The sequence below is a fragment of the Beta vulgaris genome, chromosome 9 (genome assembly GCF_026745355.1).
Source record: "Beta vulgaris subsp. vulgaris cultivar EL10 chromosome 9, EL10.2, whole genome shotgun sequence".
NCBI classification, from domain to species: domain Eukaryota; kingdom Viridiplantae; phylum Streptophyta; class Magnoliopsida; order Caryophyllales; family Amaranthaceae; genus Beta; species Beta vulgaris.
The window spans coordinates 11,168,417-11,240,505 of NC_079210.1; the positions used below are offsets into that span (position 1 = coordinate 11,168,417).

General features: G+C 32.9%; 2 protein-coding genes, 4 long non-coding RNA genes and 1 pseudogene across 7 annotated transcripts; all 7 read left to right on the forward strand.

Annotated features, from left to right (window-relative positions):
• Positions 1-11,515: 11,515 nt before the first annotated feature.
• Positions 11,516-17,104, forward strand: LOC125493422 (uncharacterized). Of its 2 annotated transcripts, XR_008967702.1 has the most exons (4): positions 11,516-12,196; positions 12,312-12,514; positions 12,958-13,048; positions 16,756-17,104. It is a non-coding gene; the product is annotated as an uncharacterized LOC125493422 (long non-coding RNA). The 2 variants fall into 2 exon arrangements; XR_008967701.1 differs by lacking the exons at positions 11,516-12,196; positions 12,312-12,514 and having other exon boundaries at positions 12,523-13,048.
• Positions 17,105-17,831: 727 nt separating this feature from the next.
• On the forward strand, positions 17,832-20,379 carry LOC130590091 (uncharacterized). Its single transcript, XR_008967704.1, has 2 exons — positions 17,832-17,987; positions 20,132-20,379. It is a non-coding gene; the product is annotated as an uncharacterized LOC130590091 (long non-coding RNA).
• Positions 20,380-22,757: 2,378 nt separating this feature from the next.
• Positions 22,758-24,497, forward strand: LOC104896469 (uncharacterized; annotated as a pseudogene).
• On the forward strand, positions 24,495-25,855 carry LOC130590152 (uncharacterized). Its single transcript, XM_057392155.1, has 2 exons — positions 24,495-25,702; positions 25,833-25,855. Exons 1-2 carry the CDS (start codon positions 24,508-24,510, stop codon positions 25,853-25,855), a joined length of 1,218 nt encoding a protein of 405 aa, XP_057248138.1. The 5' UTR covers positions 24,495-24,507.
• Positions 25,856-26,399: 544 nt separating this feature from the next.
• LOC125493084 (uncharacterized) lies at positions 26,400-27,356 on the forward strand. The gene is made up of 5 exons (XM_048635759.2): positions 26,400-26,550; positions 26,694-26,740; positions 26,820-26,912; positions 27,094-27,121; positions 27,286-27,356. Exons 1-5 carry the CDS (start codon positions 26,544-26,546, stop codon positions 27,354-27,356), a joined length of 246 nt encoding a protein of 81 aa, XP_048491716.2. The 5' UTR covers positions 26,400-26,543.
• Positions 27,357-28,099: 743 nt separating this feature from the next.
• LOC125493303 (uncharacterized) lies at positions 28,100-29,146 on the forward strand. Its single transcript, XR_007269809.2, has 2 exons — positions 28,100-28,668; positions 28,766-29,146. It is a non-coding gene; the product is annotated as an uncharacterized LOC125493303 (long non-coding RNA).
• A 1,033-nt stretch (positions 29,147-30,179) lies between these two features.
• LOC130590011 (uncharacterized) lies at positions 30,180-39,322 on the forward strand. Its single transcript, XR_008967587.1, has 3 exons — positions 30,180-30,248; positions 30,694-30,750; positions 39,264-39,322. It is a non-coding gene; the product is annotated as an uncharacterized LOC130590011 (long non-coding RNA).
• Positions 39,323-72,089: the final 32,767 nt, after the last annotated feature.

Sequence of the window (72,089 nt, forward strand, 5' to 3'; positions counted from 1 at the left end):
ATCAAAATATCAATCAAGGATGATTTATAGTTAATTGTCAATCAACCTTAATTTCGGCCTATCAACTATTGAATTTTTTTAAAAATGCCGAGATTAGTTACATTATACATAGCTCCCTTTAAGTATAAATAGGACCGAATTTTCATTCATGAATACAATAATTTGTTGTGCTTTCAACAATTAGTATCATGCCAACTTCCTCCTCTGCCTCAAAACCAATACAATGTCCTCCACAAAATATTTTAAAATCTCATATTCGAAAGGAAAAATGGCCCACTAAAATTGACTATTCTAATTTTCTTGATGTGAAATCTATGGTTTTAACACTATTTCGTGGAGGGCGTTTATATTTCCACGATGTGTCGAGTATGTTCACTTATCATATCAATAGAAGCAACGAAGTTTGGGCTTATGTTGAAGATGTCAATACAACAATAGATGGTTATCGTCCATATTTGATTTTTGGAATATGATGATTTATGATCTACAATGCCATCCTCCTAGGGCTTACAAAGTTGATGATGACTATTTTGAAGACATTGATTTAAACAGTACGGATTGTAGTCGTATCAGTAATAAAGTTTTACTCGATTATATTTGTAATGAAACGACTCATGTAGAGTTGAACAATAGTAATTTTTAGTGTTGTTTTATTTGTTTTGATTTTTATTATGTTTAATGTCTTAATGTGTCGAATTATGAAATTATAATAAAGTAATGGTGTATTATTTAATACTTTTGCACCTTTGACTATGTTATTTGTTGGTCTAAAGTCAATACCTATCAAGGTACCTATCATAGTTAATTGCATTGCCTTACTTGCAATAAATTAAACCTAGAAAACCGGTTCTACTTGGCCTATATAAAGATCTATTTGGTATTTCTATGTTCATCCCATCACCTCCCAAAAAACGATTTCTTTCATTCTTCAAAAAATCCTTATTTCATTTTACATTTCATTAGTTATAAGTATAAGATATAGAAATTATCATCTTATAATGGATCCAAAATGTCTCAAAGATGTGAAAGAAGTTACCAATGTTATGTTGGAATTCTTGGACCAGTGGTCCATGGTTGATGATAAACTAACTACATGTCTTCAAAATTTAAATAAAATTCAAGAAGAAGAAGAAGAATCAAGTGAGAATGCTATGGGTTATATTGCTATGATAATCGGATTTCGTAATGAGATTGAACTTGCTACCAAAGAAGCAAAATGCACCGTTGAGTATTTGGATTCTCTTATTAATAAGTGAAAAATTAATGAAGAAGTATTTGGTAGGTAATACTAATAAATTATCTAGCAAATAATATTAACCTATGTTTGTATTATTCGTAGTTGTTTAGAAAATTAGTTTCGTATTTTTCAATGTCTAAGTTATTAAGTGCAATTAGTTTTTATGATATATTTTATGTTCGGTTATGTTAAAATGTTTTGTATTATTCGTAGTTGTTTAGAATGTATGTTTTTTATTTTCAATGTTCTAATCTATTTAGGTGCAATGAGTATTTATGATAATATATATATTAATTTATTATATATTATTTCGTGTATAATATGCATATCATAAATTGTTATAATATAAGTAGTTACTTACTAATCACTCTTTTTCATAAAAATATATATATATATAGTTGTTTTCTTTTTGTTTTCGGATTTTGCATTGATTATTAACTTATGGTGAAAACCATGAGATTATGTATTGAATAACATAGCTACTATCCTTTCTAATCTCATATTTTTATTTGAAGTTACTAATTTATATATTGTAGCACTTATGTATTATTTGTCATTTTCAACTTTGACTCCAATTGGTCAATGATAATAAATGACATACCAACTTATATCAAACATTTATTATATGTTCCTCAATATTTCTTTTTTATAATTACAAATGAGGTTTATTTTTAAAGAAATATATATTTTTATATATATGAAGATCCGAAAATAATTGAGAGACATAACATATTTCCTTAATAAATAATTGCTTCCAACATATTCAATGCAAAAAAAAAAAAAAAGTTGTAGTCAAATCTAGCTAATGTGTACTTCATGCAACAATATCATTTTCAATTTTGACCACACTTTGTCAATCCTTATCAATTCATATCTACTTCCACCAATATGTAATAAATTGCCTTAATCATAATAATTCGGCCAACCTATTATAAATAAGGTAAATTTGCTAATTTTGTTAGCTAAACATCTCCTAAAAATTACCACTTAACCTTTTCGTTTAATATGTAAAATATCATTCTATATTATTTAAATTTTGAATTAATTAAATTATATAATCATGTTCAATTTCATAACATCTATGAAACTTATTCCTAATATGAATAAACGAATATTTTTTGGATTGACTAAATCATACTTTCGATTTCAATGGAAAAAATCAATTATTCTAATTCAAACTTTAATTAATTTAAGTATTTAATCATGTTCAATTTCATAACATATATAAAAATCATTCCTAAATAGATAACGTGATTTTGGGGATTGACTAATTTAAAATTTAATATGGAAAGTATTTTGAAGTATAATGTTTGTTTCATACGGAAAATATCAATTAATATTCTTTAAACTTTGAATTACTTAAATTATATAATCAAGTTCAATTTCATAACATATATCAAAATCATTCCTAATTAGATAACGTGATTTTGGGGATTGACTCCATTTATGTTATGAACGAAATTATTGTGTATTCTCATATACAGTTCGGTTATGTTAGAATGTTTTGTATTATTCGTAGTTATTTATAATGTTTGTTTTTATTTTTAATGTTCTAATCTATTTAGGTGCAATGAGTATTTATGATAATATATATATTATTCGATTATATATTATTTCGTGTATAATATGCATATTATAAATTGTTATAATATAAGTAGTTACTTACTAATCACGTTTTTTCATAAAAATATATATATATAGTTGCTTTCTTTTTGTTTTCGGATTTTGCATTGATTATTAACTTATGGTGAAAATCATAAAATTCGTTTAATATTAAAAATATAAATTAATGTTAATTGATATAAGATTTATTAATTAATCGAGTTCAATCTCACAACATATAACAAAAACTTTTTTAGGATATTTCTCATGGTTGGATTATATTATTAGTCCATGCAATACATTAAATTATGAATTACCAACCAATGCATGCAAAACATTAAATATGAACTACCACCTAATGCATGCAATTCATTAAATGATGTTTTCATGCCTATAAAATGCATAATACTAAACCGGTTTTTTGCACAACCACACTAAACAAAAACAACAAGTTCAAAAAATTGTCTAATATTGGTAGCCATCTACTTTCTGAAAAAACGGAATTACTCTATTAGATGGATCCTAAAATTGCTGAACATGTCAATGATATTAATGATGCTATGATGGAATTATTTGAAGCATGGTCTGCCATTGATGAGCAGATTGCAAATTCTCTAAAAGCACTAGAGAAATTAGAAGAAGATCTGGAAATCATGGGTTATGTTGGTATGATTATCTCCTTTCGTAATAAGATTGAACTTGCAACAACAGAAGCAAGGAGAACAGTTCAGTATTTGGATGATCTAATAAATCAGTAATGTAATCAAAGGTGTTGGGATAAAAAAATTAGATTATGTATTGAATAACATAGCTACTATCCTTTCTAATCTCATATTTTTATTTGAAGTTACTAATTTTATTATTCTAGCATGATGTATTAGTTGTCATTTTCAACTTTGACTCCAATTGGTCAATGATTATAAATGTCATACCAACTTATATCAAACATTCATTATATGTTCCTCAATATTTCGTTTTTTAGAATTACTAATGAGGTTTTTTTAAAGAATATATATAGTATATAATATATATGAAGATCCGAAAATTATTGAGGGACATAACATATTTCCTTAATAACTAATGTTGCTCCAACATATTCAATTCAAAAAAAAAAAAGGTTTTAGTCAAATCTAACTAATGTGTACTTCATGCAACAATGTCATTTTCAATTTTGACCACACTTTGTCAATCCTTATCAATTCATATCTACTTCCACCAATATGTAATAAATTGCCTTAATCATAATAATTCGGCCAACCTATTATAAATAAGGTAAATTTGCTAATTTTTTTACCTAAAAATTACCACTTAACCTATTCGTTTAATATGGAAAATATCATTCTATATTATTTAAATTTTGAATTACTTAAATTATATAATCATGTTCAATTTCATAACATCTATCAAAATCATTCCTAATATGAATAAACGAATATTTTTTAGATTGACTAAATCATACTTTCGTTTTCAATGGAAAAAATCAATTATTCTAATTCAAACTTTAATTAATTTAAGTATTTAATCATGTTCAATTTCATAACATATATAAAAATCATTCCTAAATAGATAGCGTGATTTTGGGGATTGACTAACTTTAAATTTAATATGGAAAGTATTTTGAAGTATAATCTTTGTTTCATACGAAAAATATCAATTAATATTATTTAAACTTTGAATTACTTAAATTATATAATCAAGTTCAATTTCATAACATATATCAAAATCATTCCTAATTAGATAACGTAATTTTGGGGATTTACTCCATTTATGTTATGAACGAAATTATTTTGTACTCTCATATACGTTTAATATGGAAAAACATTAATTAATCGTATTAATTATGTAAGGTTTTCTATAACTAAGCTTATTATTTTTATTCCACTTACACACTATAAAAATTATATTATTTAAAAACGTGTACATTCATTTTGTAATAGTATGATGAATGACTATTTTTCTTTAGACTCACCTTTTCACCAAAAGTTATAAGACTTGGCATCCAAAAGTTGAACATTCTAATTTTTTTGATCATCAAGGTATGTTACTAACAATGTTTCGTTCCGGTGATATTAAATCTTATAAAGTTGGCAAGAATGTTACGAATCCTGAAGGGTTGTATTCAGATGATTGGAATATGACGGAGTATGTGTTCTCTACAATCAGAGATTCTAGGATTTATATTGATCTAGAATATATGATACTACATTTCCTTCATTGCAATCCTCCACGAGCTCATTACGTATGTCGATATCCAATTGAAGAAATCAACATGAACGATGGTGGTGTAATACCAACTCAAGAAGCATATTGTTGGATTATTTATCAAATTAAAGTGTAGTTGAATTTTGTTTTTTACGTTGTATTATCTTTAATTACGTAATATTTCTCATCTAAATTTCAATGGAATAAGAAGTTAGTTTATGTTTCTATTTATGTTTTACTACATTATATTAGTTGTCATTATAAAATTTGACTCCAATTGGTCAATGCTTATACATGTCATACCAACTTATAACAAACATTTATTATATGTCACTCAACAAATTCGTTTTTTATGAGGCTTTTTTTTAAAAAAAATATATAATTATATATATATATATATATATATGAATATCCGAAAAAAATTATGTAATTGTTCCTTAGTAATAACTTTTCCTTCCAACTTATTCAATGCAAATATACATAATGTGTAGTTCATGCAATAATGTCATTTTCAATTTTGACCACACTTGGTCAATCCTTATCAATTCATATCTACTTCCACCAACATGTATTAAATTGCATAAGCCATGAATTTCGGCCAACCCCACTATAAATAAGGTAAGTTTGAAATTTTTGTTACTTATACATTTCCTAAAAATTACCATTTCACCTATTATTATCAAACTTTTCCAATTTAACCACATCATACTAATGGATCCTAAAATAGCTAAGCATATAGTAGAAGTTATGGAGGCTACTTTCCAATTCTTAGAGTATTGGTCGACAATTGATCAAAAACTTTCTAATGCAGTTTATAAATTACGTAAATTAGAAGAGTATGAAGGGATGGAAACAATGAGTTATATGAGGCAAATTACATATTTTCGCAACCAAATTGAACTTGCTTCTCAAGAAGCAAGGAGTATTGTTGAATATTATCGTGATGAATTGGAGAGAGGTGATGATTGAAGTTGGTGTTTTACAATCTATGATTAATTAAGAGTTTGATATCTCTAATGTAGTCATTTTCATCATTTGTATTGGTTTTTATGTTAGTTGTGTGTTATGTTTTATTTGATTAGTATTTTGTTATGAGTTAAAGGATGCACTAGATTTGTTCTTAGACTACCTTATTGTATCTTTCTTACCATCAATGTAAAATATGTTTCCAAGTTTAAATTTATTGTTCTTATACTACTTGACAATTACGAATTTTTACTATATATGATTAAATATTTATTAACAAATATTGTTATTTATTTAATGACAATTTAAGTCATTTATGATATGAAAATATAATTTTTACACATTAAACGGATTTATTTATGAAATATGTATATCACGATTTTATGAATAATTAAATAAACACTTCATATTATAAGTTTGTGTTCGTTTATTATTTGTTGTTTGTATTTATCCATGAAAAAATTGCACTATTTTGTATGACAATTTGTTATTATCAATCTAAACACTTCATATACGATTTATTGTCGTTATCCTAATATATCAATCAAATAAGATTGGTTTTAGAGATTCATTCCACGAAATACTTCATTGTTATATATATATATATATATATATATATATATATATATATATATATATATATATATATAATATATATAATATAACAACATCAATCATTAATCTTTATACTTTGTTCAACTTTAATAATACGTTTTGTTCGAACCTCATATAAACAATTATGAGTCTTTTCATTACAAGTAAGAATGATTATTCTTCAAAGATCAATATATTACGACTTGGATACAATATACGATAACACAGTAGAAAAGGTTAATCATATAGTAGGTAATATATAAACTTTTTTATTCTTTTTATAAAGTATTATAAAATTTTTGTTATTAAATTGTCTTTTCATTTCGTTTTAGATATATTTGGAATTATCGTTTCATTTCGCGTACGAGAGTTAATAGTTATGGATGAAAGGTATTGTATTTATATTTGCATTAAGTCTTATATATGTTATATATTAGTTTGAAATGTATTCTATATATAATTCCTCTTTGTACATATTGTTCAGTTATATAGCTATGAAGATCAAACTTACTACTCAATTAATTGAAGAACATGAAAGTATAGATGAACCTATTTGTATTATAGGATGTGCCTTAGCCGTACGAAATGATGGAGGTATTATATTTATATTAATTTTTTATTATTTATCATGTAGATCCTAATGTTGCTCTTCTGTTGTTAAGGTGTTTACTTGCACAGTACAGATATTTCGAATATTTATGTTCGACCCCGTACAAAAAAAGCATCTAAGTTGATAAAATGGTAACATCTTACTTATTAATTCATAATAATTGCAAAAAACTTATTTCAAATAAAGCTAATTGTGTTTCGGAAATTTGAAATTTAATTAATTCCAACGTACAGGTTTAAAAACAACCGTTATGCGCAAGAAAAATATAAGTTCATACGTCATTGCCCTTTACCTATTACACGTACTCTACTTATAGCAAATGCAACCCGTTCATCGATATTTAATTTCATAAATATTATCCATGTAAGTTTTTCCTTTAGTGCTTACTTATTTATTTCTATCATTTTATAGTTTATTATGTCTCTTAATTGTATTTTAATGTAATATGTAGGACAAACCAATTAGGGTTATTGGGAATATAGTTGATATCAATATGGGAAGTTTCAAGTTGTTGAATAAATGTAACTTATCATTTATCGTCACAATTTATGATGCAACTGGAACTATGTGCATTGAACTAACGATAATCAAATCGAGTTCGTATTTAAGACAAGTTTATCTATCATAATCCGGTATTTAATAGAGGTATGTCTACCTTTATTGTTAATTGTTCATTTTACATGTTCGTTTTATTTTAATTATGTAATTAACGTAATATTATATTATATACAGGGTTATGATATGATATTACTTCGTTCAAATTTACTATCCCGTATAACAATGAAGTACGTATTTATTATTCAATCAAATATTGCTTACATGAACATGGGGTTGAAGGTGCATGTTGTTAGAGATATTACCTACGTGCGATGGTCAGAGGAATGTGCTTATTTGTTCAAGTAAAATTTTTACTTATGTTATAATTATATATTCTTTTTAATTATTATTATTATTATTATTAAATTTATTGACTATTATTATTGACTACATTTATATTTCTTTTTTGTAGGTCTCTATACAAATATTAATTGTCAGAGCACTACTATTCAAATAGTCATAATTTATGTGGTTCGAAAAATAAAAGTCGAAATAGATGTATTATGAATATTTGAAATTTTATTATTCCAATATAAATTGTAATAATATTTTAATAAATATAGAGCATTTGGAAACGTTTCCTTCAAATTATTTGATATAGTATTGATCGAGATTCTTTAACTATATTGACATGTATATGCTTACCTTAATATATAATCCGTATCTCTTTATATATGGAAGTTTTTTTGAATTTTATTGTATTCATGACAATGGAAAGTTGTTTGAATTAAGTATTAATATATATATATATATATATATATATATATATATATATATATATATATATATATATATATATATATATATATATATATATATATATATATATATAGATAAAATCCTCTGTTAAAGGATCCAATTCGTTCAAAAGAAAAATGTCGAGTTTAAAACTTAATTTTTTCAACCGTTTGCCTAATGAAATAACAATCAACATTCTTGGAGCGTTGCTTCTCAACAGCCATTTGATTTGTTCTGTTGCAAATTAAGGTATTGTAAATTTGATTGTTTATAAACTATATTATTAATTATATATTCTAATTATATTTTTTGTTTTACCTTTTCAATAGTTGCAAGATTCTAAAGACCCTTTCAGATGATGACTCTGTCATGAAAAAGGTTGCTATTGAAACAATAATTGATCGTATTTGGATGGTTAATAGTAATGCTAAGATTTTCTTTGGAAGATGCCTAGAGTGCAAAAATCCTGATGCCCTAACTCGATATGGCTTGGTAAGTTAATTTATATTAAAGTTATGGATTATAAATAGAAAATAATATATGAAATCTAAAAATATTAATTTAATACAGATTATAAAATGTTTCAATTTGTTTTTTTTAGGCGATAAAATGTTTATATTAATTATGTTAAATGAGTGTGCACAAATTTAACACCATGTAATATTATATTAAAACCATATAATGTTTCACATGTGTTTATTGCTATTTATTAAATTAAAACGTATATATTAAATTAAAACTTAATGTTGTTTATATGTTCCTTATATTTATTTTGCAGGTACAAATTTATACCCATAATAATTACAATAATGGATTGTGTAGTTTGATTGAAGCTACAAAAGTTGGACATGCTATGTCATCATATTTGCTCGGATTAATTTGGCTATCTTCTAAATCCGGAGATGATATAGAGAATGGCCACTATATTTTGACAACACTACTTAAACAACTAACGATGGAGTCAATTATAAAGTGTAGAGAGATATTTAAGAGAATGTTAAAGACTATTTGGATAAGAAATAGATCGAATATGTCAGAGCCCACCCTTGGTTTGTAAGACCAATGAAAATCAGCATATGAAGGCAAGATGTGGGATATAGAAGATGTCTATTATGTTCCTAATGGTTATGATACATTGGACTGTTATAATTGTAAGTGTGATCGAGAAGTTCGATTTTTCTACAGTGTTATGAAATAGAATATCGTAATTTATGGATTATTCTTATGTATTATCAGTGACTACTTTTCGATGGAATAAATTATATGAATAATACTACTTTTGTAGCTATTAATTTATTGTTACATTTTCTACATTATTTCGAGTTATTTTATTAATATTAATGTTCATACGTTATTATTTAAGCAATTGGATGTTGGGTGAAAAAACAATAAACTTTTTATTTGCATTGTTATTATTATGTTCAACCACCAATACTTACATAAAATAAATGTATAAAATAAAACAATAAATTGTGTCATTTTCTCTCAACCATATACTTTATAAGCAACAATGTATTCAATGTGAACAACTAACATATTAGTGTTTGAATGAGTTGGCCGAAATTTTTGTCTAATAAATAACCCCATTAACATATTTCTTTTACTTACCTTCAATACTTTTGTTTTAATATCTCTATATAAATTCTATCTTATTGTTATTATTTTCTTCTTTTTTTATTTATTCTCTATGGATTCAAGAGTTCAAACAGAATTGAAGAATTATGTTGAAGCAACAAATTATTTTTAGAAACATTTTCAAGTTATGAAGAGAAGATTATAGATATAGCAACAAAGTTAGATGATTTACATTGCAAAGGTCATGAAACTATGGGTTATATGGCTCAAATCATGCATGCACGTAACCAATTTGTTCTTGCACGTGAAGTTTCAGATGAAGTGATTAGTGGTATAGAAGCATCTTTGAATGATTAGGAAGATTTATCTATATATTATTATATATTATTAACATTTTGTCTTTTAATATTATCCTATTTTTAGAACATGTTAAAAAAATAGGAATTATGTTCGGCTATGTATTTGTCTGTTTTTTTTTAATTAATAAAGTATATTTTATCATGTGTTGGATTTTGATGAATAAACATTAGCTATATAATTGCATTTTCGTATTTGTTCAAATTAAATTGTGAATAAATGCAAAATTAACAAAAAAGACATTAAGACCAATACTTTAGGTTTTTTGTTTTTTTTAAAAAAATAATAAAATAAAAAATTACGTAGAGATAATATATTTGAAAAAAATACAACTATTACATTTTATAGCATATATAAATAGTATGTAATTCCATATATGTATAGATTTGGTTATTAAAAAAAAGTGTTGTTACATTTTATATAAATATAAAATTATTATATTAATTGGACCATGTTTATTCACAAAATTATATTTATTGGAGCAGACGCAATTTTATATCTTCTCCATATTGTTTCTATAATTAAACATATTGTTTTCGTATTTTGATATCTTTAATTGTGTGTATACATGTATACCAATTGATAATTTCCGAAAATTGATATGAGAGTAACGTTTATTTTTATTTATATGGAAATTGTAAAATGTTGTCATTCTAAATAATGTACTCCCTTAATTAAACTCATCAACCGAAATCATGTCAATCAATAAATATGGTAATTTCAATTAGTTATTTTGTTTAATATAATAGCCCTTTATATCTATATATATCTTAACATAGATAAACAAATCATTCCTAAATAATCGTGATCATATATGTCTAATTCGATTTTGAAATCTTTGAATATATCAATACCTATTTCAATTGAACATATATTTGACAATATAATTATATTATTTTGTAATAGCCTATATTTTAAGCAGGTTTAATAACGACTTTATAAATGAGATTTGATAAGTATAATAGCTTATATTTTCAGACACGCTTTAGTCAAAATTAGCTATATTCATATTAGTGAAGAAATTACTTTGAGAATTATTATTTATCGTCTAAAGTAAGTTCCAAGCACAAATAAGTTAGTATGGATTTTATAAAATAGAGATATTGAGTTAACGATTTTAAGCTTTGAAATAAAGAGAAACCCATTTTTAATTACAATTTATTTCTCCTCACTCATGTCATCTACTCTAGATGCTAGAGCATCACTCTCTCTTTTTTTTATGACTTCTCAATCAAGTGCCAAAGTGTATTTTTTTCCTATAGATCAATTATTCTCTTCAAGATTTCAGTTTAATAACTCAAGTGGTTGAGAATTGGGAGAAACCCCAAAACCAAAATAAAACCCCAAACAATAATTTTCTCTCTCCTCTGATTTTATACCCCGTACTGTGCATGTACCATTTCTGAATTTTCGAGTCGGAATTTTCCCAAACTTATTGAATCAAAGTTGTAGATCTCGAAAAGTTATTGAACTTAGACCCAAAGATCACTTGATTTGGAGTTCGGAGCTATGAGTTATGGTCTTTGCAAATTTGGTGTTGTTACCTCCATTTCTCTCTCCTCTGTTTTATTCCGACAATCTGTTGCCCCAATTATCTACAACATGCAATCCAATTTTGCTCTTTGTTGCTGAATCAAAGTTGTAGATCACTTCGAGCTAATGAATTTGGGCACAAAAATTACTTGATTTGGAGTTCAGAGCTATGAGTTATGGTCTTTGTAAGTTTGGTGTTCCTATCTTCACTTCTCTCTCCTCTGTTTTTATTCCGACAATCTGTTTCCTCAATTATCTATAACATGCAATTCAATTTTGCTCTTTGTTTCTGAATCAAAGTTGTAGATCACTTCGAGCTAATGAATTGAGCACAAAAATCGCTCAATTTGGAGTTCGGAGCTATGAATTACGCCTTACACAAGTTCAGCACTACTGTTGTACTTTGTGTTGCGCTGCTATCGTGGTTGGCTTGTTTGCCCATGTTGTCATTGCTAACTTGTTGCCTTGTTGCTGCCATTGTTGGTATTCCTTTCCATATGAAGGTATAAGCTAATTTTTCTTAATTCCTCATCTCCTTTGATTCCAATTCAGTGTGGTGCAATTGAATTTTATAATTTGATTTTAGAAACAAACTTGGTTCTCAATTTTGTTATTGATTAGCAAATATAATTATGATAAAAGTTGTTAAACTTAAATATTGAATATTTTATTTTTCTTATTGAATTGAAGCTTCTAATATGAAGTAAGCCTCTTAAGTAAGTTTATAAAAATTGATTTTTATAAATTATGTTGTTTGATAATACTCTTTGAAATCAGAATGATGTTAATTAGAGATAGAATTGATGTTGTGAGTTGGATTAGTAGAATGGGTCGTATATAAGGTTGTAGTGGTTAGTTCATGGAAGAGCTTAGAAAGTATGAGTAATTCAATTTGTTTATGTAAATTGTTGTGAGGATGGTTAATGATTGTTGTTATTGTTTTGAGGTCGTTGTTGGAGTATGTATATGGAGATAAATTATGAAGTTCGAGCTATAGTGGTTATCCAGAATGTCGAGTTATTGGGAATTGTTTCAAGGTACACACATGTCCTTCTACTTTTCAAATATATTATTGATATTTCGATTGATCATATAAACTATATAAGTTGATCTTGATATGTTTTCATAAGTTAAACTTATGTTGTATTAAAAATGTGATTTGTGTACTATATGGTTTCTGAAATACATGTTTATGCGTTTTAAGACAAAGGTAGAACTAAATTGCATGTTAAGTTCTATTGGCTATAAGTTATGTTGTTTTGAGAATCAATAGTATAAATTTGTTTGATGAACCATGTTTTGTGATATGAATAAGGCATGTACATTTGGTTCTAAATGAGAGTTTCACTATATTTTCAATAGTTATAAGTTTGATTCTATGAGTTCAGTGAGTTATATATTAGGGGAATGGATAAGGTTATGAAACTCAATTATGATTTCAGAAAAGAGTTCGTTTATATATGGTTATAAATGTATAAACTTTATAAGAACATAATACCTGTAAGTTGTTGAGAACCTCGGTATCACATCTTGGTAACATTAATTCTTGATCAAGCTAAGTTTCGTGTATGAATTTTTAAGAAATCAATTATGATGTTTGATTACCCATTTCGAAATACATGTACTAGAGGTTGGAAGATATGGGTTTGGAGTTGTGGTTGTAATTTCAAAGTACGCTATAACATGAGTTTTGGAGGACTATTATTTGAGTACGGAAATATACATGTAGTAAACTATGAACTAGAATAGTATGAACTATTATTATAAGGAGAATAAGTTCAGATTAAAAAGGTTACATTATGTCATAGAAGGATAGCAACAAGGACTATTTGAGGAATTTGGGTTTTGTAATATTGAAAAGTTATGTCAAAGTAGTTGTGGGACAAATTAGTAGATCGAAGAATTATGTTTGAGAATGTTAGTTATTATTTGAAAAGTGGACTTGGGTGATTGTGTAAGTTTTGGAGTGCCAACGTCAATTAATGGGTCAGTTGTCGATATAAAAATTATATGGTTCTTAAAGATCAGACGACTATAAAAGTATATATTGGAAGGTATATATATAGGGAATGAGAAACACTCAAAGTTGTAACATAGAGTTAAATAAATGAGTTTTTAATAGTGATATCGATATAAAAAGGGTTGGAGTGATGGTTTTGGGAAGTATCAGACACTAAGTTGAATTATGTTGACTAAGTCGAGGGAAGGTGATAACTGAGTTTGGAAAACTTCTATTATGGGTATCAATGAGGAGTGCAAAAGAGCTTAGGAGTCTTATTTTCTAATTGGAGAAGTAAAAATAGGAAATGGGAAGGTGGGAAGAGTATAAAATTTTATGTATAAAAGTCAAGTTAGATATCTAATTATTTGAAAGTGAATTTTGGAAGTTCAACATTAATCTAAGGGTTAATAGAGTGGTTACAATAGCTTTTTGAGTCCAAGATATGTTATAACCAAAATAAGTATTTGAGACGAAATATTAAATATTGAGGAGTAAGATCTGAAATGTGAAGGTCATATTAGAGAAATAAAGGATCAAGATATGGGTGGTGGTTTAAAAGAATATGAAATAGAGAAGTGTAACTTACAGTATTTAAGTATGAAAGGTCAATCTGGAATTGGATTAAGTAAGAAATTTAAAGGTATAATTTTTGTAAGATAAATCAGATTATGTAAATGGATATTGGGAAAGAAAAATATAAATCTAGATGATAGAGAGCATGGTATTTAAAGTTATATAATGACAATACTAAGCGTATGGTGTTAAGGCTAATATGAGCTTTCAGTACAAATACATGGGGACGTATGGTTGTGAATTATAAATTTAAGAAGGATGAGGACAACGAGTTGAGTATTGGATGGAGTGACATATTTTGACTTGCCATAGTAATTGTGGGTGATTTATGATAATGTAATAAGGTTATATTCTGGCAATGAAAGTTCATGTATTGGGAATAAGAAAACCTTTAAGGGAAAATTCATATCATGAGAATTTTGAAATGATATAGTTTAGATGCTATAAGTTAAAGACGGAAGTCTAGGTACAAAGAAAAACTATTATGATGAAGGGAATTGCCACCTTATAGTCTACAAGTAAACATTACAGGTTAATCGCACGCACGAGCTTAGAATTGGGTCTCCATAATAGTTATCTTATAAGTCTTTTAGAAACATGTTTTACACTTTGATTATGTTATGGGTTCGACTGCGGAGAGACATTTGATTTCGAATACGTTTTATGTATATTACTTCCTTTAAAAGAATATTTGAGGTAAGTGAGGTTATTTGAGATTCGAGTTGTGTTATAATAAGATTATTGAGGTTCAGGTATTTTGGATATGTTAGTTACATTTCAACTTTGTTTTGTTTTATATTAATTTACGGACGAAAGTTTAAGTCGTTGATACACTTTGGAATTGATTATGCGATACGAATTAAGAACAAAAGTATAAGTTTTGAAAGATATAAGTTTGTGTTATTGAGAAAATAAGCATTATGATTTACGATTGTTTTATGGGGAAAGTAAACAACATTTATGGAGCGAGATGCTCAATATGTGTTATGGAGCGGGTATTGTTCCTTTGAGTAGTCATGATCCAAAAGTTATTGAGGTTAAGTTTTGGAAATTCCTAATTCGAAGTACCGAGCAGGAAGTTATGTTCATTTTAAGTTCAGTATTTTTGCTGTGATTATTTTGACAAAAGTTCCAAATGTTCTTGTTAACTCAACCCTTTTGGTAAAGTTTAAATGAGCACACTAAGTGCCTATACGACTTTTACAAGCAGTAAAAAATTGATTATTTCCTTATATCTTTACACGTAACTAAAATGTGAAATTGTTGACGTAAAACAAAGATTTCAAAAGAAGATCCAAGTCTTGCAATGATTAGCAACACCATAGTAGTGGTGATTATTTTTCCTCTTCATGGATAAATATGTGTTCTTTGAAACACGTGTGGTATTGATAAATTGTGCATTTAAACTATTTACGTAAATAAACTATGGATACAAGTGGGTAAAGGCCGATACCAAATAAGGTACGGTATGAACAACAACCCTTGGAGGATGGGTGATCTCCTTTCGAACCCTCGCTGGGTGGGTGAAGTCCAGCAGATTATAAAAATGGGACATGTCCTGGTTAAGGCTTGCAAGCATAAATATTTAAACGGTGGGGTGACGACCTCCATTAGCTTAGAGACAGTCGGCTCCTTGTGTAAGGAGCCCCTCTCTATTCGTGTTCGCTTTACCCAATGAAATTAAATGCTATCGACCCAAAGTGTTTTTGAATGATCTAAGTGGTGATCTTCATGATAAAAATTCTTACTTTAATACGATTGTGCAAGGATAGTAATCCTGAAATTTTTAAACAAGTAACTTACTTGTGAAGCATACTGAATTCTAGCAGGAATTGTATACGAATGGTCTTAAGCCACCAAAATGAGGTTTTGGGATGAGCTTATGTATTTTAACTGTTGTTGAACATTGTCCTTATGGCAAGGAACTTATTATCTGTAGTATATGTATGAGTACTCTTTATTGAACTTTCTATTTAAGGGTTGCTGGAGTCGTGATAGAAACATTTCTAACTATTTGATTTTAAGTATTTTTGAAGTCTGGGATTGTTCCACTTGATGAGTAATAAACCGCACAACTATATTTTAAGCCACTAAAATGAATTTCTGGTTGGACAGTGTGTGTACTCAGTTTTTTGATTTTGTTCTTCGAACCTGTCCTGGTGGGGGCAGGGTTCATTGTTAGTGATTTTGCAGGGTTGATGTCGAGGTCGTGGAATATGATTATTGATCAAGAAGAAGAGTTTTATGTTATGAAATGGTGGGCTGAGGTTAAAGTTGGATGTTTTGTTTCAAAGTATTCGTAATCTGTTATTTGATTTTCAAGTTGTTATATTGTGGGCCCCTGACCCACAGATCCAGGATCGTTTTTATAGGTTTAGTTTCCGCTGTAAATAAATGCAAATTCGAGGTTTGTTAAGTGTTGATTTTGTTTTGTGTATCTTAATTGTGATTAGTTAGCAGCTCGGAAGTGCGGGCTGTTACATATTTAATAACGAATATAATTTTATTTTTTATTCCATATATATGTTATATCTCAATGTGATAGCTTGCTTATAAAAACACATCCTACACACCTATTAACGTGTACAATTAATACACGTTCAATATATTTGAGTGTTTTATCCCCCCTTAGAACTAACTTATAATGGCTTCTGGAATACAAAATGAAAAGAAAATTGTGGCTATTAGTGAAATAGGGAAGGGGATGAAATTATGTACTATTGAGGTTCGAATTATTAGGGTTTGGGAGAGGCCTAATTTCAAAAATCAACTTGAAATGTATATGTATTTTATTCTATGGCAATATGTTCCTTTATTAATTATACAAGTATTGCTTCTACTAAATTCTATTTTTGATTAGCAGACTTACTCGAAATCCAATCCCATACTTTGTCGCCAAGAGTAACAGAGGATTTTACAAGTCAACGCTCTCATTTAAGCGATATTTCAAATAGTAAGATATTTATCATTATTTATAACTTAAATTTCATCATTTTTCTAATGTTTATAGTTGTGACATATTTGATAATTTTAAAATACATAGTTGTGACAAGTTTTGAAACACAAGTGCAATCAAATGACAATCCATATTCACCAATTATATATGGAATTGGCAATACGCAAAGGGAGAAGTACAAATTAGCAAGGGAAACAGGAAATCTATATTACATAAAAAGCGTAACAAGAATCATAACATGTTACATGGTATGTATTGTTCATCGTATTTGTCTATACATATTTCCTTATAATATATGATTTAATATTTTTGGTTATGTGAAATATAACATTTTTTTGATGTTTTGCAGATAATGTTAGTCAAGAACAACAAGTAGATTTGCATTCTCAAAGAAGTCACATAAGTTGTATTACTCAAAGAACTCCTTTATGCGACATATCTAATGGTATTTCTATTCCATAATATTCCCATTATAATGTTAAAATAGTTAAAAGCTCATGAATGTAGTTATTTTTTTGTACTACTCTATATGTAATTATATATGACATAAAATATGTTATAGTAATAATAGATGTCATATTTGTTTGTGTATTATTTTTTTGAAAACTAAAAGAGACAACATTTGATATGATATCACTAAATACAACATTCTACGGTTATAATAAGTTTTAATAATATTAGGAACTTTATTTATTATTTTCATTATGTTGAAGATAACATTTTAATTTTAAAGAAATATTAACATGCAATCTAAATACTCAATCACATTTGTAATAATAACCAATAATATTAATTATATCGAAAAAATTATGTAATCATAATGAAAAATTATTTGGTACACATAAACGAAAAAAACATGTTTAAATTAACAAAAATAATTGTTTCTTACCTTAATTTTCAATAAACATTAACATGCAATCTAACTACTCAATCATATTTTTATTAATAAGCAGTAATATGAATTATTATAATTAAAAAAAAAAAATTAAATTATAGATTTATCATGTATACTATCATCGGAAGACAAAAATTATAAACGAAATAATGTTATCACTTAATATTACACTTTTTTACTTATATTCACCGATTATTCATGATAATTTTTACATGCAAATCAAATTTCGAATATTCATTATTGTATTCATTCATATTTTTATAAGCAAAAGCAAAAAAAATATAAACTACATATCCACATAACATATATCATATTAACAAAAACGGAAAAAAAAGAATATTAAAACTTACCAAAAAACTTTAATTTTCATCTTGAATATGTTGAGATGATGACATGCAACTATATTTTGCAAGTATTTCGCCCATAACTAATCAACATTTGAGAAATTCCCCAATTAAAACTTTGAAAAAATGGAAATATGAAGAATTTCTATATTATTTTCTACCGAGACATTTTGAACCAAAAAATCTGATTTTTTTTTTTGTGTTTTCATGTTTTTATTAATAAGCAGTAATATGAATTATTATAATTAAAGAAAAATTAAAATTTTAGATTTATCATATATACTATTATTGGAAGAAAAAAAATATAACGAAATTATTTTGTCACTTACTATTAAACTTTTTTAACTTAAATTCACCCATTATTCATCATAAACTTTACATGCAAATAAAATTTCAAATAATAAAGATTGTATTTATTCATATTTTTACAAGCAAAATCAAAAAAAATATAAAACAACATATCCACATAGCATATACCATATAAACAAAAAACGAAAAAAAAAAAAGAATATTAAAACTTACCAAAAATCTTTAATTTCCATATTGAATATGTTGAGATGATGACATGCAACTATATTTTGCAAGTAATTCGCCCATAACTAATCAACATTTGAGAAATTCCCGAATTAAAACTTTGAAAAAATGGAAATATGTAGAATTTCCATATTATATCCTACCGATATATTTCGAAGCAAGAATCGTGAGAAATGAAGAAATTTTTTTGGTGTTGATTTTGTGTATTTGAGTTTGAGAATAGAAAATTTGTAGAACAAAATCGTGAGAAATGAAGTAAATTTTTTGGAAATTTTTTGAGTAGATGAAGATATTTGTAAAGAAGTATAGAGAGAAGTTAGAGAGATAGAGAAATGAAGTAATGGAAATATTGTTGTAATGAAATGAAGTTAATATGCAATGCATGTGAATCATCATAAATATAATAAGAAAGGTTGCTTATAAATGTTGTCTTGACTTAAGTATAATCACTACATGTTAGCTTATAATTTGATATTTTGTACATAGTCAAACGGTATGTTACTAATGTTATTCTATGTTTTTAAAATAAAACAAATAATATATAGGTTAATTTAATGAAAGCAGTCTATTTTAATGTAAAAAAACATGGATTTTAAAAAGAATTTATATGTAAACATTTTATCTTTAACCCTCTCAATATTAATTTATTTGTGATACTATGATTACTTATGATATAGTCATAATAAAATATTATTATTCTAAATTTAATCAATTAGTATATTAACAAATTATTTTTTGTTTTGGCTTTCATTTGGCAATTATATTGTCATTATATTAATTCACTTTTTGTATTGTATTGTTTTTGTTTGTTTGCAGTATCCTCAAGATCTCTAAATCAATTTGTATCAAAACAAATTGAACAACGATGTGCAAGGCAAAAAAGAAAACTAATATTATCGCAAAGACGTGAAAAAGTTTCAGCCAATTTAGCGACGCAGCAATCCGTATTTAATTCCAATGTTTTTTGTCGTTCATTGAACGGTATAGATGTGTACTATGGAGGCTATTATTATACAAAATATTATCGTATGTTAAATATAAACTTATTTTATCTTTTCGTATTATATTCAGATGGATCCGTTGTTAATTCACCGTCAATAAGCACAATATTTAATGATTCAAGTATTATTTGTACTACTCCATTGGGGCGTATAGGTAAATATATAATAAATTCCCTTTATATGGTAATTAAATGTGAATGTTATATTAAGATAATTAATATACAAATTTTTATTTTTCTAGATTTGCAATCATCATCTTCTAAGTCGTCTTTTGAGGAACCGCTAAACACAATTATTTCTAACAATAATCCTACCAGCATTGTTATTAACGGTATACGCTTTACATACATTCGATATGTAATTATTATTATTTATATTAAACGATTAAATAAAATTAAAATGCAAAATCTAATGAAGATATTTATTTGACATTTACTTTAGCCACACATCTCCTTCTGATATTGCCAGAAGTAATAGAAAGCAGATTATGTTAGAAAAAAGAGCTCGAGGTATGCATTCTGTACTATTCAATGAATTGATTGTATTCTATAATTACATCGATTTTTTTTTATATTAACTAAAACGCAATAATTAATAGGCAGCTCTATGATTTCTGGAGACATGTTGGAATTGGCACAATCTCATAGTAATGTTAGATCTAAGAGACATGTGGTTCGAAGTTCAAATATCCTTAAATCAGTTACACGGAGAATTATAAATGGTATTAATTTATTACTTACTTATTAAATACAAGTATCTAATATTTGAAGTACTTTTAACATCGTATCTAAAATGTATTGTTTTTTATGACTGTTATATAAAGATGAAAATATTGCATCAAGTTCTCATGACCAATCAAATACTACCGTTCAAGATGACTGTGTTACAGAAGACGATAGTGACAACGACGTCAATTATATGGATATCGTTACAGGTTGGCATATAATTTGTAATAATATTGATACATGCGAAATGTCGTACTTATTATTATGATTTTTGTGTTGTCTTCTTAATTATGTTTATATCTCATATTTATTATGATTTTGTTTTTTTGACAGAGAGCTACTCAGATTTAGGAGACCCAACACATGTATGTGAGTTTTGTGGCGCGGAAATGTGGTTCAATGAGAGAGCTAACAAGAAATCCAAAAACATCAAGCCAAAGTTTTCGTTGTGTTGCATGCAAGGGAAGGTTCAGCTACCTCTGCTAAAACATCCACCTCAAATTATTTATGATCTATTGAAGAAGAAACATAATAGAAGCAACCATTTTCTTGAAAATATAAGAGGATATAATATGATGTATTCGTTTACATCAATGGGTGGAAGGATTATTGCACCTACATCTAAAGGTCGAGGTCCATATAATTATAAAATTGGTGGTCAAAATCATCACTTAATAGGTACTTTATTGCCTGCTGATGGTGCACGACCAAAGTTTTCTCAGCTGTACATATATGATACTGAGGATGAAATAAAGAACAGGAAAACAGCTGCAAGGTACAACATAGTAAATGGATTTAAGTATCATTGTAACTTTAATTGTTTAATTTATATATTCCTTTTCAAATCCTAACTTATTATTCATTATGTCTTACCAGTACATCAAACCCAGACAAGTTTGAAGATCGCTTAGTTGCAGAATTACAAGATATGTTAGATCATAATAACCCTTTAGCTCATAATTTTAGAATGGCTAGGGATAGGTTTGCATCTAACACGTGTGAGAATTTGAAATTAAAACTTATTGGCAAAAGAGAGCTGATGGCAGAACTTATAATTTGCCAACAACATCAGAAGTAGCTGCACTTATCGTAGGAGATATTGATAGTGCCGACAAAAGAGATATAATTATCGAAACGAAGGGTGGAAAGCTACAACAAATTTCCGAACTTCATCCTTCTTACCTCGCTATGCAATATCCACTATTATTTCCATACGGAGAAGATGGATTTAGAACAGATATTATGCACAGGGATAAGACTCCATCAGACGGTTCAACAGGAAAGAGGTTTAAACTCACAATGCGTGAGTTTTTTGCATACAGAATACAAGACCGAGCTCTGGAGGCGGCAACAATACTATTATCTCGAAGGTTGTTACAACAATTCATAGTTGATGCTTACACAATGATTGAAGCTGAAAGGTTGTCTTTTCTTAGACACAACCAACAAAGCTTGAGAGCTGCTAATGTCAAGAATTTAAGAGGTGCTGTCGAGAGAGGTGAAACCGAGGGATCTTCGACTGGAAGTCGTATAGTATTGCCATCTTCCTTCACAGGAGGACATAGTTATATGAGAGAAAACTATCAAGATGCGATGGCTATTTGCAGATGGTATGGTTATCCAGATTTATTCATAACATTTACGTGTAATCCTAAGTGGCCTGAGATTACTAGATTTGTAAAAAAAGAGGCCTAAGGCCAGAGGATAGGCCAGACATCATATGTCGAGTTTTTAAGATGAAACTAGACCAGTTGGTGAAAGATCTGAAAGATGGCAAAATATTTGGCAGGGTTAGGGCTGGTATGTTAGACATCGTCCTTATTTATATTATTATTTTTTATTATATGTTATTTTTAATTGGATTGCTATCGTTATATCTTTTATTTAACTTGAATATCAAAACTAATTTTGTTGTCTGCTTATTTTCAGTGGTCTATACAGTTGAATTCCAAAAGCGTGGTTTGCCGCACGCTCATATTTTGTTGTTCATGCATCAGGGAGACAAATACCCTGTTGCTTCAGATATTGATAAGATTATTTGTGCTGAGTTGCCTGATAAATCTGAAGATCCAGAACTATATCAAGCAGTAAGCGAGTACATGATGCACGGTCCATGTGGCTCAGCAAATACAAATGCTCCGTGTATGATTGACAAGCAATGCAGTAAGCATTTTCCCAAGAGGTTTATTGAGGCAACTAAGGTAGATGATGAAGGATATCCAGTGTACAGACGAAGAGATAATGGATCTACAGTTGAGAAGAGTGGGGTTCACCTTGATAATCGGTATGTTGTCCCATATAATGCTGAATTGCTTCGTAAATATCAAGGACACATAAACGTTGAATGGTGTAATCAATCTAGATCAATTAAATATTTGTTCAAATATATAAACAAGGGATATGATAGGGTTACGGCTTATCAAGATAAACAGAAAGAAGGTGAAGGTAAAGAAATAGATGAAATAAAGATGTACTATGATTGCCGATATATTTCGGCGTGTGAAGCAATTTGGAGGATTTTTGGATTCAACATACATTATCGAACCCCTGCTGTTGAAAGATTAAGTTTTCATCTACCGGGAGAACAAACCGTTTTGTTTAACGACCATGTGGATGTAGAATCCGTACTAGACAGACCTCATATTGACAATACGAAATTCCTGCTTGGATGCAATGTAACCAAAAATATGAAGAAGCTAGGGAGCTTACTTATGTGGAGTTCCCTACAAAATTTGTTTGGAAACAGGCACAGAGAGAGTGGACCCCAAGATCTAGAGGTGTCACAATAGGACGAATCTACCATGTCTCACCTGGATCTGGAGAGAAGTTCTACCTTAGAACTTTATTAAATTTTGTAAAAGGCGCGACATGCTACGAAGACATTAGAACGGTTGATGGTGTAGTGTGTCCTACATTCAAGGAAGCTTGCTATGCAAGGGGTTTACTTGATGATGACAAGGAATATGTCGATGCAATAACAGAAGCAAGTTTTAGAGAATCAGGGTATTATCTAAGACATTTGTTCTCTATGTTACTATTATCTGGTAGCATGTCGAAGCCGGAGGAAGTTTGGCATAAGACATGGCAGTTATTATCTGATGACATACTTTACAAACAGCGTTGTCTTCAAAAAAATAAAGGTAAATAACTACGAAAATATTTTTTAGTCAAAAACCATACTTTTTAGCAATTTGCATTCTTAATATAGGTTACTGTTTTGTTTATATGTTTCACAGACCTGCATTTAACCGATGATCAAATCGAATCTTTTGCATTGGCTGAGATTGAAACCATGCTCCAAAGTAATGGTAGCAGCTTGCGTAGATTCAGTGAAATGCCGTTTCCTGATGAACTAATCATGTTTGAAGGACAAAACAAGCTTATAGCAGATGAGCTTTCATATGACATTGAGGAAATGACCGTGGAACACGACAAATTGTATAAAGGTTTAACTGATGAGCAGTCGATGATTTATCGAGAAGTATTGGATGCTGTCTCGAGTGAAGAAGGAGGTCTATTTTTCGTTTACGGCTATGGAGGAACGGGTAAAACATATGTTTGGAAAACATTATGTGCTGCAATAAGAAAGAAGGGCGAAATTGTATTGCCAGTAGCTTCAAGTGGAATTGCTTCTCTCCTCCTTCCACGTGGAAGAACAGCTCATTCTAGATTTGGTATCCCTTTGAATGTAAATGAAAATTCTACTTGCGCCGGAATTCGCCCTGGGTCGGAGTTAGCTGATCTTCTCATCAAGACAAAACTTATCATTTGGGATGAAGCTCCGATGATGCATAAGTATTGTTTTGAAGCACTTGATAGAAGTTTGAGGGACATAATGAGGTCTGTTGATAGGGATAACTTGCATCGACCATTTGGAGGTAAAGTGGTAGTATTCGGAGGTGATCTCAGGCAGATATTACCAGTTGTACCAAAGGGAAGTAGGCAGGATATCGTGTTCGCCACCGTTAATTCGTCTTACTTATGGGATTCGTGTAAGGTCCTTACACTTACTCGCAATATGAGATTACAATCAAGTTCCTCAAAATCTTCTGTTGATGAATTGCGAGAATTCTCAGAGTGGATACTAAGCGTTGGAGATGGAAATGCTGGCGGTCCTAATGATGGTGAAGCCGTCGTCGAGATTGCAAAAGATATCCTTATAGATCCCGGGGCCGATCCGATTTTAGCAATTGTTGAAAGCACGTATCCAGACCTACAGGAACATATTTGGGAAGCTAAATATTTTCAAGAAAGAGCTATTTTGGCCCCAACAAATGAGATAGTGGAGATTGTAATGATAATGTTCTATCTACTATTCCAGGAGAAAGAAAGTCTATTTGAGTTCGGATGCTATAAGCAAAGAGGAAGGAAATTTGGAGTCCACGAAATATACTCCACTGAATTCCTCAATACAATTAAATGCTCTGGTCTCCCAAATCATAGCATACGATTAAAGGTTGGTGCGCCCGTTATGCTTCTACGTAATATTGATCAAACATCTGGATTATGTAATGGCACGAGGTTAGTCGTCAATCATTTAGGTAATCGTGTTATTGAAGCTACTGTTATTTCCGGAAGTAATGTGGGTGCAAAAGTTTTTATCCCAAGAATGACATTGACGCCGTCGGACTCCACCAAGTTTCCTATCAGATTTCAGAGACGTCAATTTCCTTTAATGGTTTGTTTTGCTATGACTATAAATAAAAGTCAAGGACAATCTTTGTCTCATGTAGGCCTGTATCTCCCGAGACCTGTTTTTAGCCATGGTCAATTTTATGTTGCTGTTTCCAGAGTTACGAGCAAAAAAGGTCTGAAGATACTTCCTTTTGACAAAGAACACGGAGTGCGTACAAGTACAAAAACGTAGTTTACAAGGAAGTGTTTTCAAACATATAGATTGCTTACAAAAATCATTTCTGTAAATAACAATTTGATGCCTTCACATATGATTATTTAAATATGTTACGTTATTTTGATTATTTTTATTGATCATTAGTTATGCTATCAAGCAATTAATACTCCCGTGCATCATGCACGGGTCCTAAAACTAGTATCTTATATAAAAAAAAGAATTGGGGTTTCGGGTGCCCAAGGGTAGGTGCGCCGACCCACTTCTCCACATAATTACCTCCGTGTCCTTACTATTTGAATTATTTTTATTTTTTTTCGTATTTTTTAATTGAAAATAAAAATAATGGGAAGAATGGCACCAACTCGTGACTTATCTCTCCTCAAACTCTTGTTTCTTCCTTCATCATTTTTACCAATCTAAACTTTCCTACTTTCTCTCTCTTCACCATCATCGTCGTCGTCGGAGCTCGAGTCCAGTGGGATGCTGTTATTGATGCTGGTCAGTTCTTAAATTTGAAAATTGAAAGCTTTTTTTATCCGAAATTTAATCTTTTTAATTTGTTGTAATCGTGTCTTGGTAATTTTGTTTTCTAGTCTTTTAATTGGTTTTTTCTGAATTTTGATGTCTGCTGCAGTTTCCCTCTACCAAACATGCTCGGTAATATACATTGTTCTCCATTTTGATTAGTTTTCATATTCAAATTTCTCTTCATATCGGAGAGACAGTTTGAACCTTCATGTAAGCTCTTTACTTCTCTTGGCATTTGTATAATGTCTTCTAATATCTTTTCATGTATTCAGATGCCCACATGAGATATGGTGGAAAGGGTACATTATTAGTAATTAAGGTTGGTTACTTGCTGAAATCATTCTTTTGAATTACTCCTTTTATTATTTGGATATCATTAATTTTTAATCTATGTGCAGGTTTCCGCTGAATCGGCCAACCTGTTTGGTGAGTTGGTTGCTGATCCAGATACAAAAGAGCTGTTGCATTACACCGAAAAGCCTGAGACATTTGTATGTGCCCTACTCGCTCAAGCAACAATAGTGTTCTGCAAATTTAAACCATTTCTCGTATCATTGTTCTTCTTCTTTTCATGCCCTTTTGTAAGCTATAGTCTTTGTGTGACTGCAAGTTAGTGATTTAATAAACTGTGGCATATATCTATTAACACCTGAAATTTTTTCGGCTATCCAGGGTATGCTTGCTAATCGTGAAGACAAAGGTTGGTTCCAGTAGTGTTTGTTGCAACCCTTACTTTATGAGATGTTTAGGACTGCATAAGTTGCTTATAGTCTAGGAACCTTCTCTCTCCTGTCGTTTTTCTCTACTTTTTACAAACTTGGTATAAAACTTTTCTCACCTATACTCGGTTATTTTCCTGCACAGGATCTCTACGTCGTTTGTCCAGTTATGAGTCATTCAATTCCGCGACAAGGTATGAGCTACCATGCCTATAAATAAGTGACTTTCATTCTGGAATTTGAAGTTAGAAGATAGCTGTAACTTAGTTTCTTAAGCTAAGTTTTTGATCTTAAGGCTTAAGGTTGACCATACTACTCAACTATGTCTTGAAAAATAATAGTGGGTTAGTTTATTTGTATTTCTTCTAATCTGAATCTCTCATTGGCTCTATCTTTTGGGACCAGGAATGGTAAATTGATTGATTTAGTGTTGGCTGATGAGCTACGATAAATTAGATGGTTATGAGGGTTGATTAAGTAAGTGTGGTGAGTTTGTATCATCTTTGTTATTCAGCTATTATTATTGTCATTTATATTTATGAATTTTTATAGTTTATGGAGCAATTTAAGGATATACGGATTTTGTCATTGAGTTTGTGGAATTAGTTATGAGTTCGAAAATTCATTTGGTTGATGGTTTGTGCTTTGTGATTTCATAAACTTATGGTAAACTCGTGTTCTTTTGGTGGGTTTTCGCTTTTATCTTCCACATTTGATTCTATGTAATTTACTTGTTTTGATAGATATTGTTTGTAGGTTTTAGACAAAATTATATCGATAACTTGGGTGGGAGTATAAGAAACTTGAAAGCATGCATGTAATACTCCGTATTGTGGGAAGTAATTCGTATTAACTAAGAAAATATAAAGAAGTCACTAGTAGAATAAATGCTATTTGCTGCGCTGATATTACTGCGGTTTTACTTATACGCAGCAATATAACACGCAAAAAGAAAAAAAAATTGAAAATGACAATATTGTTGCGGTTTCCCGCCAAAAACCGCAGCAATATTATTCAACGGACAAATTTTGAAAAATATGTGGGCCCATAGTAGCAAATATTGCTGCGGTTTCCACGTAGAAACCGCAGCAATATATTAAAAATTAATTTAAAAAAAATAACATTTTAATATATTGCTGCGGTTTATAATAAAAAAACCGCAGCAATATCCCATTTATTTCATATAATAGGCGCTAGGGTTTGGGGACACTCGCATTTCAGTCTTTTCCTCCTTTCTCTCTCCTTCCCTCTCAGCCGTCGTTCTTCTTCATCTCGTTCTCTCTCCTCGAAATTTCAGCCGTCCTTCTTCTTCATCTCGTCCTTCTTGCCTTCACCCTTCTCAGCCCGTCGGCCTTTCTATTCTTCGTCGGCCGTTCACTGAAGAATCTGACCATTCAATTCGCCGCAACGAAGGAGAGAGAGAGGAGTTCGAGAGTTTCATTGAGGGTTTTGTTCATTTTTTATACAGAAGTTTTTGGACTTTCGGGGCTTTCTTGGTGCGTTTGTCGGTGAAGCTTTTGACATTCCGGTAAGTTCGTCACATTTCTTTTTCGTTTTTTGTTCCTGCTACGATTTTCCGGCGAGCCTTGACTGTTTTTTCTTTGATTTCCGGCGAGTCTCATCAGACCGCCTGCTGCCACATCCGTGAACACAGTCGAATCTGCCTTCGTCGAGTTTCATCAACACCGAACTCCTTCATCTGCCTTCGTCGCCTCGTCGGCCGTTAGTATCATCGGCCTCCGTCGACGGTTCCTTGGTGTTTAGTTTTTTTTTCTGTTTTCTTCCTTTATATTTAAACTTATGTATTTTTCATTTTCTTTATTTTTATTTTAATTAAGATCGAAACTTCTGTATTTATTTTTGTTGTCTTTATTTTTTATTCTAATTTTGGATTTAGATGTAAATTTCTGTAATTTTTATTTTCTTTATTGTTTTTGTTTTTGATTTAGATATGATGTTTAGGATCGTCTTCCATTGATATTTTATGAATTTGAATGTTGTTGTTATGCTTATGCTGTATTTTCGCTGGTTGATAACTTGATATGATGTTTTAGTTACTTTAGTTTTTATTGCATTATAAGTATTCTTAAAATTGATGATTTTAATTTTTAAAAAAAAAAAATTTTTTTTTTGAAAAAATGCACATATTGCTGCGGTTTCTGACCCAGAACCGCAGCAATATTACCTTTTTGGGCCACCTTATGTCACCACAATTCCTTATATTGCTACGGTTTGGTAATTAAAACCGCAGCAATATTACGTAATATTGCTGCGGTTTAGAGCCGCAGCAATATTATTAATACCTATTGCTGCGCCCTCAATTGTTGCGCGCCCTATTCCGCAGCAATATGGCACTTTTTAACCGCAGCAAGTAGCCTTTTTTCTACTAGTGAGTTAATAAAAAGGATTTTAGTATTATTTAGAGAATAATAAGAATATAATAATACTAATACGAGTTGGTTGTGTTAATTTCGCATTTATAAAGGGTAAACCGAGTTCACCCGATCTAAGGTTACCACTTTTAGAAGGGTATAAAAAGGGAAATTAAGAGGAGAAATCTCATAAACCCTAAATTTCTTCCTCTCCTCCCTCAGCCGTCACTCTACCTTTTTCTCTCTCCTCTCTCGCTGCTCTCCTCTTTTATCTCGGATCTCTTGTCTCTCCCTCGCCGTTCGTCCCTTCTTCGTCCCCTCGCTGGGTTCCTTCGCGGATCCTCATCGACGCTGTTGGGCGTGCGGAGATGAGCGCACGAGCGAAGGCTGTGCGTCGATTAAGACAGCGAGCGAGCGAGTTGCGACGTGAAGTGGTGCGAGCGAGCGGGTTTGTGCGAAGGGAGTGCGAAGCGTTGGTGGTTCGAGGGCTGAGCGACGAGCGAGGCAAAGTGAGTGTGTGCGACGAGAGGGTGTGCGAATTCGAGGTGCGTCGCTGCGAGACGAGTGAAGGCCGCGAGAGGGCTGCGCGAGCAAAGCCTGTGCATCGAGCGACGAGGGCTGTGCGAGTCGAGGGCTGGTTCGAGGGTAGCCGTGCGGCTGCTGCGGTAGTGCGCGAGTGGTGTTGCACCGTTGCCGGAAATCGGTTGCCGGAACTTGATTGCCGGCGAGCTTAACGGTATAAAACCAATTATATATTGAATATATTGTATTAAGTTTAATTATAATTTATGTTTTCATAATTATGTTAAATTATAATTAGTTAATTAATAATTCAAGTTAATGAGTTCATTTAATTATTCTGACTATAATTACGAATATAACTTTTGGACATAATACTAGAGCGGACCTAAGACTTTTGGACGACATAAAACATGGTTGGACTTATAATTTAATTGGTTTGGTAAAGATAGTGGACTAATGACACTAACTAATATTAGTATGCTCACTAACCTTAATCTCTAAAAGAAGTTAAACTCATTAGAATAGAAAAGTAACGAAAATCCATAAACAAGGGGTTTAGTTATCTTTTATTTCGAATTATTAAATCGTATAGTCTTAGTTACGTAGTGGTTGTTAATGTTATCAACGATGTAGCACTAAAGTTTTATTTAACGGTTTAGGTCCCAATTTCATAAGCGGAACGTTCGATTAAGACAGCGAAAATTCTCCGTTACAAGGTACGTACGCGCACCAGTTTAATCCCAAGTATTAGTATCATGATTAGGTTGCAATCTATGTTATTGGAACCTAGAAGTATGATAGGGAACGTTTGATTGATTGAGATTGTCTGGTTAGACATTTGTAATTGAAATCGATATGTTGCATTGGAATGCGTAATTCTATCGTAGTATAAACATGAGCATTTTTAATCTTATCCATAGTGTAACAAGGTTGTTACAAGATATATGATTCGAGCATTGTAACTAAGAGGACAGGTAAATGATTCTATGGATCCTAGTGTAACAAGAGTGTTACAAGAGATACGATTTGAGCATTGTAACTAAGAGAACAGGTAAATGACTATATGTGGTTATGAAATGAATGGTTAATATTAAAATGAATTATGGCAATATCTTGTAGCTGGACTCCCTACAAGTGATGAACAATGGGGGGAGTGTGGGACTTGTCTACGCTCCTACGCAGGCCTACTGTGACGACAGTAGTGTCCTTATTTTTTAACTCAAGTAGGCGGAAGGTTCCGTTCGATCTTGGGGGTATGCATACTAAGGTGATGGGTGTGAGACGAACAAAACCGTATTTGCATTTCATCTAATAGACCTAGTGTCTATTAAGGATTCAGTAGCCCGTATGATTCTAGTAAGATGACGGTGCCGTTCGATGCCAATAAAGATTAAAGATTAAAGGTTAAAGGATGTAACTAATGTAGCATCATGCTTAAGATTGTTCATGTGTGCATTATTTATGCTTATATGTATTCAATGGTTCATTACGTACTCAGCATAGCTGATTGTGTGTTATTATGTGTTTGATGAACTGCGATGAACCATTGATGCTACAATGGGGAGCAGACTAGGTGTGCTGGGCTGCTGCATGATACCGAGCATACGGGGCTAGCTTGGTATTTCATTTAAAGCATTTTGAAATAAGTATTATTGGTTTTTCTAGACTTAATAAATAGTTTGTGGTTTGAATGAAAGGGGTCATTGATGATTCCCGAGTTGTATTTATATTTTAATTCCGCTGCATTTTAGTTTTCAAGACAATGTTTTAAGTTATCGTTAACTCTTATTATGCCTTGCGTTCCATCGCGGCGGTAACGCTCCCGAGGTCGATGCGACGTAGCAGTGGTAGACGCGTAAGGATTTCGGGGGTGTTACAAAACAGGTATCAGAGCTGAAGCTCTGAATTTAAAGACGTTTTAAAAAGATTTCAAAATGGGTAGTATGGGATAGGAGCATATAGAACATATTATGTTATGTGCATTAAGTCATAGGAATGAGTTCAAAAGTGATTTCGTTTCGTGTCTTGACTCATATGTGTTGTTTGATTGTTCAACTGAAGTTGCAAGATTCTTGCAATATTCGAATAAGAATAGTTAAGAGGATGTACAAGATGTTTCAAAAATGTGTTGAACAAAACCTTATTTTTGCGACAAAACTATTTACTTGCTTGAAACGACCGTTTTATCTCTTAAATACATATACATATATAACATGTTTCAAAACCTTTAATGATACTTTATGATATTCCTTGTTATGGTTGTGACGTCTCATGTGAGATGTTTGTGTTGCAAGTCAATAAAGACTTAATATTTGTTCGTGACAACTGCTTGCTATATGTGCAATGTGTATGGTTAAGAAAGTACAGGATGATGTGTGTGTCACTGAGATAGCTATTATGTTATTTTCAGCGTAGAATGGTTCGGCGGGAGGCACGCCTGAAACCTCTCTGAATATCGAGCAATCGATACGTGACTTGGTGCAAATCACTGCCAACCTAGCCCAAGGTCACAATCGTGAAGGGGATTTATCTGAAAAGGTTGCCCGTAGGAATCCACCATACATTGGGAAAGGGGGACCTGAAGAATTAGAGAACTGGGTTGGGGAATTCGATAAATTTTCTTCACCTATCCTGCCCTGATGAGAAAACTGTGCCCTTAGCGAGCTACTACCTTCAGGGAGATGCTCATTTCTGGTGGACCCAAGCTAAGAGCAACCTCCTGAGTCAGCCTGGTTTTGGGTGGGAAACTTCAAAAAGGCCTTAAGGGACAATATTACCCTCCATACCTTAAGAAGCAGAAAGCCCAGGAATTTATGATGTTGGAACAAGGGACTCTGTCTTGAGGAGTACTACGGAAATTCATCGAGCTGATGAGATTTGCCCCGGAAATAGCACCTACTGAGGAATCTAAAGCCTCACGTTTCGAACTAGGACTTACCCTTGACCTGCAAGGAAGACTGGGGGGAGATACATTCACCTCTTTAGATCATGTGTTTGGCAAAGCTGCTCATCTTTATGCCATCAGGAAGAGAGAGGAAGGGGGTAAGCAGGGTGAGAAACGAAAATATAATCCAAACCCTGAGGTCCAGAAGTTTGAGAAGAAGCATAATGGGAACCAAAACCATCAAGACCCTCAAAGGAATTTCGGTAAGGGACCCAATAACAACAACTCTAATCCCAACAACAATAACCGCAATAACAACACCAATAACCGCAGACTTGAGCGTGTGTATAGGTGTAGAAAGTGCCCTAACAACCATCCTGGTAGAGACTGTGAGGGTAACAAGGTGGAATGTCGAGAATGCGGGAAATTGGGACATAGGGCATATGAGTGCTATTCGAAGAACAAACTGAACCCCAATGGCCAAAAGAATGGGAATTATGGGGACAAACCTCGAAATGGAAATGGAAACGGGAATGGAAATGGAGGAAGTGCTTACAATGGGAATTCTAACTACTCCAAGCCTGTAACCAACACCAATAATTAGACATCTAATGGGAACAATGCAACCAATTCCCAAGATAAGGGCAAGGGGAAGCTGTATATGATGTCGACTAGAGAACAAGAGGCTCGAAGGGATGTTGTCTCGGGTACATTTTCTATCAACTCCACTCCTGTTAAAGTATTGTTTGATTCTGGAGCATCATTGTCATTTATTGCCCATTCAACTGTTAGGACTTTAACATTGATCGAGTCTGAGTCGATTTCTATGCCTATAGTCATTCCGTCTGGGGAGACTGTTAATTGCTCAAAAGATTTCTAAAAGTGCCACTGAAAATAGGGAGGAGTTTCTTTCCTTCTGATCTGATAGAGTTTAACTTATCAAACCTAGACGTTATTTTGGGATGGATTGGCTTGGAAAGTACATGGCTAAGATAGACTGCGATGCGCAAAAGTGGAACTGAGAGACCTTCGGGAAAAAGAGTGTCATATAGGAAATACCTCGAGAACCGGAATTAAGGTGATCAATGCCTTACAACTTAAGAACTATGTAGACAAGGGATGGCCTCTATTTATGTGTTCGGTGAGAAGATTGAGGATGATCCGTTGAGGCCTGAGATGTGCCATAGTCCGAGATTCCAGGATGTTTTTCCTGAAGAAATACCTGGTATGCTCCAAGGAGAGATGTAGAGTTCACCGTTGACCTAGTACCTGGGACTGGACCAATTTCGAAAGCCCCATATCGAATGGCTCCAGCAGAAATGAACGAGTTGAAAAACCAGTTGGAGGAACTACTCGACAAAGGGTATATTAGACCTAGCATGTCACCATGGGGAGCACCGTCTTATTTGTAAAAAGAAGGATGGTAGTTTGAGGTTGTGTATAGACTATCGGGAGTTGAACAATGTCACTGTGAAAAACAAGTACCCATTGCCTAGGATTGATGACTTGTTCGACCAACTTCAGGGTGCGGGGATGTTCTCCAAAATAGACTAAGGTCAGGTTACCATCAATTGAGGATTGTTGATCATGATATACCTAAGACTGCTTTCAGGACTAGATATGGCCACTATGAGTTTACGGTAATGCCTTTGGGTTATCTAATGCACCTGCAGTTTTCATGGACCTTATGAATAGGATCTTTCGACCCTACCTCGATAAATTTGTCGTTGTGTTCATAGACGATATACTGATCTATTCTAGGAGCAAGGAGGACCATGAGGGTCATTTGAGAGTCATTTTGCAGACACTTAGGGACAACCAACTATATGCGAAGTTTTCGAAGTGTGAATTTTGGTTGGAAAGAGTGTCATTTTTGGGTCACTTTGTCTCCAAGGAGGGTGTGTCAGTGATCCTGCAAAGATCAAAGCCGTGAGTGAATGGCCTACTCCAAAGAATGTCACAGACATAAGAAGTTTCTTGGGTTTAGCCGGTTACTATAGGAGATTTGTGAAAGACTTCTCCAAAATAGCAAAGCCCATGACCATTTGATGAAGAAGGATTGTAGGTTTAACTGGAATGAGGACAGTGAGAAAGCCTTTCAAACGCTCAAAGAAAGGTTAACATCAGCCCCTGTCCTAACCTTGCCTAATGGGAATGAGGGATATGATGTGTATAGTGATGCGTCCAAGAATGGGTTGGGTTGTGTTCTTATGCAAAATGGGAAGGTCATAGCTTATGCGTCTCGGCAGTTGAAGCCGTATGAAGTCAATTACCCAACACAGACTTAGAATTGGCCGCAATAGTGTTTGCCCTAAAAATCTGGAGACACTACCTTTACGGGGTGACTTGTCGAATCTTCACTGATCACAAAAGCTCAAATACATCTTCACCCAGAAAGACCTTAATATGAGACAGCGCAGATGGTTAGAGCTCATCAAGGATTATGACTTAGACATCCAGTACCATGAGGGTAAAGCCAACGTCGTTGCTGATGCGTTAAGTCGCAAGTCTAGCCATAGCCTGAATACATTAGTCGTTGCCGACAAACTTTGTGAGGAGTTTTCTAGACTCCAGATAGAAGTTGTTCATGAAGGGGAGGTAGAAAGATTGCTGAGTGCACTAACCATCGAGCCCAACTTTCTAGACGAAATAAGAGAAAATCAACCTGGGGATGTGAAGCTTGAGCGAGTCAAAGCAAAGCTTAAGGAGGGAAAAGCGTAAGGGTTTGCAATCCATGAGGATGGAAGCATAAGATATAAGGGTAGGTGGTGTGTACCACAAAATGTGAAGAATTGAAACAAAGATAATGGTGAGGGTCATAACACGACTTATTCCGTCCACCCAGGGGGAGATAAGTTAATAAGGACCTCAAGAAGATGTTCTGGTGGCCTGGGATGAAGAGAGCAGTAGCTGAATTTGTTTCAAAATGTCTAACGTGCCAGAAAGTCAAAAGTGAACACAAGAGACCTCAAGGAAAGATTCAACCTTTAGACATTCCGACATGGAAATGGGATTATATCCATGGATTTCGTTGTAGCCTTACCTAGGAGTCGGGGAGGCAATAATACCATATGGGTGATAGTGAAGACTAACCAAAACAGCAAGGTTCATACCTATGAAAGATACGTGGAGTATGGAAGCCTTAGCCAAGGCCTATGTGAAAAATGTCATTCGATTGCATGGAGTACCCACGAGTATAGTATCAGATAGAGATTCGCGATTCCTTTCGAATTTCTGGAAAAAGGTTCAGGAAGCTTTTGGTAGTGAGCTATTGATGAGTACGCCTTTCACCCAGCTACGATGGTCAAACCGAAGAAACTATTCAGACATTAGAGGACATGTTGCGAGCATGTGCCTTAGAATACCAGGGATCATGGGAAGACCATTTGGACCTCATAGAATTCTCATACAACAACAGCTACCATGCTAGTATTAAGATGGCACCATTTGAAGCACTATATGGGAGAAAGTGTCGTAGCCCTTTGTGTTGGAACGACATTAGTGAGACTGTGGTGTTAGGACCTGAGATGATTCAGGAGACAGTGGATCAGGGCGATTCATTCAAGAAAAGATTAAGGCTGCACAGGACAAACAAAATCCTATGCGGATCTGAAGCGAAGGGATGAGAATTACGAAGCGGGGAAAAAGTATTGCTTAAGGTGTCTCCAATGAAAAGAGTGATGCGATTCGGGAAAAAGGGGAAGCTAAGCCCTAAACTCATAGGACCATATGAGATTCTGGCGAGAGTGGCAAAGTCGCTTATCGCCTAGATTTGCCCAATAACTTAGAAAGGGTCCATAATGTGTTTCACGTATCCCAACTCCGGAGATACGTACCTGATGAGTCACATGTACTTGAACCGGAAAATGTCGAAATAGACGAAACCTTATCCTATGAGGAAAACCTGTCCAGATCCTAGACCGCAAGTGCGTAGTACGAGGAATAAGGACATCAGAATTGAAAGTGTTGTGGAGAAATCAAAATACTGAAGAAGCCACTGGGAAGCCGAAGATGCAATGCGTCTGAAGTACCCTGAGCTTTTTCAAGAGGTACGTGAGTTACGGGACGTAACTTTTCTTTTAAGGGGGAAGAATGCGATAGAATTTCGCGCTTTCACCCTAAAGTATGTTAATTAGATAGTTATTGTAAGTTATGCTTATCTGTGCTATCTGTTGTGCGAACGTTAGAAAACGCTTATGAAATTTTGGGACTTAGAAGTGCAAAAGATCGTCGTTAAGACTGGCTACCTCCAAGTTTCGGGACGAAATTTCTTTTAAGGGGGAAAGCCTGTAATACTCCGTATTGTGGGAAGTAATTCGTATTAACTAAGAAAATATAAAGAAGTTAATAAAAAGGATTTTAGTATTATTTAGAGATAATAAAAATATAATAATATAATACGAGTGTGTGTGTTAATTTCGGATTTATAAAGGGTAAATCGAGTTCACCCGATCTAAGGTTACCACTTTTAGAAGGGTATAAAAAGGGAAATTAAGAGGAGAAATCTCAGAAACCCTAAATTTCTTCCTCTCCTCCCTCAGCCGTCACTCTACCTTTTTCTCTCTCCTCTCTCGCTGCTCTCCTCTCTCGCTGCTCTCCTCTTCTATCTCGGATCTCTTGTCTCTCCCTCGCCGTTCATCCCTTCTTCGTCCTCTCGTTGGGTTCCTTCGCGGATCCTCGTCGATGCTGCTGGGCGTGCGGAGACGAGCGCACGAGCGAAGGCTGTGCGTCGATTAAGACAGTGAGCGAGCGAGTTGCGATGTGAAGTGGTGCGAGCGAGCGGGTTTGTGCGAACGGAGTGCGAAGCGTTGGTGGTTCGAGGGCTGAGCGACGAGTGAGGCAAAGTGAGTGTGTGCGACGAGAGGGTGTGCGAATTCGAGGTGAGTCGCTGCGAGACGAGTGAAGGCCGTGAGAGGGCTGCGCGAGCAAAGGCTGTGCATCGAGCGACGAGGGCTGTGCGAGTCGAGGCCTGGTTCGAGCGTAGCCGTGCGGCTGCTACGGTAGTGCGCGAGTGGTGTTGTGCCGTTGCCAGAAATCGGTTGCCGGAACTTGATTGTCGGGACTTGATTGCTGGCGAGCTTTTTTTTTTTTTTTGAGGTACATGAGGTACTAGTGGATCCCTATCTCAGGGAAATATCCACCAGGAACCTAAAACTAGTAGAATCCCTATCTCAGGGAGAGACTACTAGATAATTAAATTACAAGAAAAAAGAAAAAGAAAAACTAGTTCTAGCTTCTCAGGGAAGCTTTACATTCATATTTCACAACTAAGCAACATCCCCACATCGGCGGAGCAGGGACTATGAGGGGCGGACCATAACCCACCTAACACTGCACCGACAAGATTTGGGATGAGTCGGTTGTGGCGGTAGATCGGATTTTAAGAATTTCGGAGCCAAGCCAGGTATGATGGATGAATCGCTTCAGATCGGGCCATATGGTCACCTCTTTTCGGTTGCTGAGCCACCAACGGCGGCGGTCGGAGTCGATGTCGGCGACATCGAACTGGGCAGAAGTTTGTATCTTTTGCGGCGGACGAATCTTCATCTCAGAGCCGTTGTCCGGGCTAAATCGGAGCTAATACCCATCGATGGCAAAGGTACCGATGGCGGAAGTTTGAGCAGATCCGGTCAAGAAACCGACCAAACAACTGATTTGCACGGCACAGATGGCCTGCCTAAACCCATCAATTAAGTAGGAGATGATGGAGAGGAAGAATTTAGGGGAGGTAGAGAGGCGAAAATAGAGGCGGTGAAAGGGCTGATTTGAGGCGGTGAAAGGGCTGATTTGAGGCGGTTGGGGTAGGGGTCTGGAGAATTCTAGAGAGAAGGAAGAGACCTTCTCTCTAGAATTCTTCTTCACTTAAGTGTTGTATACTTTAATGGTTGCTGGCGAGCTTAACGGTATAAAACCAATTATATATTGAATATATTGTATTAAGTTTAATTATAATTTATGTTTTCATAATTATGTTAAATTATAATTAGTTAATTAATAATTCAAGTTAATGAGTTCATTTTATTATTCTGACTATAATTGCGAATATAACTTTTGGACATAATACTGGATTGGAACTAAGACTTTTGGACATAAAACATGGTTGGACTTATAATTTAATTGGTTTGGTAAAGATAGTGGACTAATGACACTAACTAATATTAGTATGCTCACTAACCTTAATCTCTAAAAGAAGTTAAACTCATTAGAATAGAAAAGTAACGAAAATCCATAAACAAGGGGTTTAGTTATCGTTTATTTCAAATTATTAAACCGTATAGTCTTAGTTACGTAGTGGTTGTTAATGTTATCAACGACGTAGCATTAAAGTTTTATTTAACGGTTTAGGTCCCAATTTCATAAGCGGAACGTTCGATTAAGACAGCGAAAATTCTCCGTTACAAGGTACGTACGCGTACCAGTTTAATCCCAAGTATTAGTATCATGATTAGGTTGCAATCTATGTTATTGGAACCTAGAAGTATGATAGGGAACGTTTGATTGATTGAGATTGTCTGGTTAGACATTTGTAATTGAAATCGATATGTTGCATTGGAATGCATAATTCTATCGTAGTATAAACATGAGCATTTTTAATCTTATCCATAGTGTAACAAGGTTGTTACAAGAGATATGATTCGAGCATTGTAACTAAGAGGACAGGTAAATGATTCTATGTATCCTTAGTGTAACAAGAGTGTTACAAGAGATACGATTTGATAATTGTAACTAAGAGAACACGTAAATGACTATATGTGGTTATGAAATGAATGGTTAATATTAAAATGAATTATGGCAATATCTTGTAGCTGGACTCCCTACAAGTGATGAACAATGGGGGGACTGTGGGACTTGTCCTACGCTCCTACGCAGGCCTACTGTGACGACAGTAGTGTCCTTATGTTTTTGATAACTCAAGTAGGCGGAAGGTTCCGTTCGATCTTGGGGGCATGCATACTAAGGTGATGGGTGTGAGACGGAACAAAACCGTATTTGCATTTCATCTAATAGACCTAGTGTCTATTAAGGATTCAGTAGCCCGTATGATTCTAGTAAGATGACGGTGCTCGTTCGATGCCAAATAAAGATTAAAGATTAAAGGTTAAATGATGTAACATAATGTAGCATCATGCTTAAGATTGTTCATGTGTGCATTATTTATGCTTATATGTATTCAATGGTTCATTACGTACTCAGCATAGCTGATTGTGTGTTATTATGTGTTTGATGAACTGCGATGAACCATTGATGCTACAATGGGGAGCAGACTAGGTGTGCTGGAGCTGCTGCATGATACCGAGCATACGGGGGCTAGTCTTTGGTATTTGCATTTAAAGCATTTTGAAATAAGTATTATTGGTTTTTCTAGGACTTACATAAATAGTTGTAGTTTGAATGAAAAGGGTCATTGATGATTCCCGAGATGTATTTATATTTTAATTCCGCTGCATTTTAGTTTTCAAGACAATGTTTTAAGTTATCGTTAACTCTTATTATGCCTTGCGTTCCATCGCGGCGGTAACGCTCCCGAGGTTGATGCGGCATAGCAGTGGTACACGCGTATGGATTTCGGGGGGTGTTACAATGCCTTTACAAACCAGGAATGACTACCAAAAGTATTAATTTTGAGGAAGTCAAAAATTTATTCTTTTTGATATGCACGATCATGTAATATTAATTTTCACTATTATTCTGAATGTCTAAGAGTGAAAATTACGTGATTTACTTGAATTTTTGTGGCGATTGTTGGCAGTCAAAATTGTGATTTCTTCAGTTTGTTTTCTCAAATTAACTTGGAAATCATTAATATTTACAGCTCAAAATTATTGATAATACTAGGTTTGTCTTCATAATTATATTGAGATATATGCTCAAAGGTTACAAATTATGAAATTATCACGATGATTTGTTAATTAGTTAAAAAATATTATGATAAATTGGATGGTTGTATTGATTGATGAATAAGTATGTTGATATGTTGGTTAAATTTTTTTTCGGTTGTTTTCACGACATGTTGGTTGATTGGATAATTGTAATGTTGTAAATTGTGTTGTTAACACACGACACACGACACACGACACACGACACACGACACACGACACACGACACACTCACACACTCACACACACACACACACACACACACACACACACACACACACACACACACACACACACACACACACACACACACACACACACACAGAGTATGCATCTTATGCATCCATTGCAAATTCATTTGTTGTGGATAGTAGATGTTATGAATAATATCTCAATACATATTATACAAGTTCCTGGACATCCACAAACCAATAGTTGGGCTTTACCTGAAAAGTTACTTGATCATTAAAACAACCATGGTTTTCTGGAGAGTATGTACAATATGAAGGTGTTTGTTCTTCCTTCTCCACCAACACCATTTAATGTCCTTTTATTTCACATTCCAACGTGTTCAATGATCCAACTAATGACTTCTATTATTTGTGCTCTACTTGCGTCGCAATATTATATACCTTCGTCTTCACATCCTCAATGGGGATGTGCATGGGTGGAGCCACTTTTTGGATCACTTTTAAGAAATCAAAATGTAATTTTCAATCTTGAGCACCTTAATGGAGGACGATTTTCATTGACAACATTGCCACAATTATTGTCTCTTCCACCTCCCCAAACATCTCCAACTTCTCATTATGTCTATCTTGGACGTCAAAATGCAAGCGAGTTTAACGTGTCTATTAATATTTGTCAAAGAACAATTATGTCTTTTTTATTGGAACCTCAAGTTTCCATAGTCGAAGTTGTTATAGGATTTTGTAGAGACTTCAGGATTTATAAGAATCCACATCAGTTTATTACAGTTCATCCTTACGCCATCAAATGTTAATTAGACTCATCAAGTCATAATTTATCGTCATCAGCTTCAACTAACAGTTCTTCCATTTCAATTTGTTCACAAGCAATATTATCTACAATTGCCGCTACGTCTATATGTGTACTTCTTTGGAATGCTTGCGGAAGTAATAGAGAAGTTTTCCAACATACCGCCTTTGAACTTGTTAGAATGTACAATCCTCATATTTTTATTGTGTTGGAACCTCGAGTTTCAATTCCACAAATGAATGATGTTGATCGAGCTTTAGGAGAGTTTCTTGGATTCAATTATTGCGTTGTGCGACAGCCTCGTGGTTTAAATGGTGGTAGTTGGATATGTTGAAATGATAATCATATTTTCATGCGCATTTTACGTGAAGATAAAGAGATGGTTCATACGCGTTTTTCAGATCTTGATATAGATACTTGATTGTGTAAACTTAGTATCTTTAAAAAAAGTTATTTATAAGTTTTAATATATTTTGAATGACGTATTATTTATATTAGAGTCGAAAAAAAAGGTTGTGGTAATAATTTGTAAAAGTAAGCTTGTACTTCCATTGTACGTTTTCTACATGTGTACTTATGTAAATTTAGCATCGTAAAAAAAAATATTTGTAGATTTGAATGTGTTTGGTTTCATGTTTTCTTTATATTAGAGATTTGATAAAAAAATTGGTGTAATTACTTATAAGAATAAGTTTCTATTGTACATATTTTATATGTGATGCTATTTTGTAAATACTTAACTTACATCAGATGTACACCGATTGTTAAGCAATATAAATAGTATATTTCTCCTGAAAGACAGTATGATTAAATTAATTTTATTGTAAGTTTTATGGTGATGATTAGGGGTGTTAATGAGCCTGGGTGGCTCGCAAACTATTCGAGCTCGGCTCGGTCAAAGCTCGGTCAAAGCTCGGCTCGAGAGGACTCGACTCGAGTTCGGGATCGGCTCGAGACTTTGACGAGCCAAGCCGAGCCTCCTTAAGTTCGGCTCGAAAGTTCGTGAACAAGCTCGAAAATATTTTAGATAGTTTTATGTAAAAGAGTAATGTTCCACATCGATAGAGAAAGAACACACCAACCTTTTTTTTCCCTATATAATCTTATTATTCTTTAAGTCTTTAATTCTACTTCTTGTTTGATTTGTGTTATTTATAATGTTGGACTTTATATGAAGTCCTCCAGTTGTAAATGTAAAATTAATTCTAATACTATAATTTTAGTGAGACTAGCAACATTTGCAAATTTTTTACAACATGCAATAAATGCACTCTTGCTAAACATAATTATTCATAGAACATTGAACTGCTGCCAAAAAAAAAAAAAAAAAATAAGAAAACATTGAACTGACAAATTGTAGCGCCAAAATTTTGTGTTGTGATTTTAGAACTCCCACATCGGAGAGGAAACAAGTGCCATAAGGGTCTGGTGCTTATAAAAGAGTTGTATATAGTAGGATGGAGTTATGGATTATGGGCCTTGTATATTGCATAAGCCTGACATCCATTTTTGTCAAGAGTTTGACAAGATTTCATTGGGTTATATTCATATTAGAGCCTGGTGAAAATGGGTCAAGCTGGAACCTTTTTTTTTTTTTTAAGTTTGGATTTCTTGATCCGAGCCTTGAGCCGAGCTTGGGTTTGATTATTTCGAGCCCGAGCCGAGCTTGAATTTTTGAGCTCGTCGAGCTTCGAGCTCGAGCCGAGCTTGGCCTCAACTATTCTCGAGCCGAGCCGAGCTTGGACATATTCGGTCTCGGTTCGGCTCGTTAACACCCCTAGTGATGATATTATGTATCTTGATGGACGCATGAAATAGTACCACAAATATGTAATACATAACATAGAATCACATGTTGTCTTCATATGTGTGATTTGACAACATTATGTACTTTTGTTGTTATCTATGTTTTTCACAAGTTCCAAAATGTGTATCATGCTTGCTTTTTGTTGTCAGTATTGTTTGGAATGGTTAAATCATATTATTATAAATTTTTGCTCCATGATATGTTTGACAAGTAATATGTTTTTTATATATTTTGTTTGTGTCTTCAATTAAATATTATAACTTTTAATGATGAATAAGAAATGGTAGATATGTTTTGTTTTCATAATTTGATTCTAATGTTCAATTTATGAAATTTTACGAATGTTGTTTTATAAGATCATTTTTTTTATTAGCAATTACTAATATTAATTCATATATTTATTAAATATAATAACTTTTTTCGACATGATAAAATACACTTGTTCAATTAAAATGATTTGTCTTCTTTTAAAAATTTACAAGCAATCACAGGAATTTGCTTAGCAAACTAAATAAGGAAAATTTGCACAAAACCACCTTAAGTTTTCACTTATTTAGAAACTCCCACCTTTATGTTTTTTTTCCTAAATTTCCACCTAAACTTTACAAAACTTTTATAAACTCCCACCACTTAACGGATTTTGCCAAACTCCGTTAGTGGTGGGACCCACATCAGTTATTCTTTTTATTTTTCCCTCCAAACAACTCACTTTCCTCATTCATCTCTCCAAGAATGCTGTCATCTTCCTCTTCCAGCCATTAAGTTCTCTTTTTTCCCATTCTCTCTCTCTCTCTTCATTCATCTCTCTTCAAATTTGGGTAAATTTGTGGGTCCCAGATAGCATTGAAGCTGCGATAAAAATCCTCCCTCAGCATCAGTACTAGGAAACAACAGTGGGAGGGTTCCAAAACCAAACATACTCATTAAGTTGTTATGAGTTTTAATGCCAAATAATCTGATATATATGCTAACCATCAACTATGAAAGTGTAATGTTCTCTCCAGCTTAGCATATTTAACCCATAAAGCTAGCACCCACTGCATCTATATCATATTTTTACTATCACAACTGAGTCACCAAAAGCAATATGTAATAAAGATTGCACAATTTACTTAAAAAAAATCAGAAACATCACCCACTCTCGCACATTTTGGCAAAATATCACTGCTGGTATGTTAACAACAAATCAATAATAACGAGCTGAAACTTTTCTCCTTCTAAAATGGTGGTAGAGAGACGGAAAAAATGAGGGGGGAAAATAGCTGATGAGTTGGAGGGAAATTCTAAATTATAAGAAGGGGGAAGTGAGTTGTTTGGAGGGAAAAACAAAAAAAAAAACTGATGTGGACCCCACCACTAACGGAGTTTGGCAAAATCCGTTAAGTGGTGAGAGTTTATAAAGGTTTTGTAAAGTTTAGGTGGAAATTTAGGAAAAAAAAACATAAAGGTGGGAGTTTCTAAATAAGTGAAAACGTGAGGTGGTTTTGTGCAAATTTTCCACTAAATAATAATAACATACGAAAATTCAAATACAATGTATGTTATTACAAGTCAACCACTCAACCTTATGTTTTTATAGTTTAGCCATCAAAACTCATACTATTGCAATTCAATTATAGTAATGTAATTATTGAATGAATTATTTGCATATCTTTGATGATTACCATATAATGTTTAAGTTGAAATTTCCTTTCTAAATGTTATATGATAAGCTAAACTACAATGCTTGTGTATCATATTTCAAATATTTGAATATTGTTATGCAATTGTTCATATTATTGTATGTTTAGTACAGTAAAGGTTTGTCAACAAATATCTTTTTAAAAATGTTTTATTTGTATCCATTAAATTTTGTGTCCCAAATTCATAGTAAGATATGTTTTTTGTCTTTTTGCGTAATCTTATAATATTATTAGATTTTGTTTTTACTCAAAGTTCTATTGTTTGAATAATGTTTTAATTAGTCACTTCTTAGTACTATTCCTTTTTTGTCTTCTTCAAAATTTCACAAGTGTAATAGATATATATCTTTTTTTTTTCCTAAGTTTTGAAAATATAACCCACCGTAACATACATCTACTATGAGGTTTTCTTTTCTTCTATCCATTAAATTTTGTGTCCCAAATTCATAGTAAGATATGGTTTTTGTCTTTTTGCGTAATCTTATAATACATCAGATTTTGTTATTATTCAAAGCTCTGTTGTTTGAATAGTGTTTTCATTAATCACTTCTTAGTACTATTCCTTTATTTATCTTCTTCAAATTTCACAGGTGCAATAGATCCATATCTTTGTTTTTTTCCTAACTTTTGAGAATATAACCCACCGTAGCATACATCAACTATGAGTTTTTTCTTTCTACTTCTTCAACCTGATATTAACCATATTACTTCTTCTTATCCAAATTTAAAATACGAACTACAATTTTTAGCTCAGATCCATTGTCTCAATATAGTCGGTTGTTTATTTGTATACATTGATAGTGTATGAAATATATGATTTTCAGATTATTCACAAAGCAACATGTAAGGTGGAAGATTTCATTTGAGTTGAATGAGTATCTATGTATTGTATCCAACTCATTCTCTTACTCATTCAACCAAGTCCTTGGTAGATGTTATTATCTTCATATATATGACTTGAAGTTATCGTCACCAGATATAGATGTAGCTGAAGATTCTTCTGGTTCAATAAAGTTATTAAAGATGTATGTGATTATTCTTATACGGCCTACATTATCGTGATTTTATTTTGTTTGTATTGAAATATTGAATTGAAAATCATTTTATCTTACACTATGAGATAAGATTTAGCTACATCAATGCAATTATATTTATTTTAAACAAGTATTTCAACAAATGCTATTGTCTGTATCAATCGATTTGCATTTGTTTTGATTTCATATGGATGGGGATGAGGATTGCATTTTGCAATCGGTAAAGAAACCTTAAAAATCATATAGTTGTTTTATACGGCTAACAAATATCATAAACTTGTCATCATTGAATGAGAATGTTGAACTAAAAATTATCTCTTATGATATTTTGAGATAAGTACAAATTAATTTTATAAATTAATATTTGTAAAGTTCATTTTATTGTTCTCATTCACTCCAACTGAAAATTACATTTGTTATCTATTTGATCTTTTCTTTACTTGCATGAACTTGCTTAATTAGAAATTATTTTTTCTTTTATATAAAATGACTCTTAATTACGTTAACATAATGACGTTTATAACGATTCACTTATTATATTAATTAAGTATAAACAACAAATTATCATAATAACATTAGAAATAGTCAGTACGATGAATTATTTTCTCATTCATATTATTATATTATATATCCAGTGTATGATAAGATCAATATTACTTTCTTTTCCTTCTTTTTTTTTCTACTCTCTCGTATTTATTTAACTTCTTTATATTTTTCTGGTCGTAAGTTACAAAGTCGGTGCTAAAAATAACAAATTTCCATAGAATCTATCTATTAGATAAAAAAAGAGTATATTATATGCAAATTTTGGCACCATGTTAGTGAGTTTGTCTATAAAAGTGAATGTACGACTTAACCTAGTTGGTATGCAACCTTTGAAACATTTTAAAAAAAAATATCCAACAAAAGAAAATACGAATGATCATCCATACATAAACTACTTTAGTGTAAACATATAAAAGGAAGAAAGAATCACATAGAGGTATAATTTCCATGCTATGTAAGTTTTTTTTATGCTTATGCAATCTTTTTAATACGTATATATATTTTTTTGTTCATTTGTATAATATTGTGTCTATATATTTTATTTTGTAAATATCTCAGTTGATATCTTCAAATATGAATTATTAATAAAGCAGAAACATTATATGTTGAAGTGATACAATGTTATTTTTTAAGTTGCATAAATTCTATACACACCTAAATTAATCTTAAACTAGGTCTTTACAATTTTTAAAAACTTCCATATTCAAGTTCTTATATACTAATACAAAAAAAAAGAATATATTAACTTCACGTAAAATAACAATTATTAGAATTTGTACCTATCAAATAATTAAAAGATATCCTAAAGGTAAAAAAAACTATTACAAATAAAATTTTATATAATCAATAATAGTAATATATATTTTATGTCACGCATATTAAATGAGACAATTTGTCCTTTTTAATAGACGGTAGTTAGAATAATGACACATTTCTAATTATCCTAAAAGAAAAACATGGAACTTGTTAAAATAAATGCTACTATGTAATAAAAAGAACATTAAACAATGGATTACTTCTATTCAATAATCTTTCTTCTTTTATTTTACTAACATTTTATTATAAAAAGTATAGAACATGAAAAATGAGATAACGCAGTCATCCGGATACAAAAATTCACAGAAAAAAGGAAGAATTATTATTGAAATTTTAAATAAATTGTAATGATAGTCACCGAAATATATTATGCAATAGTAAATTTCATTACAAAATGTAAATTTAACTTCTAATTTTGCAAATGACATACTAGTCTTTAAATATGTTAATTTCAATAAAAAAAAAGTGATATAGATTTTTGTCACACGGATACAAAATTCAAAAAAGAAAAAACGAAGAATTATTATTTAAAATTTAAATAAATTGTAATTATAGTCACCAAAATGTATTATGCAACAGCAAATTTCATTATAAAATGTAAATTTAATTTGTAATTTTGCAATTGACATATTAGTCTTTAAATATGTTAATTTCAATGGAAAAGTGACATAGATTTTTTTTCATATTGTATTATAGCTTCCTATATTATATAAGAAAACGTAAATATTGTAAGTATTCTAAATACATGGGTACCACTTAATGTACTAATTACTTAAAAACATAATGAAAGGATAAAAATAAATATTAAAATTTATTTCTCAATTTAGATAATTAAATACATATTATCGAATTAATAATTATGCAATCATAAATTTTATTACAGAACATATATTAAATTCTTAGTTTTGCATTTTACATGTTAATCAATAAATATGTTAATGTGAACATGAAAAAATAAAGTAGATTTTCATCATAGTATACCATAGCTCCTTGTATTATACAATAATTTTAAATAAAATTAACTATATGGTGAACATTAAATGCACCAATTCCTTAGATAAATAATTAGTGGAAAAACCTAAATAGAAATTACCATTCTGCAAATCTTTATTAAATTACAATAGTTGACAATTTTATGATCAACAATGTAACATTATTACTTTCATAGTGTATAATTACGTATCACATCAATATTCCAAACTCCAAAGTGAACAAACTTCCACTGTATATATATCTGTCAATCTAGATAACTCCAAAATCAATAAGAATATACTATATTTAGACTTAACTTATGGTTCAAAATATACAATAAAAATAAAATTATCTAATTGACAAAATATATGAAATTGCAGATATTGAATACAAATCTATTAGCAACGAAAGATAAGTCAATCAATGATTCTGTAGGTACGTTATCTACATAGAGTAGTTTTTATGCATGTACTATATTATTTATTTTCCTTTCAACTTTGATAATTTGATAGTGACTTTCTAAATATTATATGTGCTTTTATTTTGTATCGTGTATTATGATCATATGTTCAAAAGCATTAGGTATGTGTTATAAAGAAAACGAAGCATCAACCTCGCGTGGGAAAAAACTTCATCTAAAGTTCGTCATAATACTTCAGGTTGTAATTTTTATCAACCAAATATATTTCCAAAATACATACTATATCATACTGTGTTAAATATTTTCATATTAAATGATTTTCATCTTCTACAAGGTACTAAAAAAATACCACATGAACCGTATATTCTTCCAAGTCCGTCCACATGTCAACATTGTGGTGCTAAACTTCTCGAAGGCAAATATACCAAATTATGTTGCAACGAGGGAGATATTCGTCTAGCAAGTAATTTAATACAACCCGATCTTTATAGATTATTTTTATCAACAGATGATGATTCAAAAAAAAACTTCAGGCAATATATAATGTTATATAACAATATATTTTCATTTACATCTTGTGGAGTAAAAAAAGACAGAGAACTTGCACGAAGAGATTATGGAATATACACTTTTAAAGTTCAAGGGCAAGTGTGCCATTATATTAAGGAAAAATTGTGAAATAGTACCTTTTGTAGCACTGATTTTGTAAACTAGTACCTTTATTGTTTGATTTTGTCAACTAGTACCTTCAAGTCTTATAATCTTTTATTTTCAGTACCTTTACTTCATTTTTTGGCCAAAATGATCAATAATCCGATGTTGATTTCAATCTCCCTCCAAATTTTGCGCGTGCATTGCACATTAAGTCTTTTAACCCCTCTCTCCCACTCTCCCAAAATACTTCTCCCATTTTCATCCACCCCTTCCCCAAAATACAATATCCTTGACCATTCTTATCAAAATTCTCCCTACCAACCCTAAATTTTACCTTGTGAAAGACAATTCAACTGTTGGGAATTGGATTCGAATTTAAGTCATTTCCAATTTCAGAGATATGTATATCAATTCCTTTTGGTTTATTTTCGGAAAATTAGGGCTAAATTTTTGTTTGTTTTAATCTTATACAAGAATGTCTTCTTCAAAGTCTGGATCTTCCTCAGCCAAACGTACTAGGAAATGCGGATCTGGAGTCCCAGTTGCTGAAAAACATCATGGACCATTGATAATCCACGGAGGAAATTTATAGCATGCAAATTTTATGATAAGGAGAGTGGGCCCAAGGGCTGTGAGCTTCTTGATTGGGTGGACCAAGGTTCGACTGAATGGCAAAAGGAAGAAAGAGACAGAAAGGAGAGATACTGTGAGAGGAGAAAGAGTATTTACTGAAACTGAACTAAGGTTGGTAAGAAAGTAAAGATGGAATTTAAGATGAAAGAGTGGAAAATTGGGGGGGGGGGAGAATGGAGTTAAAAGAGGAGAGTGAGAGCACGCTCCATCAGAAGAAAAACAAAAGCGCAAAATTTGGAGGGAGTACTGAAGTCAACATCGGATTGTTGGTCATTTTGGCCGGAAAATGAAGTAAAGGTACTGATAATAAAAGATTAAAGGACTTAAAGGTACTAGTTGACAAAATAAAACAATAAAGGTACTAGTTCACAAAACCAGTGTTACAAAAGGTACTATTTCACAATTTTTCCTTATATTAACGACCTACTTCCTGAACAAGCTCCACGATATCAACAGTTATATTTTTTCGATACCGAGATGAAAATGGAACATCGGGTCCAAAGTTCTTCTAAATTGTTTTCAAGTGTTATTTCCACTTTGATGCAAGTAATGGAGCCAAATCCGTATGCAAAGTTTTTCCGGTCATTAAAAGACCAACATATTAACGACACCAGTCGTATAGTGATTCGTTCAGACCCCAACCACGATCAGCGTACTCATAATGCCCCAGTTGCATCTCAAGTTGCCGCTATTTGGGTTGAAGATGGTGGTTCGTCTCAACAATTGACTCATGACATTATCGTACGACCACATTCAGGTGCAAGTCAACGTGTATTGTCACTATTATGGATGCTACGATCCTCTATAATACCTTGTTATATTCCCTTATGGAGAAACCGGATGGCATCGAAATATATATCGAAGTTCCAGTGGTCGTCAACATCGACAAAGATGTTCAACATTTCCTATCAATGAAGTCTTAGTCCAAACTATTGATGATTTGTTGAAGCTAAGGAACAAGGTTTGTCCGCTAAAAAATATTTTTATTATGTTCTTATTATTAAAAAAAATGTTATCATTTGACTGCTAATACATTCTTTAAATTAATACAGTTGCTCAATCTTCTTTATCGAATAGAAAGGTTTCTTGTAGAGAATATTATTGCTATCAATTCCAAATCCGAATTGGATAAACGTCAATTTTGCTTTGTTGTGGACGACTACTTCAACAATTTATTGTTGACATGTACATCAAAATCGAAATGTCCCGTCTTTATTTTATAAGGTGCAATCAAGAAACTATTCGTGCTGAACACTATCAAGGAATAATTGATAGTTTAAATCTCGGAGAAACTGAAGGGTTCAATATTGGACGCCCTTTTATTCTCCCTCCATCTTTTATAGGTGGTCCACGGGACATGTGTCGTAGATATCTTGATGAAATGGCTTCAGTGAGACGTTATGGAAAACCAAATTTCTTTGTTACGATGACGTGCAATCCTTAGTGGTCGGAAATTAAAAGAGAATTGTTCCCCCATGAAGAAGTACAAAATAGACCAGATCTTATATCCCGAGTCTTTAGAGCGAAATCGACGAATTATTTATAATTTCCAATTAATTAATATCATTAATTATGCAAATTCATGCCATAAATAAATCCTCCCTTAATTATTGAATAAAAATAATAATTTTGCATACAATAACATGATCATGTGAATATTATGAATTAGGCAAAACTGATACCACTATAGGAATTTATAGATACACATAGCGGAATTTCAGGAAATAATTTCCTAACATCTATCATAGGATCGCAGACATAATCAAACACATGAATCATTCAATAAGGATTAAATGTCAAACCTTTGTAACGTGATTTTCCTGTTGTATGCAAGCTTTGAAGATCCAAGAGCCCCAAGTGTTGCTCCTCTAATCAGTCCACGAGCACCAGTTGAACACCAACATTTGCTAGAACGAAAGAGTGAAAATCCTCTTGCTTTTGATGGTATAGGCGCCGATTTAGGAAATAGATCTAGGTTTTCTCTTTCTCTCTCTAGTGAAAAGAAATTGACTGATTAACTCATCACCTAAACCCTAATATCATATCCTATATATAATAGAAGAGTCATAGGCTAGTTAGGAGAACTAATTCTCCTCTTATTCCCCTTTGGACCGGCCCAATCCTAATCCTAACTGGATTTAGATTACTTTCTCCAATTTGTGCTACACTATGTGACCTCATAGGATTAATCTATTTTTGTTATAGGTCCAATCAATATTGTCCTATTAATCATATTTATTCTCTAGCAAGAAAATATAATTACTGAAATAATTAATTTTATTATCTTCATAATAACATTCCTATTTATATTTAGTAATTGCCGAGATGTCTAAGGATACATTCCTTCAGGAGACACGGGAAAGACAATCTCAAAGCAGCGACGACAACAAGCACCAGCAACAAGTGAGGCGAGAAAGTGCGAGTAGAGAAGGAAAGAAATTATGGCAGCAATAAGAACTTTAGCGGCAGCAGCGACAAGACAACGGCGCACATCACCGGCGAGGCTCCAGCGAGGGAAGGAGATGCCAGTGAGAGGGTCGCAATGAGAGAGAGAAGTCATTGGGGTTTGGGGATTTTGGGTTTCATGGGGACAAACACAGAGATCGGGGTGAGTAAGGAATTGGGCTGGGGGTTTTAAGTTTATCCATTTGATAAAAGGGGTGTTTTGGGATTTCCAAAACTAGTAGGGAGAGGTGTTAGAAGAGTAAACTGATTTTATTTTTTATTTTGGCCAAATACCACTCAACTTAAATTTAAAAAATGAAATATATCAATAATAGCGTCGTAAAATTAAATAAATAAATATTTTACAAACACTATAAATAAAAATATTCATATTCGAGCCCAATAATAACAATATCATGAACACAATTAACTTAATAAATATAATTAACATTTAACAAACACTTTTAGGAATCAGGCTATTACAACATATACAATTTATAGAAGTGAATAAATTAGTTAAGTGAAGGCAGATTTTGTATAAACATATGGAGGACTTTATAAATAGTCCAACAATCTAAAATAAGACAAATTCGATTCAAACAAAAAGTATTCCCTTTTTTTTATCATTCTCACTTTCTTGTGTGCATCTCCTAATGCACAATCTTCGAACTTAAATATCTTTCGTTATATATTAGTAAAAAATTTAACGATTGAATGTTAATAATTAATTGAGACGAATCAAACAAGACCCACATGACAATAATTTTTCTTATAAATTGAAAAAAATTGAAAAGATTCTATCTAAATATGAATAATGTCAAGATTCCAAGTGAGAATGATTTTTTTTTTAAAAAAAAAGGGGAGTATAATGGGTAATAAGGTTTTATGGAGAAAATAAGGTTTATTTGTTTACATTTTAAATAGATGTGTGATATTAATATTTTACATAAACATTATCTAAAATGGTTTTGAGCTTGTTCACGAACTATGGAACCGAACTTAAGGAGTTTCAGACTCTACTCGTGTAGGTCTCGAGCCGATCTCGAACTCAAGTCGAACCATCTCTAGCCAAACTTTAACTGAGTCGGAGCTCGAACAGTTTACAAGCCACCCTAACTCATTAAGGAGGCGTTTGGTTCATAAAGTGGTATAGGTTTGGAATAAGGAATGAAATCGTAGTGGTATGAGGTTGGAACTTGATACTTGATTCCATGCGTTTGGATATAACTTGGAATGAAGTTTTTCCTTTTTATTTTATACTTGAAGGTTTGGTTTGAGTCATACCCACCTCCCCCCTTGGATTTCTAAAACCCATACCTTATGGGTTTGAGGTATGGATTTAGAAATTCAAACTTTTGCAAACAAACACTAGGTATAGGTTTTAGTCATTCTAAACCCATACCTCATACCTTATTTTTTTGAACCAAACACCCCCTAACACTCGTACGTCGGTTACCCCGTAATGAACCTCTAGTTCCTAGTGGGTCCACACTCCACACCTCTCCATTTTCCCATTTGAACCCCTTTACCCTCTCCTCAAGTCCTCAGTCCTCACAAAGTCAACTACAGTAGAAGTGTGCACTTCTCCTCTTTGTCTGATTTTCCCGGGAAACTCGAGTTGGGTCTCGCAGTTATCGGAGATCAAGACCAGGGTTTTTGGTCTGGTCTGGTGATTCCCCCGACATACCGTTTACTTTCTCGACCATTGTTTTTACCACCACCACTTTCCACCCTTCCGTATATTTCTTCTCTCAACTCTCAAACAAACTCAGATCTCTAGTCTCACTCGTCGCCTGACTCGCCTCCTCTCAGTCGTCGGCTCGTCGATCGTCACTCGTCACCTCTTCTCAGTCGTCGGTCGTCACTCGTCACCTCCTCTAAGTCGTCGCCTTCTCTTGACTCTCAGTCGTCTCCTCGTCGCCTCCTCTCACTTGTCGCCGTTGTCGGTCGTTGCCTCGTCGGAGTCTAATAGAAAATCAGAAAATGGTGAGTTTTTGAAATTTCGTGATTCCTTAATTTTATTAGGGTTTAGGGTTAACTTTCTTTCTCTTTCCTCTCTAATGGCAGTTTCTGTAGTTTCTGTAAATCGATCGAGTACTCGTGTCCGACAGTCGCGACATACTCCGACAGGCAGTGGCTTCAGCCTTCAAGTAAGCGTTCACCGACGCCGTTCAGGTAACTCATTTGCCAAATTGCCCAACTATAGAAGCAGCCCCGTTTCTGAGATTTTAGAGGCCCAAGGCGAGCCTACATATTAAGGCCCTGATTAAGTCCAAGTTTTTTGAACGTTTTATTTTTCGGTCTAGACCAAAAAATAAACAATTTTTTGGTCCGAAATTTTTGAAAGCGACGTTAAAATAAGGAGTTAAGTACTTGACCAGTTAATATGTCAATCAGAAAACCCAAAAAAAAAAATTGAAAAGATGCACAATTAAATGATTAATAAAGAAATTTCAAATAAAGTTACAACCATCGAAAGACCAAAAGCGGAAAAATTTAACCTGGACCGAAATAAAGTGATAAAAAATAATTTAGTTACTTGTTTTGAATGAAATATGTTGTATAATATGAGCACTATAAGAGGGGGGGTGAATCATAGTGAGAGAATAAGCTATACTTTTTGCGGAATTAAAAGTAAACTTGGGAACAAACAATGGGAACACGAGAGATTTTACGAGGAAAAACTTCCTAGGCCTAGTAGGAAGAAACAACCTCGACCACAAAGGATTTTAAACAACTTTCCACTATAATAGGCCAAAACAACTCTGATTACAACCTATTACTTTTCTCTCGATTCTCAACTTAAGTCACTTAACAGAAGTTCCCAACGACAGTTCCCACAACTGACGTTTTCTCTCAAACTTCACTCGAAGTTCCTTTCTCTTTCTCTTTCTCTTTCTCTTGCTTCACTCAAAGCTTTCTCACACTTACAAAGAGTTCACTCAAACCCTTTTTCTCAAAAATACACTTTACAAAATAACGAAAGAGTAATAAACTCGATTAATGTAAGTATGAATTCTCTTAAGGAAAAGGCACTGACACTTTAGATAACTTAAGACAAATTAACTAAGTCAGACACACTTTTGCTCAAATGAATTAGGCGCCTATTTATAGACAATTAAGACAAGATATGTTCTCCACTAATTACACCAATAACACATGATCTCCATGCTGTTTAATTAATTAATTATTTCATATCATGTAAAGCATCCACTAATCCACTATTTCACTTCATAGAAGCAGTAACACATTACGTGGTTTTTACAAACTTGGAGATTAATTAAACTTATTTAATTAAATAAATACTTGGAGGATAATTAACTTAAGCCACTAAATCCACTAACTACATAAAACATGTAGCTGTAGGCTTTTAGGCGTGCAATCTAGTTTTTTAGGAAATAAATAAATAAAATACTTTAGCTAGATTTTAGGAAAAATATCTTTTTCAAAATCTTTTATAAAACCGGAAAAAACAGTTTTATAAATTAAAAAATCCGAAACATTTAAAAACCAGAAATATTAAATTTTCGAAAACTAAATCTTTTAAATAAAATATAAAAGATAAAAGATATACTTTAAAAAGATAATATTTGAAAATCAGTTAATTAAAAATCAGAAAATCTTTTTAAAATCTTTTCCTAACAAACTTAAACTAAATTCCTAAAATAGTGGATCTTAGTCAAAATATCCCTAAAAACTCTAACAACTATATTGGGCACATATTTCACTTAGGCGCACAATATTAGAGTCACTTAGGAGTTCCTAAATTAGTTTTAAGTCTTGTTCCTTAATCTTTAAATCTTGTTCCTTAGCCTTGTTCCTATAGTGACAGGTTTGTTCCTTTCATGGGAACAGAACCAAGTTCCTTTGAGAATTCACCACGAACTTAATTAAGCATTTACTCACCTTAACAAGAAGATTAATAAATACCCTAATGTATTCTAATCTTCATTCCATGCTTGATTCTTCATCTCTCGAACATCTTTACTTCGATCTTGATTAATTCTCCGCTTTAATCTTCAATCAAGTATTCTCTTAGCTCGAGCATGAATTACCTTGCAGCAACATAAATAAAACATACTATGTCTTTTGTGGTTAGGTCATCTTCAAAACTCAAGGGTCAACAATTTCCCCTTTTTGAAGATGACAACAAAAGGCATATACTAAAAATAATACACATAAGTCATATAAAAATAATTTTAACAAAGTAAGTAACCAAGTTAAATTAAGTATTATAGACTCATTATTTTATTTGTTAACGAAGAGATATGAAAACATAATTCATGACAAAAAAATTTACTCTAATTGCCTTTATATTTCCCCCTTTGGCATCTTCAAAAACATTAGTCCACGATTTCAAAAAGATGAATATTATTTACTAAACACATCACACCACCAAACTTAAGAGAAATAATTTGGTTAGTATAAGCAAATAAAGCATTCAACTCTCAAAAACCGCAATCCAAGAATATTAGCCATTCATTGAGACGCACACATGCAAAAAGATCAAACTTAGAATTATCAAATTAACAAGTTCCATTGTAGCATGATAAAGGAGAAGGATAGAAAAGACAAATATTAAACAAAGTTCATGTTCCCACACAAAAACAAACTAAACGAGAAAAGTTTATGATTTAGGAGAGGGAGGTTGTTCAACTTCTTCCACCACATCATGAAGCTTAGCCATCACTTCTTGATGATTTTCGGCCAATGTGTCATTGCCCTTGAGCACAATGTCTTCCAACTTCAATAACCTAGAGTTCATTGCTTGAAGGGAGGAAGAAAGTTCACCAAGCCGAGCTATAATCTCTTGTTGTCCGTCCAAGGCTTTGTCAACTTTGTATGTGCATTACCCCTTTTACCAACCCATTTAAATCCTTAGCTTCCGTAGAAAACTCCATTATTGCTTCCGAATGACCCATAACCAAGGAGAACAAAGAATCCAATCTTCTAGCATGAGCTAGAGTATATGTAGAACCAATGGTAGGATTCTGAGAAGACAAGGGAGCAGTTTGAGAAGGATTGGGTGCAGCTGTTTGTTCCTTAGGTTTGGGAACAGGAGGTTGTTCCTCTGGAACGGGAACAGTACCTGTTTTCTTAGCTTTAGGAACAGAACAGGAGGGTTTTGAGGTAGAGGGAGGGATAAGATCATTTTGTGGTGCTAGGGTAGAGGGTGAGGTAGATTTTTGTGGAGATGGAGGAAAAGGAGATTGGTTTCCATGGAACAGGAGTCGGTTCCCTAGAAGAGGTAGGTTATATTCATAATCTTCCCTATCAATCACCCTAACTTCATCTTCCTCAAAACTTTCATCGGCATCAAGCAAAGGAAAATTAAGCACTTTCATGTTTTGAACTCTTTGACTAGCTCTAGTGCTTTTAGCAACCGGTTTCACCACCTCATCAACCACCTTCTTCCCTTTCTTCTTAGCTTCTTCCTTTTCTTTTTCGATTTTCTTTTCTTTTTCATTTTTCTTTTCTTTTTCTTTTTCCACCTTTTCATTTTTCCTCTTCTTCTTCCACTTCATCATACACATCATCATCCTCATGATCATTAAGGTTAGCCCTTCCCTTGATTACTTCTCCATTCACAACACAAACATTCAAGTTATTCAAGGAACGCACATTCAACATATTTCCGTGGATACACCAATGGACTGAGTTCCCGAAATTTTCACATTGAACTTAAGTAGAATTTCGGTTACTAAAGCTCCATATCTAACAACAAACCATTTTAAATACAATGACTCATGTGTTGAATCATTAAAGAGGGAAAATTTATGTGCTTATGAGAGGCTAAACAATGAATATAAATCAATCCAACATGCTAACTTGAGCACGTTTAGAGAGACGAGGCAATAAGGCTTTCTTTAGGATGTGAAATAAAATTTGTGGTAGGGAGAAAGAAGATTATGATCAAGAAATGTTTTTCCCTTTTGACCACCATATTTAACAATTAATTGATCAAAAGAGATATCCGAAAATGGATAGGATCCACGTTGTTTCTTGAAATAAACATCAGTTCCTCTCACGGGAACACCAAGCAATTTACCCAAAATTTTAGCATTAAAATCTATTTGAGTTCCCTTTACCAAAGTGGAACAATTTCTTCTTCATCCATGGAAAAGTTTTCACAAAATTCATCCATTAACTTAGGAATGAAACTATTTCCATAACAATTCACAAAGAGATGCTCCCACCCTTGAAACTTGATCATATTGAGCAATTGACGAAAATTTACTCTTTTACACCAAGAAACATCAATAAAAAGTCCATGAACATACCTGATGCCGTGGGATTTTTTCGAGCACTCTTGTTGTTCCTCTCTGGAACATCGATTCCCCCTCACTTGTTGCATGCTTCTTCAACCTCCATTTTAACCGTTTCTTCCATTTTCTTCCTTTTCCTTAGAATTCTAGATGAAGAATTGGGAAGAATATCCATGGTGTAGGTGATTCAATTTTAGTGGAGGAAGGAGAGGGTTTTTCGGCTTTGTGGGAGGAGAGAGAGTGAGAAGTGTTTTTGGGATTCATATTTTGTGGAGTTATTTTCGGTTTTATGAGAAGTAAAAGAAGAAGTTTTTTGGTTTAAGGAAGGAATAAAATAAATAATATAAAACCGTGTATTGTACACGTTTTATGAAAAAAATCTTCTATCTAAATAAAAAAAAATATCTTCAGCTAACTTGAGAGATGTAAGGAAAAAAATCAGATTTTTAGGAAATAAAATCTGAACATAATTTTTTGGTTTTTCGAATTTTGAAAAGAAAAAAATCTAAAAGATACTAAACTGGTGGGAACAGCAGTTTGGGAACAATGAATGGAAACAAGAAATTTGCTACTTTGGAACTCCATTAATTTTTTTTAATCCTTTGTCATCACTTAAGGCATAGAATTGTTTCCTATGAACAATAAGGGAAAATTATTGACATTGGTGAGCAGTTTTCAGACTTTTTACTTATACATATGAAATAATCATATAAGGTTGTGATGTATTTAAGCAAATAAAAACATCGAAATGCACATCCAGACATAATGCCAAAGAATTAACACAAAGGGGAATATATGTAGCAATCATTTCAATTGATTAAGCCAAGTTCAAGTCTCAATTTCTCAAACCTATCTCTATTTAAGGGCTTTTGTCAAGATGTCTGCAATTTGACGTTCAGTCTCACAGAATTCCATTTTAATAAGACCCTTTCAACATTATTTTCAGAAAGTGATGCCTAATATGGATGTGTTTGACTCTTGAATGATGCACGGGATCTTTAGAAATACTAATAGCACTAGTATTATCACAATAGATGGAACACATTCAAAGTAAAATTCCATAGTAGTCAGTTAGTTGTTGTTTATCCATAGCATTTGGGAACAACATGCTGCTGCTGCAACATATTCAGCCTCGCTGTAGATAAAGCAACTGTGTTTTGCTTCTTGGTGCTCCAAGAAACTAAACTATGACTAAGGAACTGAACCATACCTGATGTACTCTTCTTATTGACCAGATCTCCTGCATAGTCAGCATCCGCAAATCCTTTCAATTCAAAGGTATCACTTCTCGAATAGAATAGGCTTAAATCATCTGTTCCCTTGAGGTATCTTAGGATTCTCTTCACAGCTGTGAGATGAGATTCCTTTGGATTGGCTTGAAACCTTGCACTGAAAGCAATATCAGGACGACTTGCAGTTAGATATAGTAATGAGCCAATCATATATACCTCGATACTTGGTTTGATCCACACTTATTCCTATAGAATCTTCATCCAATCTGGTTGAATTCCCATAGGTGTATGATTACTTTGGATGCTTCCAAACCATACTTTTTCAATAGTTCCTTTATGTACTTTTGTTGATGGATGTAGATTCCTTCTTCTGTTTGCTTGATTTGCAACCCCAAGAAGAAGTTGAGCTCACCCATCATACTCATTTCAAATTCTTTACTCATGAGATTAGCAAAGTCCTTGCACAAAGATTCATTAGTGGCACCAAATATAATATCATCAACATATATTTGAACAACTAATAAATGTTTTCCTTTTGATTTTAAAAACAAGGTTCGATCCAATTTTCCTCTTTTAAACTCATTTTCAAGAAGGAACTTAGAAAGTCTTTCATACCATGCTCTTGGAGCTTGCTTTAACCCATAAAGAGCTTTGTCAAGCTTAAAGACATGATTAGGAAATTCTTTATTTCAAAACCTGGAGGTTGTTCTACAAATACCTCCTCATTAAGATAACCATTTAGAAAAGCACATTTTACATCCATTTGATACAATTTAAACCCATGAAGGCAGCAAAAGCTATGAAATTCTAATTGCTTCCAATCTTGCAACTGGAGCAAAAGTTTCTTCATAATCAATGCCTTCCTGTTGATTGTATCCTTTCACAACTAACCTGGCCTTGTTTCTTATTATAGTTCCGAACTCATCTAATTTGTTTCTTAACACCCACTTTAAACCAATAACCTTGTTAGGTTTAGGTTCAAGGTGCCAAACTTTGTTTCTTTCAAATTGATGAAGTTCATCCTGCATTGCTACGATCCAATCAGCATCAGTGAGAGCTTCTTCATGATTCCTAGGTTCCAACATAGAAAGAAAAGCATGAAAAGCACAAAAGTTTTTCAATTGAGATCTCGTTTGAGTTCCCTTTTTATGTCACTGATTATTAGTTCCACAGGATGGGAACGATGAGTTTTCCAAGGCTTTGGTTGGAAATCCTGGATGGAAACTTGGTTTCCTTGATCATCTTCATTTCCTGTACTTGGGAACCAGGTTCAACAATAGTGGATTCATTCACTAGTGCATCATCACTTAGTTCTTCTTCTTCCTCATTGGGAACAGGAACAGGATGTTGTTCCCTTGGCTTTGTTCCCATGACTTCGTCTTCCAAAGTCTCATCAATAAGACTTAGATCTTTTGTCAATCCTATTTCGAAGTCATCTTCAACCTGTGTGCTTGCATCAAATTTATCTGTTTCATCAAAAATAACATGCACACTTTCTTCTACACACATAGACCTTTTATTATACACTCTATAAGCCTTGCTACTAGAAGAATATCCTAAGATACAGCTTCTTCACTTCTAGCATCAAATTTTCCAATATTTTGTTTCCCATTATTATGAACAAAACATTTACATCCAAATGTTCTGAAATATGTAATATTGGGCTTTTTACCAAAATACAGCTCATAGGGTTTTATTTAATAAAGGTCTTACCATGGCTCGATTTATAATATGACAAGCAGTATTCACAGCTTCTGCCCAAAATTTTTAGGAAGACCACTAGCTATCAACATAGTCCTAGCCATTCTTCTAGTGTTCTATTCTTCCTTTCAACAACACCATTTTGTTGAGGTGTTCTAGGGGCTGAGAAATTGTGATCTAATCCATTGTCTCTGCTAAAGTCATCGAACTTAAATTTTCAAACTCTTTACCATGGTCGGATCTAAGGTGTAGTAACTTATGACCACTCAAATTTTGACTTTCTTTGCAAAGACAAGGAACTCATCATAAGTCTCGTCCTTGCTAGAAAGAAAAATAACCCAAGTAAATCTAGAGAAGTCATCTACAATTACAACACATATTTCTTTCCACTCCTACTTTGTATCCTCATAGGTCCACATAAATCCATATGTATTAACTCTAAAGGTCTTGTGGTACTTACCACATTCTTGGACTTGAAAGAGGACCTAACATGCTTACCTTTTGCGCATGCATCACAACATGATCTAAATGAAACTTAGTAGAGGGTAAACCTAAAACTAGTTCTTTAGAACGCAGTTTGTCAAGCAAGGAAAAGCTAGCATGACCTAGACGCTTGTGCCATAAGAAATGAATCATCATCAATAACACTAAGGCATGTGAATTTGTTTTTGGGAACAAGGTTGAGATCCACAACATATGTGTTCCCTTTCCTTGTTCCTTCCAAAATGATATCCTTTGTGCTATTGTTGACAATTAAACATTTTTCACTATTAAACTTCACACAGTTCCCTTTATCACAGAATTGGGAAATACTTAACAAGTTATGCTTTAATCCATCAACTAGAAAACAATTATCTATGGAATGTGACGATGACTTACCAACTTTGCCCATGGCAACTATGTTACCTTTCTTGTTGTCACCAAAAGTCACACTTCCACCATTATAGGCTGAGAGTGAGAGAAATCTTGATTTATCTCCAGTCATATGCTTAGAACAACCACTGTCTAGGTACCATGTGTTGTTCCCCCTCACTCCAACCTGCAAGAAAACTAATTGTTAGAGTTAGGAACCCAATCTTTCTTGGGTTCCTTTCCTTCAGGAACAATAGATTTCTTTTTCCAAATTACTCTACTTGTTTCCAAGTTCTCATTAATGCGACCAAGTCTTTTAGGACAAGAGTTCCTAAAATGACCAGTGTTCCCACAAAACATACAAACTTTATCACTTGGTAAATCAACTCTTTTTTAGGTTTTTCAAATTTCTTTTTGTGATTAAAACCAAGACCTTCAGTTCGTTTTGTTTGAGGGTTCTTAATCCAGTTTGGAATAGGTAGCATTTTCTTTTCATTTCTCATTTGGTGCAGTTCCCCTACAAGTTCATTATTTTCAATTTCCAAAAATGAAACATGATTTTTCAATTCGTTTATTTCAGATTTGAAACTTTGCAAGGGAACTGACTTAATGTCAAATGAACTTACTTCAGGAACAAACTCTTTTAGTTGTGATAACTCAAGACTTAACAAGTAGTTCTCATTTTTAAGATTTTCGAAATCCTCTTTTAATTTAAGATTTTTGTCAAACAATTCGAAAAATCTTTTCTCAATATCAATTCGAACACTTTTAAGCCAAGAGGTATGTTCCTTTGCTACACTTAAAGCATGTTGACATTGTTTTAGTTTAATGGTTCATCTTTGCAATCATTTACAGCGTCAACAATAAACTCAAATAATTTTCTTTACTTAAAGAATTAAGACGAGTTTTGATGGTGTCTAGACTTGCCTCAAGAGATTCAATCTCTTCATCAGATTCGGAATTGTCAAGAGCCATAAGACAGAAGTTTGCAGTCTCCTCATTTGGTTGAGGATCATCTTCTTCTTCGAGTCAGAGTCTCCCCATGCAGCAACCATAGCTTTCTTCATGTCAGATCGATTATAGGAGTTTTTGTATTCCTTGTTCCTATCTCTGCTCGTTCCCTTCCTTTGCCTTTTTCTTGTTCCCATTGGGGACAATCCTTGATGAAGTGCTCAGAGCTGCCACAATTATGACAAACAAGTTTGTTAGAATATTTCTTATTCTTACCTTTGTAATCTCATTCTTCATGTTCCTAAACATTCTTTTGAATTTTCGGACCATGAGAGCGATTCTTCTTCATCAGTTTCTGATCTTCTTTCATCAGCTTTTAAGGCAATCGATTTTTGCTTGGACATGTCTCCATTCTCATTGTCCAATTGCAACTCATGAGTCATGAGGGAACCAGCAAGTTGTTCCAAATTGAACTTAGTAAAGTCCTTAGTTTCCTGTAAGGCAGTTACCTTAGCCATCCAACGATCCCTAGGAAGGCTCCTTAGGACCTTTCGTACCTGTTCCTCAGATGTAATCATTTACCAAGAGATGTTAGCTCATTAATAATATTAGTAAAGCGTGTAAACATTCTTGGATAGACTCTTTTGATTTCATTTGAAAAAGTTCATATTGGTTCATCAAAAGATCTATTTTTGATCTCTTAACTTCACTCGTACCTTCATGAGTGACTTCAAGAAGATCCCAAATTTGTTTTGCGGTTTTACATCCCATGACACGATTGTGTTCATGAGGTCCAAGACCACAATGAAGCAATTTTATAGCAAGAGCATTAATTTCCATCTTTTCGAAATCAGCTTTATCAAAATCAGATATAGATTTAGGAATTACCTCATTCTTGTCATTAGTGGTAGTGACTTCAAAATCACCTACCTCTATGACTCTCCATACCTGGTAATTGTCGGCTTTGATAAAGATCTCCATTCTGTTCTTCCAGTAAGTGTAAAACTTACCATTGAACATTGGTGGCCTCTGCGTAGAGTACCCTTCTTCCAGTTTCTCTCTAGTATTCATATTTTTCAAGATCTTGAACTCAACAGGGTTTCCTGAATATTAGAGTTCCCGCTCTGATACCAATTGTTGTATAATATGAGCACTATAAGAGGGGGGTGAATTATAGTGAGAGAATAAGTTATACTTTTTGCGGAATTAAAAGTAAACTTGGGAACAAACAATGGGAACACGAGAGATTTTACGAGGAAAAACTTCCTAGGCCTAGTAGGAAGAAACAACCTCGACCACAAGGGATTTTAAACAACTTTCCACTATAATAGGCCAAAACAACTCTGATTACAACCTATTACTTTTCTCTCGATTCTCAACTTAAGTCACTCAACTCAAGTTCCCAACGACAGTTCCCACAACTGACGTTTTCTCTCAAACTTCACTCGAAGTTCCTTTCTCTTTCTCTTTCTCTTTCTCTTGCTTCACTCAAAGCTTTCTCACACTTACAAGAGTTCACTCAAACCCTTTTTCTCAAAAATACACTTTATAAAAAATGGATGAGTAATAAACTCGATTAATGTAAGTATGAATTCTCTTAAGGAAAGGCACTGACACTTTAGATAACTTAAGACAAATTAACTAAGTCAGACACATTTTCTCAAATGAATTAGGCGCCTATTTATAGACATTAAGACAAGACATGTTCTCCACTAATTAACCATTATCACATGTTCTCCATGATTTTAATTAATTAATTAAATTAAATTAATTATTCCATGTCATGTAAAGCATCCACTAATCCACTACTTCACTTCATAGAAGCAGTAACAATTACGTGGTTTTACAAACTTGGAGAATAATTAAACTTATTTAATTAATTAAATACTTGGAGGATAATTAACTTAAGCCACTAAATCCACTAACTACATAAAACGTGTAGCGTAGTTTTAGGCGTGAATCTAGTTTTAGGAAATAAATAAATAAAATACTTTAGCTAGTTTTTAGGAAAAATATCTTTTTCAAAACTTTTATAAAAACCGGAAAAACAGTTTTTATATTAAAAATCCGAAACATTTAAAAACCGGAAATATTAATTTTCGAAAACTAAATCTTTTAAATAAAATATAAAAGATAAAAATATATTTTAAAAAGATAATATTTGAAAATCAGTTAATTTAAAATCAGAAAATCTTTAAAATTTTTCCTAACAAACTTAAACTAATTCCTAAAATATGGATCTTAGTCAAAATATCCCTAAAAACTCTAACAACTATATTGGGCACAATTACTTAGGCGCACAATATTAGTCACTTAGAGTTCCTAAATTAGTTTTAAGTCTTGTTCCCTAATTTTAAGTCTTGTTCTCTAAGCCTTGTTCCTATAGTGCCAGGTCTGTTCCTTTCATGGGAACAGAACCAAGTTCTTTTGAGAATTCACCACGAACCTATTAAGCTTTTACTCAACCTTAACAAGAAGATTAATAAATACCCTAATGTATTCTAATCTTCATTCCATGCTTGATTCTTCATCTCTCGAACATCTTTACTTCGATCTTGATTAATTCTCCGCTTTAATCTTCAATCAAGTATTCTCTTAGCTCGAGCATGAATTACCTTGCAACAACATAAATAAAATATACTATGTCTTTTGTGGTTAGGTCATCTTCAAAACTCAAGGGTCAACAAAATACGTAAGGAAATACTTTGTACATATTACGGAGTATGATCTATTAACTGTTTTGTATGAAATATTTACTCTTTAGGCCTTTACCATGAGAAAAAAAATTGATGTAACTTTGTCATGTACTGCAATTTTTTTATAAAAAATTGATGTAGCTTTGTTATGTACTCTTTTTTTTCTTTTAATATGCAATTTTTTTAAATCTTTATCTTAAAAATCATATTCAACTCTATTTGGTAAAGAGGTCTTTACAAACCCTAAGATGAAAAAAAGCGCAATTAACAGAGGTCTTCTAATACGCACTCCACCAGCCGCACCACCTCGCAAAACACCAGCCACCTGCCACCAGCAGCAGCACCAGCGATAGTATTTCCTTTATCTCTAGATGTTATAGATCCAATTGGATTGAAATTTGCTATTTTAATTGGGAATGAAAGCAATTCGTTTTAAAACCGAACCGAACCGCAAACCAAACTGAATTAACAATGCGGTTCGGATTTTATCCAATATAGTTCGGTTTCAAAATTTAAAAATTACGTTGGGTTTCGGGTATGTAAAAACCGAAATAAACCGAATCGAACAGAACCGAATTGTAGGCCCAAAACTGAATAATATAGTCAGCCCAAAAAAAGTTGAAAAAAAACCCTAAAAACAAATGAGCAAACATACAGCTGCTCTTCCAACCTCTTCTCTTACTCGTCACTCATCACTCCTCACTCCTCGCTCTCACTCTCACTCTCACTCTCACTCATCAATTGAGGATATCGAATTTAATTAAAGAATTAAGTTGTATTGTTTGGGTTCTCCGGGCCTAAGGTCGTAACGGTGATAATCTCACTTGCACTGGGTTCAGCGTTGATAAGTCTGGATTAATTATGACATGTTCTCACCTCATGAATCAACAACAACATCCGAATCTTTATTTTCGGGGAAGAAAAATGGGTGACACTGGATTTGGATATCAGGGAAGAGTTGTGTTACAACTTCCAAAATAGGATGTAACTCTAATCCAGATCGAAAATGTTAAGGAGGAGTTCAATTTTTGCAAATGGGATGTAACTCTAATCAAGATTTCGTTCATTTTATAGCACTGTTTTGATAAGATCGTTCCAATTTACTCCATCACGTGTCCAAACTCAGAACCAGTGCCCCCTGGATAAACCTCTTGAATCGTTGTTGAACCTTTGCTACTCATTCTTTTCTCTTTCGTCTTCCAGCGCTCAGGTTTTGTTTCTCTGCACTTTCTTTTATTATTTTAGTACATATTGATACCATCTATTATTGTTTCATACACCATTAAAGCACATATTATTTATTTCTTTTCCAAATGACTGCTTTAATAAGCTTTTTAGATGTAATGGATTATCATGTTATTTAAAGGAGAATGCTTCAAATATTTATGAATTATGTTTTCTGGGCATGAATTGTAAATTTAGTTAATTGTTTATTTCACCCCTTTTCATATTTCAAGTTCCTTCTTTTATTTTCCAAATTTGATGGCGAATGACATTGTGGCATTAATTATCGTCAATAATTGTTTGGTTCTTCAGATAATTCGAAGGGCAAGAACGGTATTTAATTAATGGGGTTTTTTGCGTCAAATGTAATGGGTTTTGAACCAAGCGTAAATGGATAATGGTAATGGTTGTTCTCCTACATTTTTGGAGATTAGCTGAACTAGCATAGTGATCTCATGAACCATCTAAGATGACTGATATCGTGAAACCTCTCTCGTCGTTTAGTTTTTCGTCTTCGTTTAATCCAGCTGTTCCTTATAAGGCATTTCGACAGCCCCGTTTCTGAGATTTTGGAGGCCCAAGGACGAGCCTACATATTAGGGCCCTGATTAAGTTCAAGTTTTTGAACGTTTTATTTTTCGATCTAGACCAAAAAATAAACAATTTTTTGGTCCGAAATTTTTGAAAGAGACGTTAAGATAAGGAGGTAAGTACTTGATCAGTTAATATGTCAATCAGAAAACCCAAAAAAAAAATTAAAAAGATGCACAATTAAATGATTAATAAAGAAATTTCAAATAAAGTTACAACCATCGAAAGACCAAAGGCGGAAAAATTTAACCTGGACCGAAATAAAGTGATAAAAAATAATTGAAATTTGTATTAGATAATATCAAAATTTTATTAAAAAAAATTATGGATTAAAGGTCTATTCTTTTTAATTAATTTTCTTTGCATTATTTTAATAAAATATTATGAACTACTCTAAACTTATTCAGAACAAAAAACAATAGGGGTAAAATTAAATTTATCATTTTGTTAATAGTTTAGATTACACTTATTGATTAGAGTAAAAAGACTCGTTTCTCTGTGGATTCGACCCTACTTCCCTATCTACTTTAATTACAGATTTAGGTTATTACTTTTGATTGGGTGATATGACTTTAGCCTGTCAGTTAGCAATATTATATTTGCTACATAAACGTCTTATTCACGCCGCTTAATGGATCAAAATTTTTATCAAATCATAAGGGAGATAAGTAGGTTGCAGTTGTTTTTTTCATCACTTAACAAAGACAATGGAGGAAGGACATCAGATTGGACAACGTTGAATATTTCTTGTCCAGCACAAGTGCATACCTACTCTCTAACTATCTCAATAAATCCACAATCTAGTGGCTGTTTTGGCCTCCATAGATTAGAAACTCTATGAGAACTACTCACCAAGTAATGGCTCAAGGAAAACTAATAGTCTAGATATTGCAATTTCACAAATCAATCTGCTAACAGAAGCCTTCTCCAAATCAAAATAAGATTCCAACCAAACTCTAAATAAATAACCCAATCTGAAGATAAGTCCTCAAATTATCAACAACAACCCCAGAATTACTTCGAGTTATTTATATTATTAAATTAAATGCACAAAACAATACATAAAAACATAAACCAAACCACATATTTTACAAGAAATTACTTCGAATTTGTGTTTATAACAACCAAATAAACTATTACCAACAATATCAAATCATCATAAACTGCATTTTTGAACAATTTCAACCAAAAATTTCAAGCAAATTAATGTACTTCAATTTAATTAATGTACTTCAAATTCGAACAATTTCACACAAATTCACAACAATTTTGACCCATTTCAACCAAATACACAGCATTTTCGAACAATTTCAAGCAAATAAATGTACTTCATTTTCGAACAAATTCAAGCATACATACAGCAATTTTGTTCCAACAATTCAATTGGTAACCCGCACTCACAATTTCGAACCACCAAAATTCACCTTCTTCAGATATAAAGGGCTGCCTGCTTTCCACGACCTACTTCTGAACGCCACCAGCAGCAACGTCCTTCGCCGGCGTCAATTACAGCAGCAGCAGCAGCAACGACCAAAAGCCCCACGACCGCCGGCGGGAGTGATTTGGGCCGTCGAAATGTGGGAGGGTTTGGGTATGAAATTTGGGAGAAAATTTGGGGTTTTTTTTAGAGCAAAATCGTGGATGAGGAGTATATTGAATTGAAATCGAGAAAGAGGAGGGAAAAAAAAACCTGGCATTTCATTTCCAATTGGGCGGCGGTTTAAACCGCCGCCCATATCCTACGTTAGATATGGGCGGCAGTTTGAACCGCAGCCCAATTGAACCGCAGCCCAATTGAACCGCCGCCCAATTAAATTTTTTTTTTTTTTGAATATTTTGGGCTGCGGTTTGGTTTGAACCGCAGCCCATATACAATTTCGAACCGCAGCCCAAATGCTTTTTTCTACTAGTGGACTCACACCGGAGCTGGATTGTCCCGCCTTATAGACTGAATCAGTGAATAATCTACGAGGTAATGGATGAGTAGGAGTCCAAGAAAAAGGAGGCACAAAAGACTTGCTTGAAGCCAAATTGTGTAAACCATTTGTTGATATGGAAAAACCAGATACGGTAGGATGAGAAGCAACGATTGATGTTGTGACTTGAGAAGGCACAACTGTACAAAAAGGAACCATAGAAGGCTGTGAAACGCTGCTAGGTACATCAATGGTTGACACCGACATATTGAATCAAGCACGTATAGGAGAACGTAAAAAAAATTAGGGTTAGGGTTTTTAGAAAAATTTGTTGGCTCTTGATACCATGTGAAAAATAATAATAGGAGGCTCTACCCAATTAGGGAGCCCTGGCACTCATATATATATAAACAAGTAATAATACACAATTACAAGAATAACCTTAGGGTTACACTATTACCAGCCAAAACCCACCTTAACTCCGACCCAAAACCACCGAAGTTATATTCTTTGTTGTTGCCTTCTTCGTATCTTAAATCTTCTTCAATTTATTGTTTTTATAGAAATTCTTTCTCAAATATGAGTAATTGATTTAGGAGGATGAAATTTATGTTGATGCAAAATGAAAGTTGAAGTTGAAGGAGGAGAGAGAAAATGAAATTGGTGTTGATGAAAATGGTTGAAGTTGAAGGAGGAGAGAGAAAATGAAATTGGTGTTGATGAAAGTGGTTGAGGTTGAAGGAGTGATAAGTGACATTTATGTCACTTCTAGGAGTAGTTTTTACATTATTTTCATAGTTTTTATCATAAATTGCTACCTATTTTAGCCTTTATTTCTTATTTTCACATTTTGTAGCTTGATTTATTTATTTAGTAATTTTTGTTAGTTTTTAGGTCTTAATTTCGTAGTTTCTTTCTTTCCTTTGTTTTATTAATTTTATAGATGAATTAGTTTAGTTTTTTTGTATTAATTTTCTATTTAATTCCCTTTTAGTCACTCTTATTTTCCGGTCTCGTGCTTTATCTTTATGTGTGTAGGTGAGTGTTTGCGGAACCGGAAGGACGGAATTTGTGGAGTTAAGTTCAATTTAAAAGTCCCAAAACTTCATCCTTCTTCATGGCTTATTATCCTACACCACACCATGCTTATTATCCTACACCACACCACCTTCCCCAATATATCACAAAAATCCACCACCATCTTCCATACCCAAACACCGCAGCACCACCATCATCATGGCCTGCAGCACCGCCAACTTTACACGCGCAATCTGTCCAAGCCAAAGGGGAGCGGGCGCTCCTCTGTTAAACGGAGCGGGCACTCCGTTTGAATTTGCCACAAAACAGAATGCTTGGCAGGAAGTATGAGCGACCATAGAGCGACCACGGAGCGGGCGCTCAATAAAAACGTGCTCAAACACTCATTAAGTAGATCAAAGGTTGTCATTTATTGGAACAAATCAATGGCGAAGATCGAACATCAAAAAAATGGAATCGTAGCCATGAAAATCAATGGCCACGATTTGCGCCAATGATGAAGATGATGATTTTGCAGCGAATTTAAAGGCCACGATTTGTTGATGGTGATGCTGCGACTCAAATGATGGGCGTCGATGATGATTAAACTCAGATGGAGAATGAGGAATAGCGAAGAACAGTGGAGGAGAAAAATGGGGTTTTTATGTTTCTTTTGTTTTTCTTTTTTATAATTTCTTTTTCCTTTTTCTTTCTCCCTTTCTTTTCTCCTCTTCTGCTGTACTTTTCGTTTTTAGGAGTTCTTTTTACTTTTTCTATTTTTCTTTTCCTTTTTTCTTTCCCTCTTTTTCTACTGCTTTTTGGTTTTAGTTTTTAGGTTT

Excerpts from the sequence above, each read along its gene's own strand:
- LOC130590152 (XM_057392155.1), top strand. The coding sequence starts at position 24,508 with ATGATTTATCGAGAAGTATTGGATGCTGTCTCGAGTGAAGAAGGAGGT. Across the intron at positions 25,703-25,832 it reads TCCTATCAGATTTCAGAGAC|AGTTACGAGCAAAAAAGGTC; the intron begins GTCAATTTCCTT and ends TGCTGTTTCCAG.
- LOC125493084 (XM_048635759.2), top strand. Across the intron at positions 26,741-26,819 it reads GTACATTATTAGTAATTAAG|GTTTCCGCTGAATCGGCCAA; the intron begins GTTGGTTACTTG and ends ATCTATGTGCAG. Across the intron at positions 26,913-27,093 it reads CCGAAAAGCCTGAGACATTT|GGTATGCTTGCTAATCGTGA; the intron begins GTATGTGCCCTA and ends TCGGCTATCCAG.